Genomic DNA, 71643 nt, shown 5'->3' on the forward strand with positions numbered 1-71643 from the left:
CACACACATACACACACAGGCATACAATCCATACTAGTACATGCCCAGATGAATTCTATTATTTAGTATAGTAATGAAAAGAAGGTAGATTTGGCTCCTTAAACTTTCTGGATCATTGTTTTTAGACTTACCCTCTTTAGGGCAGGGACAAAGTTGAGTTTGGTTGGTATTAGAGGTAAAGCCTTTGTGTTAAGTACACAGTTGTATGCATGGGTCTGACACTAGGTGAAAAAGCCATTCTTAGGGAGTAGGTTTGGAAATCGTGAGCATCGTCCACAAAGGCTCCCTGGGCCCCAGCGTTGCTGTGCTGCATACAGAAGTTTGGATCCAGACAAGCAGAGGCATAGGCTATGTCTGGATGCTCTCAGGGTCTTATGCTCTGACTAGATTTCTTTGTTCATGGATTTATCTGTTTTTATCACAGAAATGGCCTCCACCTTCAACCTTAGAGAGTGTAAATTGTCCAAACAAGAGGGGCAGAACTATGGCTTCTTCCTCCGCATTGAGAAAGACACTGACGGTCACCTGGTCCGGGTGATTGAGGAGGGGAGCCCAGCAGAGAAGGCAGGGCTTCTGGATGGAGACAGAGTGCTCAGGATCAATGGTGTCTTTGTGGACAAGGAAGAGCACGCACAGGTGAGTGGACAGCTGGGGTTCTCCTAGCATCTCTCCAGCCTCCACATCTCTGCCCATTATGATTTTGGGGATCAGAGGAGCTTGCTTCTCTTCTGCCTGACATTGGCAAGGATTTATCATATTTTATGTCAGACAGTCTAGTTGCTTATAATTGAGAACTGTAAAAAGCATTATACTTTTAGGGCTGTCAATGTGGCTCAGTGGGTAAGGGTGCCTGTTGCCAAGCCTGATGACCCAAGTTCAATCCCTTGGATCTACTTAGTGGAGGAAGAGGTGTCCTCTTTCTGATTTCCACATGTGTGTGTCATAGTATGTGCCATATTATAAAACCAATCAATACATTAAAAATGTTGTACTTTAATGGAGTCAGGTTGAACATGCATTACCCATTTGCTGTGAGGTAGAAATGCTGAGCTGGACAATTTTATCTGAGCAACCTATTAGCCCCCTCAGCACAAGCTTGTGGTTGTACAGATGAGGTAGGTGACATTGTTGACATTCATGTGGTGAATATGTGCAAGAGGCTGGGCTTGCCCCATATACCATAGCGTCCCTCCCTAGACCTGAGGCACCTCACTGTGCTCTCTAGCTCAATGGTTCTCAACCTCTGTGATGCTGGGACCCTTTAAGACAGTTCCCCATGTTGTGGTGACCCCATCCATACAACTTTTTGTCACTACTTCCTAACTGTAATTGTGCTACTGTTATGAACCATAATGTAACTATATGTTATTCCATATATCTGATATGCTACCCAAAGGGGTTGTGACCCACAGGCTGAGAGCAGCTACCCCAGAGCACTCATCTCTGAGAAAGCCCTTGTAAGGGCTTCCTGGATTCTGGGAGCCAGGGACCCGATCTAATCCCCCCCTAGATTAGGTGCTGTGGAGAAGGTGTCTGATACCCTTACTCAGGTATTGGGTATCAATCATCAGGTCAGCCTTGAATCTTTAGGGGCACATGGTAAACATCTTCCTCCTGCAGTTGATGTGGGCAGGGTACCCTTTACCACTCGTCCTTCCTTCCTAGGTGGTGGATCTGGTCAGAAAGAGTGGGAATTCAGTGACGCTGCTGGTTCTGGATGAAGAGTCCTATGAGAAGGCTGTAAAAAATAAGGTGGACTTGAAAGAACTGGGCCCAAGCCAGAGGGAGCCGGCTCCGAATGATAAGAAACCTGGCCCTGGGATGAACGGAACGCTGGAGACGTGTGCTCAGCCACGACTCTGCTACCTGGTGAAGGAGGGCAACAGCTTTGGCTTCTCTCTGAAAACTATTCAAGGTGAGCTTGCGGTGGGGACCAGGCAATAGCCTCCCAGAAGACAGATGCTGGCTAATGGCAGCTTCTCTGTAGCTGCTAGTTACTTTCTCTTCACTCTTCTCCAGTAGGAACCCTTTCTCTGCAGTGGTACAGAGAGAGATCGGGACTTTGGAGGTGTTGGACAGCAGCAAGGGCTGAGTGGAGTGCGGGGCACTCTTTCCTAGTGTTTGTCAGGCTAGTCCTTTGAGTTCAAGGGCTGATGCTTCTTGTTTGTTCATGTGGTTTTTAGGGACAGGGTTTCTCTGTGTAACCCTGGCTGTCCTGAAACTCACTCTGTTGACCAAGCTGACCTTGAACTCAAGAGCTGCACCTGTTTGAGTGCAGGGGTGGTGTGGGGGTGGGGACTAAAGGCATGCACCACCACCAACCACCACAGGGCTTCACTGTTCTTTTCTAACTCTTGAGTAGGGCGAAGATGGAGGGAAAGCAAGGAGGAGGTTTTTCATGATAGTTACCATTGAGTAAGACTGATAATCTCTTTTCATGGGCCAGAATAAATTATGTGTTCATTTATTTATTCAGCAAAATTTTGAGCATCTGTCATCCTGTCACAAGCCCGTAGAGTTGCTGAAGCTGCTATCACAACCCTAGCTTCCTGAGACATTATAGTACTCTCAGCTGAGGTCCAGTCTCAACTGTCCTAAGATGTCACTGACCTACGCTTTGAGGTCCTGTTTCTGTGGTTTCAGGGGAACACACCATGCCACACTGTTGACCAGAGTTCTTGGTAATTCCCTAAGAAACTGGCTGGAACAGGGTGTCATGCTAGTTGGCTGGCTCTGTCTTTAATTATACAGAGAAGGAGAAGTGGTAGGTTCAGAAAAGATGCTGACGTAGATAATTGCCTTTCAGAAATTAGCTTTGGTACAGGAAAGGGCCATGTGTAGAGTGTTAACCTGTCACCTGACATTAGCGATGTCCCCCTGCCCACATTCTCTCTGCTGCTGGCGAGAGCTGCTGGTAGCTCATGGTTTGATGAGAGATAAAGAAGGCTATTTGCCAGTTGAAAATTCTTTCAAGATAAGTGACCTCTAGCAAGAGATAGCCATTAACCAGGAGAGACAATCCTTATATCTCTTAATAAACACAGTGGTGTTGAGGGCCAAAGAACCTTGGTATTTCTCAGAAATCTATTAATAGTAAAAGAGTGTTAAACAAAAGCAGAGGGCTGTTGAGTTGGCTCAGTGGGCAAAGGAGTTGCTGACAGCCTTGATGACCCCAGAGCCCTATTGTTGGAAGGAAAGAACCAACACTGATCTCCACATGGATATTGTGGTGTGTGTGTGTGTGTGTGTGTGTGTGTGTGTATACACGCATATGTGTGCATGTATGTCCATACACAGATAAATGTAATAAAAAGAACCTAAAATGTCAAAATTCACACTCTACTCATTTGGCTCTTGAGCTAATGCATGCAGCGAGCCGTTTGTTTCCCTTTATGAAGAAAATGTCTGATGTTTTTTTCCGTGACAAACTACAACAAGATTATGCTGAATATAAAAGCAAGCCAGCAGCAATTGGCTCGGGGAAGAAACTGACACATCATCTCCTCCAAGAATGAGGTTTATTAGAATTGGGGAGGAGGGAGAATGCTCAAAGCCATGATGGGGCCTTGGGATGGAGGGAGAGCATTAGACTACACAATGTATAGACAGTCAAGCCTGGCGGAGTCTTAAAGGGAAGGGCAGGCATTCCTTAACCGGAGGTGGGGGGGTCATGAAGGAATGAATGAGTGAATGAAGGAAGCAACCAACCCACATGAGAAGGATGGCCGGGAGCCTCTTCAGAGATCAGCTTCCAGATCCATCTCCTAGTCCTGGAATAAAGGAGATGTCTGGCTGTTTATGGCTTTCCAGGGGTGGTGAGATGCTTCAGATCGTGGGATTTAGTTCAACACAGTGTATGTGAGGAGAGCATGGGGGACTCGGGTCTCATGAACTAGGAGCTGGCAGGGCCTGGTACAGATACATCTTAACTGTCCCAGAGGAAGCTACAGGGTGCTGTGATCCGATCCCTGGCCTGAAGGCACCATCACTGTGTTCTGAAGGGAAATAGGAAGAGCTAAAGGTCTTCTTACTCCTTACAAGTAATGTGAGGAGCAGATGGAGTATCAGCCTCTAGAAAGTTATTACCAGCACTCCTTCAGGTTAACACTGAAACCACCCCACACTCGTGTGCTTCCTTTCCTCTCTCCGACCTTGCTACCTGCCGCAGTGCCGTGTATGGATCTGACGGTATGCGCTGGTTGCCGAGAGAGCACTGTTTAAAGGGGAAGGAATGGAGCAGATGGCTTCTAATACACATGCAGATGGAATGGCAGTTCTTTCTGGCTCATGAGGCCAAAACTAGATATTTATTTTTCAAATTTATAATGGTATGTGTGTTTGTATTGGTGTGTGTACATGCACAGAGTTCTGAATGTATGGGGGCCTGGGAACTTGCAGGAGTCAGTTCTGATCTGTTCCACTATGTGGACCTGAGAGTTAAAACCAGGACATCAGACTTGGTGTTGGGTACCATCACCCTCTGTGATGGTTTGCATATGCTCGGCCCAGGGAATGGTATGGCCCTGTTGGAGTAGTTATGGTTTTTTGGAGGGGGTGTGTCACTGTGGGTGTGGGCTTTAAGACTCTCATCCTAGCTGCCTGGCAGCCAGTATCTGCTAGCAGCCTTCAGATGAAGATGCATAACTCTCAGCTCTCCTGTACCATGCCTCCCTGGACACTGCCATGCTCCAGCCTTGATGATAACGAACTGAACCTCTGAACCTGTAAGCCAGGTTCAGAGTTGTCTTGGTCATGGTGTCTGTTTACAGCAGTAAAACTTTAAGTAAGACAGCTTCCGAGTTCACCAGCCTGTCATGGAGACTCTTGCCATTTGAGTCAGATCTAAAGGTATCGAGAGGGAACTCTTTCCTGCTGGATGGGCAGCATTTCTTTGCAGTAGACTTTTTCTCTTCTTCCAGGTAAAAAGGGTGTGTACCTCACTGATATAACACCTCAGGGCACAGCCATGAAAGCCGGTGTTCTGGCTGACGATCACTTGATTGAAGTGAATGGAGAAAACGTAGAGAATTCCAGTCATGAGGAAGTGGTGGAAAAGGTATGATCTGGAATGGTGCTTTTCTCATCTCCCTTCCTGGCTATCTTCATTGGAAGTAGCAGCAGGTGGGTTAGCCTGGGATGAGTGTGTGATGGGAGAACAGCCGTCTAGGTGAGGCGCCTCTTTGTGTCAAGGGTGCATGGAGTCTCTGGTAACTTGGGCAATGCTAACAGGGACTCTTCCCTTCTGTTCAGTTACTTGTAGTCAGCCACATCTGCAAGTAATGGGAAATTTAAAATAGGCAGCTCATTAAATAACCATCACTACAATATAGTTATAATTGATTTATTATTTTTTTGTTAGTCACTGTGTCCAACTTGTAAGTTAAACTCTCACAGGTTCGTGTGCAGAGGAGAGAACAGTACAGACAGGGCTGAGTGTTGTTGCCATCTGTGGATGACTCCTTCATTCAGTGACTGACAGGTGTAGTGCCCAAGACTGGGTGTGCCAGACAAGGATGGTGGTGGTGGCAAGGGATGAATTCCATCACTACTCAAAACAGTATACAGCCTAAAGCTTGAGTGATATCTGAATTCTCCATTTAGTACCTCCATACTGTGAATGACCGTGGGTAAGACTATACCTGCCGGGTGCGAGAAGGCCCCAGCATGAGCCAGGACTCTCTTGCTGAGGTCACATGGAACCTTGGAAACCAACCAACCTCGTCTTAGTAGAATACTACGTCCCAAAGTGGATCCTCACTTTCTTTTATAGAATCCCATTCTGTCCTCCTCACCTTCACATCCTTCTGGGCTCTGAGGATTCAGGCTCCTACTTGAGTTCAGTTACTATTTGTGTGGTTGGATGTTTTCCCCAAACACCAGTCAGGCTGGAGCAGGCAGCACAAATGCTCAGGCTTTCTGCTCTGGACGCCAACCTTCCTTCCGGTGCTCTTTGTGGATGCCCTGCCCCTCATCTGCGTGTCTTGTTGCAGGTGAAAAAGTCAGGAAGCCGTATCATGTTCCTCCTTTTGGACAAAGAAACTGCCAGGAGCCATACTGAGCAGAAGACACAGTTCAAGAGGGAGACAGCCAGTTTGAAACTGCTGCCCCACCAGCCCCGGGTGGTGGTGATCAAGAAAGGCAGCAATGGCTATGGCTTCTATCTGAGGGCGGGCCCTGAAAAGAAAGGTGAGGCACTAGGGCTGGTGAGTCCCTCATCCTAGTCAAGGGCTCACCGAGCTCCAGCTCTCCCAGCTCCACCAGGGAACTACAGCAGGAGGAGGGGAACCCGATGCTGGGTCCCCGTTGCCATTACAGAGTAGTCAGGCAGACTTGAGGATCTGGAGATGGGCAAGACCAACTTGGCTCTCTCCTGAAATAGAAATTTGGAGCATTTGTTGATTTCTGTGGTGTAAATACCCCTACTATGCCTGGCTTCACATTGTCCACATGATGGCCTTGAATACAAGCGTGAACAGGTTGTATGGAATTGGCCCAATGGAATTCTCCCAAAAATCTCATGTTGGGGAAAGAGGCCTAAATCTGGGGATGTTGGGCACCCAAAAGGGATTTATGGCTTATTGCACCACCTTGCAGAAGACAGGATGGGTCAGTGCAGGGTGGGACCTTAGCCTCACCTCAAGACCCTGAAGATAGACTTGAAGGGGTTGCTATATACCTCTGCTCTTCTTACCAAGGAGGCATATTGAATAAGTGTTCTTTTTCTACTTTTTGCTATTAATTTGGTTGTTTTGGTTAGTTTATGGAGGACTAATAGCTGATCCTTGCTTGTTGGGGCACAGGTCATTATCCCCAATCTGGGCAGTGCTGACTAAAGTGGAAGCATGCGTTCTTTACCTCCTTCCTTGCCTCTTGCATCAGTCTCACTGTGCATAGACTGACCTTGAACTTGAGACCCCCTTGCTTCTACTTCCCTAGTACTGGCCAACTGTCCCTTCTGTGGCTTACCTGCTGGGGAAGATATGTGGCTGTGAGGATGCCCACTGACTGCTCAGTAGGACTTGGCTCAGCTGTCGCCTTGTCAAAAATAAACACCAGATACTTTTAGTAAATACTAGGCTCTCAATCTTTTAAGATCCTTTTTGAAAAAAAAAAAAACAATGTATTTATTTATTACATATAAGTACACTGTAGCTGTCTTCAGATACACCAGAAGAGGGCATCAGATCCCATTACAGATGGTTGTGAGCCCACCATGTGGTTGCTGGGATTTGAACTCAGGACCTCTGGAAGATCAGTCAGTGCTCTTAACCACTGAGCCATCTTTCCAGCCCCTTAAGAACCTTTCACTGTTAAGACACTGGGTGTGCTCTAGGAGCAGGCTAGGGGGTGAGTTTGTAGGCCCTGGGGTGCGGGGGTTGGAGCTGGGGTAGGAGTTGGCCTTTATTCTGGTAACTTTTCTTTGTGGGATGATAGGTCAAATCATCAAGGACATAGAACCTGGAAGCCCAGCAGAGGCAGCTGGCTTGAAGAACAATGACTTGGTAGTTGCTGTCAATGGTGAGTCTGTGGAAGCTCTTGATCACGACGGTGTGGTGAACATGATTAGAAAAGGTGGAGACCAGACTACTCTGTTGGTGCTGGACAAAGAGGCAGAAAGCATCTATAGCCTGGTAAGTAATTCCAGCAATGCATTACGGCTGGGTCTCTTTACTCATGCCTTCCAGCTTTGGGCTGAGTTACTTTGCTCTTCAACAAGGAAGGGGTGTAACAGTCATTAAGGCCAAACTGTGGCTCAAGTTGGCAGCGATGGGAGCGTGTTAAGTGAGCTATGAACTCCTGAATTAAAGACATTGTGGATTAGTGGAAGACTTATCCTTGCTGATCCTGGGATAAGCTGTGAAGAACAGGAAACTGAAACTGGACAGAGGTGGCCCAGACTTCTCCAAGCTGGTCCAGACATAATGAATTTAGTTTTAGGTTCATTTTTAGGAGGAAGTCTGCATGTGTGTTTGGGCATGTGCATGCAGGTGCTGAGGTCAGAAGGCATGAGTTCTCCTGGAGTTACAGGAGATTGTGAGCCACCTGTTGTGAGTGGAAACTGAACTCAGGTCCCCTGCAAGACTTGACGCTCTTAATCGCTGAGCCACTCCTTCCTTCAGCCCTGATAAATATGGTATCATTGGCCAGCAAGCTTCATCAATCTTGAGTGAAGATCTGGAAAAGTTCATTAGTTTGCTGTTAACCACAGCTTTTGCCTCAGAAGGAATAAGTTATTTTGGAGTTAAATTTAAGTGACCATCATTTGAGAACAAAGACTCAGGTTACTCCAAGTCCACATTCCAACATGCAAGCAGTTTAATAAACTTTTTTTAATAGTTACAGAACAAAGAAGGATATAAATCAAGGCTTAAAAAAATACATTTGTGAAAACATCAGAGATAGAGAGGCATGTTAGTCAGGCAGAGGCCTCAGATGCTAGGTGACATTTAGCCCTTTGGTTGGTGGAGAATATTTTGTTAAGTGAATACATTCCAACTTGTTTATCAGGATGTTAGAGGTGGGAAAGGATCCACTCTTTAGGCTAAAGATCATCCAGAGAAACTGTCACTGGGCTCTGGACTGGTAGTTCTAACCACTCCACATCATGGGAGCTTTAATCAGTGGAGATTCTGCTGTGGTCTGGAAATTCCCAGTAACATTGGTCTCAGTAGAAACAGGTCCCCAAGAGCAGGCTGATGAAGAACCTTACTCCCTCTTAATTCTTACTGTGATAGTCATTTGTATGTTAAGGCTTTAAAAGATTTATATTTACTATTTTAAAATTATGTATATATGTGTGGTTGTGTGTGAGGACAGGTGCCCAGAGTCCGGAAGAGGGTGTTGGGTCCCTTGGAGCTGTAGTGACGGGCATCTGTGAATCTCCAGTCCCAACACTAAGGTTTTATATTTTATCATGAGAACTGGAGTTCAGTCCCATTTAACAGATGTCTGGGTGCCAAGGTGCCATCGCCTTGCTGGATGTTGGTCACAGGGATGGACAGATGATAGTCTTCTATGTACTACACAGTAACAGTGGCACCTCAGGGCGTGGGTGGTGACACCGGCTTCTTTTTATAGCTCCGAGACCATGCTTAGACACCAGATAACTTATGGAGACACCCAGCTTAGCAGATACTCAAATCAGTATTTGAACTCAAGTTCTCAGACTTTATCCATCTGACACTTTCTCCAAAAATCTCAGTTACAGATGCTTTTGTAAACAAGATTAAAGAATTGAAAAAAAAATAAAGAGGATGTATTTGTTAGCTAGTTGAACAACCATATCGAGAATCTTTGGTATTGGGCTGTTAACCTGAACAGAAGTCTCTAATCACATACATGGAAACAGACACACGTACTACTGCTCCTATCCTGGTTTATTACCTTGGGAAAGAGAAATGATATATATCTAATATATTTTCAGAGGATTCAAAGGAATGATGAATAATTGACAGGACAATGCAATTAATAATTAATGCAATTAAGAATATCTAGCCAGGGCCTGGGGCAAGAGCTTAGTTGGTGGAGTGCTTGCTTTGTATGAGGATTTGAGTTTGATCCCCAACACCTTTGTAACAAAGCCAGGTGTGGTGGTGTGTGTGCTTGTAATCCTAGTACTGAGGAGATGGGGGGGCGGTTCCTGGGGCCCAGTGGCTGGCTAGTCTAGCCTAATGGGGGAGTTTCAGGCCAGAAAAAGCAAAGGTGAAAGGACACCTGAGGAATGACACCCAAGGGTGTCTTCTGCAAACGTGTGTGTACCTGCACACCCATGAACACACACCCTCTTAGATTAGGAAGAATAAAGTGAGATATGGATGCTTTTAAAATACCATCCTAACTTGAAAGTTGCTGGAATAGGAAATGGTGGGTGCATATTTGATAACACAAAAGTTGTCCACGGGAGGAAAAAGAAAACTAAAGTTATATAACTGGCTCACTGCACTGGGTCGGTCAGACCAGCCATGGAAGTACTGGTAATGAGATGTTGGGCAAGCTGTCCTTAGCCCCCTCTCTTGGCTGTAAGGCAGCATGGAGGGCAGCGGGCAGACTAAATGAACTATTTAGAGTATGTGAATGTCCCACACTATGCTTACAGAATTCATATTGTCCAGTCCTAAGAACTTGCTGTGACTAGACCAGCAACCAAAATGGTGATGTCAGTGGGGTTGGGAAGACAGCCGGTGTTACCTTGAAGAAAGAAAGGCTTTGGGGAGGGGCAGCCTTGAGTATGTGAAAGGCAGTTAGGTGCAAGGACCTGTCACTGTGGAGCCTGAATGCATCTGTTTGTTTTTAAAAGAAAGGGAATAATTGGAAAGGTCCTTCCCATGACTTAAGCTACAGAGGGCTAATTTTGGCTTAAGGACAACTGTAGCTGTTAGAAACAGGGCAGCTGACTTTGCAGGCCAGTTTTGATGTAAGTTGAAGGTTTTGTTGTAATTCCTGAAAATAAAATCTATGATAGAATAGTCCCAGAATGATGTGTGTGTGTGTGTGTTTTTCCTGTTTCGGTTACATAAGAGGGGAGTCTGCCTCACTCCCCAAGGCTGGTGTAGGGGTGGGGTGGGTCTCTGAGATACAGCAGCTAATAAGGCAAACACCTCTACAGTTCCCGACAGGCTAGACGGAGTACTCAGCAGGGTGGAGAAAAGCCACCCTGGTTCTTCTTTCAGGCCTGTGTGCTTTGACACCAGCAGTTCATCCCAGGCAGACACAGCTGCTAAGCCTGCCGGGAGCCAGGAGGACTGTGTGAGTAATGACTCACTGGATGGTGCCACAGTTGAGCCCCAGGTGGAACTGTGTAGTCATCACTGAGGGTTGCATAGGGGCCTGGCTGCCTGGCCGTTGAGCTGTTGAGAAGGCAGGCAGGCAGAACTTCATGTCTCACTTTTGCTAAGCTGCTATATGACAAGGCGTGAACCATGTTTCTCCCTCACTGCTGGCTGTCTTGTTTTATAATAAGTACCCTGGATTACCTGTATCCATATATCCCTCACTCAAGCAAAATCTTCAACCAGTTAACTCTACTAAAAAAAAATTAGGGATAGGGATTTAGCCTAGCTGATAAGTCCTCTCTCCTTTGAGGCAGGCATTTTGATCCCAGGATGTTTGCCGAAATGCTGAGCATGGCGCTGAACTGTAGTCTCAGTGCTGGGGGCATGCATGGCAGCCGGGATACACTACTGGATGAGTGAGCTTCAGGCCACTGAGACCTATCAAGGATGAGAAGGTGTGCCTGGGGAGCAAGGGGCAGAAGGAAACTGCCAGAGACCAGGACAGACAGACAGACAGCTGGGTGTGCATGTACAAGCATAAGAACAAACCAACCAACCAGGTCTGCTTCCTGTTCTGTCTCTGCTCACGGCTGTCACTGCTTTCCTCAAGGTCCTGGCTGTGTGAGAGAGGACCAGGAGGACTTACAGACAGGAGGGAGCTTGGCACCAGAGGTGCCGAGAGCACTACAATAAACAATAAACTGGGCACCAGAGGCCGTGGGAGACGGCACTTGGGGGATGGGTTTGCTTTTGCTGCCGTTAGATCACCTCTCTCATCACTGTGTAGAGTCGGTCCTCGCAAATTTAATCACAAAAATGTTTTGTCCTTTAGTATCTATGATATGCTTGAAGACCTTTTCACTGAAGGGCAGGTAGAACAGGGTCTCCGACTAGCCCCTCAAAGGTGTCTCTCTCAAGGGGAGTAGCAGTGATTTGACTGCTTTTGTAGAGTTACGCTTTAATGCTGTTGGATAGCGTTGGGGTCAGGTGCAGAACTCAGTTTCTATGTAATGCACATGTACCTGTCTGTGAACATGTTTCTAGCTTCTGTGGCACTAGTAAAGAAACTTTAGATTCTATGACTGAGGAGGAACATACATGTACGACATGCTGTGTATTATTAAGACATGGCACTCAATGAAGTGTAATTGCTCAGATGGGTATTTTTTTCCCTTTATTTTCAAAAGGCTCGTTTCTCCCCACTTCTCTACTGCCAAAGTCAGGAACTGCCTAACGGTTCTGTGAAGGAAGAAGCCCCGGCTCCCATCCCAGCTCCTGCGGAGGCCACAGGCTCAGATGCCACAGAGGATCATAAACCCAAGCTCTGCAGGCTGACTAAAGAGGATGACAGCTATGGCTTTCACCTGAATGCCATTCGGGGTCAGCCAGGCTCCTTTGTCAGAGAGGTACGGTAACTAGTTCCAGCACCCCAGCAAACAGCCGGTTAGGATGGGATTCTCAGTGCAAGCCACACGTCGCCATGACACTAACAGTGCTCACACTTCCTGCCTTCAAAAGTGATCCTTGTCTGCTGCTGTGGGTGTGCAGTGCCTGTACCCTGTAGGGAAGGGCAGTGAGACCACCCTGCAGCTTTCAAGCTGGGATCCTAAGATGGGGGCCTGATGCCTTCAGCCCAGCAGATGTTCAAGCACAGCTTGTCCAACGTGGTTTAGCTCACTGGAGTTGAGGGGTGTAGCCTCAAGGAGAGAGATGTGATTAAGAAGTGTTGAGGCTCTTCCGGAGGGGAAGCTGCTCAGCACACCCTCCTCCATGTTTGGAACTGACACTTAGAGGTTCTGTTCACAGGTACAGAAGGGTGGCCCCGCTGACAAGGCAGGGCTGGAGGATGAGGACGTCATCATCGAAGTGAATGGGGACAATGTGCAAGATGAACCCTACGACAGAGTGGTGGAGAGGATCAAGAGCAGCAGGGAGCAGGTCACTCTGTTGGTCTGTGGAAAGATGGCCTACAGCTACTTCCAAGATAAGAAAATCCCCATCGTTTCTTCCATGGCTGAGCCCCTGGGGGCTGGCCCTGAGACCGAGCGCAACTCAGCAGAGTCCAAGCAAGACTCCCAACCAGCAAAAGAACGAGTGAGTGGTGACCGTGTTATGTGACCCTGCTTCCCTGGGGGTAGTCCTCAGCCAGTGCCTCGTGCCTGTGTTTCCCACGGTAACACAGGGTGGACACCCTGCCAGGGTTCAGTGTGGAGACGAGGTAGTATGAGGGCAAATTTATCGTCGTCGTAGAAGCCCAGGCTGGTCTAGAACTTGCAATCCTCTTGTCTCGGCCTCCTGAACGCCAGGATTATGGCATGTGTCTTTTTTTTTTTTTTTTTTTTTTTTTTAGCATGCAGTTTACAGTCAGTAAGGAAAATCAGTCTATCAAAATCATGGAGACCACCGAAGAACCTGGCTCGATTATGTAGGCCCAGTTCTTGGCTCTGTGCTTCAGCTTTCTGACTCACAGAACATGGCTAATGAGTACAGTTGTTTTCAGAACAGAACTGTTTGAACTGTGCCTGGCTCACAGTGAGTAAAAGCAAAGCTTAACAGTTTAGGCTCCAGGTTAAGTAAGTGGCAGGAATTACAATTATTTTTGTCAGAAGATTTTTTTTTTCTGGTCAATTTTCTCTTCATAGATAAACTTGAGTTTCAAAAGTGAACTGAACCCAAGTTCATAGAAGGAGATTTGTAGCAGTCAGGCCAGTTTTCCACTGCATTAGTTCTACTGATAGGTAATGTCAATGCTAGTACTAAAGTGGTCTTAGAGAAGACTGATTGTCTATGTGCACGTTTGTATATATACACAGACAATGAGAAACTTGCTTGTGTTAAATAGTAATCTGGAACAAGCCAAGTGAAGAATTGAGGTGCAGGGCTCCCCCTGACTTAAGGCATGCCACTCCAGATCAGCCACGCTCTCTCCTGCTGTGCCAAACCCTTGCTTTTTTCTTTTACACAGACTCTCAGCACAGCCTCGCACTCTTCTTCCAACTCTGAAGACACAGAGATGTGAAGGGAACGTACTTCCTCTTGTGGTCCGGGAACTGGCTCTCCGAGGAGCGAGCCCTGCTGACCCAGTCCGGAGACTGTCTGGAGACTGTCTGCCGTTGTAAGGCCTGCTACTGAAGGCTGCTTATTTATGCTCAGCTTAGCTGGAGGGAGGGACCAGGTTCAGGTTCTTTCTGCATGGTATCTTCCAAAGTGCAACTTTTCACTTCTGTTGATAAAACCTTACCTCTGTAGGCTTAAGCACCTGGGATGATTCACTTGTGTGTGTGAGTGCTGATAAGAATCAAGCATTTGTTACAGCAGTGCTTTTGTAGCCATGCTGTGGCTAAGCGGCATTAGTAAGCGCATCTGAGTTGCTTGCAACTTCCCTGAACAGTGTCTTTGTTCAATAAAAACATTTCATGCTTTCTCATTTGCTTCCAGAAGCCCAAAACATGGCAAAATACACACTACAGCCTTAGTAGTAAAAGGAGGCTTCCAGGCAATATGCTTCAGCATTTCCTTATGTTGCATTTGAGTATTAAAATCTCAACACCTTCCTTTTAGTGGCAGAGAGCTTATGTTTCAGAACAGGGAAGGGCTTGTTGCAGTTAATGGCTACCCACAGCACTGAGGCAGAGGAAGTGGCAACCTGAGCCAGCCTACTGCTGAGTCAGCACGGGGCTTTCACTCCTCTCTAATGTAAAAGGAAATAAAACTTGCTATATCTAAAATGTCGTTTGGTAAAATCTATCTGTTGCCTACCATCCCTTTCCCAGAAAAGAACAGACAACCTTTTGGTTCTTTTTATAGGGTAAAGTTGGGTGAGGAAGAGAGATGCATTTCACATTAGACCACAATAGCATAACACCAAGTTGTGTGGACAAGTGACCACAACAAGTGTTACGAACTGATTTTACTAGTATTTTCAAGGGAAGCCATCTGCTCAGGAGCTCTGGGGTATCCTCACGCTCTGGCCCTCTCCTCCTCACTTTGCACAGCTCAGATCCACAAGTGCTCCCTGCTGAATGCTGTGGATCTTGTACCTCAGTCGAAGCTACTCGTGACTCCAGTATCTCAGGAGGAAGTAGCATATGTGCCTGAGGCAGAACAGACCCCGAAGCAATGCCTGTTTAAAGAGCTGTAGGCTCTGGGTTTCCCCCACTGTGTCTCCTTTCTGAAGTCAGCAAGGAATCTGAGTTCAGGGGGCCATATGCTTCTCTGGTGCCTGTTTGTGAGCCAGATAGAGGAACAATATGCTGGAGAGGGCACTGACCAGGAAGATGACATCAAACCAACGGTGATAGAAGTTGAACTGAAGCTCTCCAAGGACCTCCGTGATTATGGTGCGGTATTCTGGGGGCATGCTCATTCGGATCAGCAGTACAGAGGACACGAAGTACATACCCTGCAAAGTTGAGCCAGTTCATTCAGAAGCCACTGTTTTGAGGGGCAGGCCAGTGCAAATTTAAGTTATTATTGGGGCTGGAAAGAGAGCCCAGTAGTCGAGACTGGCAACTTGTTCATTATGGGCTTGATTCCTAGCACCCAAGGTGGCCCATACCACCTGTACTTCTAGTCCCAGGGTTCTAACACCCTCTTTCAGCCTCTATGGGCATCAGGCACAAACATGGTTTATATACATACATGTAGGCCAAACTCTCATACGCATAAAATGAAATTTCTTAAATTATTTGCATACATAGGTGTACTGGTCTGCATCTTCCTCAGTATGCATTAAGTCAGAGGACAACTTGTCAGGGTTGGTTCACTCCTTCTACCAGGTGGGTCTAGGTACTGCACTCAGGTCATCAGCCCGGAGGCCACCATTAGCAGCCACTGAGCGAGCCATTGTATTGGCCCAACTTAAACCAAATAAAAAACCATTTCTGAGATGTAGAAATGGTTCAGTGGTTATAGTGCATGTACTGTTTTTGCCAATAACCCAAGTTTGATTCCCAGAACATACACTGGGTGGTTTACAACTGCCTATTAACCACAGAGGATCAGATAACCTCTTTGGGAATCAATGGGCAACTGGATTCATACCTCTCTCCCCCAAAGAAAACAAAAAACCAAACCCCAAACATTTCTAACTTGGGTGTGGTGGTACATGAATGCCTGAAGTCCCAGTACCTGAGAGACAGAAAGATCAGGAGTTCAAGGTCACCCTTCACCAACGAGAGTATTTAAGGCCAGTATGGTCTATACAGACTTTAACAAACTCCCCATCCCCCCCCCCCAAAAAAAATCACATTTTTGGCATTTTACAACTGTAGACATGAAGGTCAGTCAATAAACTTACCATTATCTGTGCTAACAGCAGGACAATGACATTGGAGGACTTACTGCTGGAGATGGCATAGAAGAACTGTTAAGGAAGGGAGAGAGGTGAACAGGTGAACAGCAAGCTCCTGTCATGACCTCGTGCTGCAGTTACCTTCCTTCATGGCACAAAAAGTACAGCAGGTTTGGAAGTTCAGGCTACAGACAGGGACTTAAAATACAGCACAAACCTGTTTCCCCAGATGAGTGTTAGTCTTATGTGACTCAACAAGGAACCTCAGCTGTTAAGTTTCAGAACTAGTAATGCCCTGGCACCTGGAGCTGTCAAGGGGCCAGAGTTCTTTCCAGAGTGTGCCAGCTGTCTGGAGTCCTCCCTCCCTATCTCTCTCCTTTCAGTGTCTGGATCACTAGGGAGGACCACTTTTCACTACCACGAGGCCTGCTTTATGTTGCAAAGAGCTGTGTGCTCTGTCTTCCACTTCACTGTCTTCCTCTCTGTGGTTTACAATCATTGGAACCTTGAATGTCTGTCTCAGTCATTTTTTCCCTATGTATCTGCTGAAACCCCATGCCAAGATTGGTTATTGATGATACAACAGATCAATGAACAGAATGGACCCTTTATCACCTTTGGAATGCATCTGTGGCTGGTAGATATTGTCATACTTTACCCACGATGTACAGAGAAGTTATTTTTTTTAATTTTCCTGTGTTGTCTGAGTTGTTCAGACTACTGTGGAGGCTCTAACTCAGAAGTCATATAATTACGTGAGGCCCTTTAAACGCAGTGACATGACATACCTTGGTAAGTGTGATCAGCAGTCCTCTAATGGATGTGACAATGATTATTCCAACCAAAATGAAGGAAATGTGTTGAGACCAGAACTTCACCTGCCATCAGAACAGGAAGAACAGGCTATTACATTTCTGGGCAGAGCTGGGAGCTGATGTGAATTATGGTGACTTATGAGACAATCCATTAGTCGTCCTGGTTGCTTCAGACATAGACACCTACAGGTGGTAGATACCTACGGGAAGGCTGCACTGGATCCCCTAATCAGCAGACTTAATCAAGTCTTAAGGGTCAAAGAAAGCCAGGAGAGAGGTGGGAGGAAAACACTCATCCCCGGAGAAGCGAGAGGACGGTGAGGACAGACTCAGCAGCGCCTGACTGCTGTCAATGAAGGGAGGATCACTGACCACACAGCACTTCCATGAGTAAAGACTAAGGACGTCCCAGGAGACTGCACAGAGATGCTCGGGAATCTCTCTCCTCCTGCACTGCTTGACAAGGAGAAGCAGTTTTGGGAACCTGTGCTTGACTGTTCTCAGGAATGTGAGGCCACGGCTGTACCAACACCTAAAAGGCCTGTTATTCAGAGCATAAACATGGAAGATGTAGATGCATCATGGGTGGAACAGATAGATGATGAGAGTAGCCTCAGAGCACTCACTTCTAAAAGTGTAACCCAAAACAAAACAACACAAAACATTTGTTTTTGAGATAGGATTTCACTGTGTAGCCCTGCCTAGTCTGGAAATGTAGACCAGGCTAGCCTTGAATTTTACCCAAGATTTATCTGAGGTAAATTTTCTGAGATTTACCTGCCTCCCTAGTGCCTCACTACCAATGAGCCAGAAAGTCCAGAGAAATTTAAAGGAGAAAAATCACACAGGCATCAATAAAAAAAGCACATGGACCACTGAAGTCCACATGGCCTGAAAGAAAAGATGCCACATTGGCACATGCACAAAGAATATGTTGCTGACTTATTAAAGACGAGTACTTTAAGGGTTGGAGTAAGAGGGACTGCTGTAAAAGCAAGAAGACTTGAGCTCAAATTCTAAGTACTCATAAAAAGGCTGAGCACGGCCACGTGCACCTGTAACACCAGCATCGGGAGCTAGGGACAGGCAGATTCTGGGGATGGCCAGTGCTGCTAAAATGCCAAGTTCAGTGAGAGACCCTTATTAAGAAGTAAGGTGGAGAGACGCTATCCACAGCTGTATCGTTGCCTCCACGGTGAGGACTGTGAATCTGAGGCCAACCTCAAAAAGAACGAAAGCACCCTTGGTGGTATTTCTTCAGGGCTGCAGCTCAATTTGCTTGTCATTTCATCTAGCTGCGCTTGAGATTAGGGACATGTTATCTAAGATGGGGACCAAGGGCAATACATACCCCTCAGCTCATCTCAGAGTAAGCTGAACAGTCCACACCAGAACAAAGAAATGCGACCCCAGTCTTACTATTAATAGTTCATTAGCCTGAATGATATCATCTGGAAATATATTATACTCTGAATACAGACACTCACCTGAGATAGGCTCTGTTATGTTGTTTTTATGAAATAGGAAGAAGTGATTTTTTAAAAAAGCCTATTTTGTATATAGGTAACAAATCAACTTTGGTCCAAAGTCCACCTTATTTGACTGATAAAGATCTTTTTTTTTTTTTTTTTTTTTTTTTTTTTAATCATTTCCGTTCTACTTCAGAACACTAATTAGTTGTTAACTTTCTACCAGGAGATCAAAGGTGTGTTGTGAGTTTGAAGAGCTCGTTGAATATAGACCAGGCTAGCCTTGAATTTTACCCAAGATTTATCTGAGGTAAATTTTCTGAGATTTACCTGCCTCCCTAGTGCCTCACTCCCAATGAGCCAGTAAGTCCGGAGAACTTTAAAGGAGAAAAACCACACAGGCATCAATAAAAAAAGCACATGGACCACTGAAGTCCACATGACCTGAAAGAAAAGATGCCACATTGGCACATGCACAAAGAATACATTGCTGACTTATTAAAAACTCAGAGAAAGATCTGGATACTTGGTGGGATGAAACTGGCCAAGTGGTACCTGGCTGTAGATGGGCCAAGGGGACCTGTAGCTGCAGGAAATACCCATGAAGGTCAGTACCAGTCACTGCTTACAGTTCTACAGTAAGAAAGCCAAGCCTGGTTGTTTACAAATGTGCTGTGTGAGCTGTCAGCACAGGCAGAGGACTAATGGACCCAAAGTTCAGGAGTTAAAGCCAGAGTGTCAGGTTATGCCTGGATGGAGAAGGAAACTTAAACCAGGATCTACATGGCTCTTACATCGAACTGGATTCCCAGATAATTCACAGTGATCTCGATGCCTCTGGTGACAGGGTCAGTTTTCCCAACTCGATCAAGAACAATATTGATGGTTGCCTGCAAGACAGAACTTTATGTTAGAAAACCTCTCATCTCGGCCTCCAAGAGTGACACCGCCTCAATGTCTCAGAGAGCAGAGGCACTTGTCCCCAAGCCTGGCAACCTGAATCTGATCCCTGGGACCCACGTGGTGAAAGGAAAGAAATAGCCCCTGTAAGCTGTCCTCTGACTGCCACACATGCCCTATGTCACATGTGCCTGAACACACACACACACACACACACACACACACACACACACACACACACACAATTTAAAAAATTAATTAAAAATGATTCTATATGAATTAATGAACATATCTTACAGGTTGGTGTTTACCCAAAATACAAGTTAATTTACTTCCAATCTAAACCATGAATAAGAAATCTATTTTGTCTACAAACAAGTTTTGATCCCATATTTATTTTCTATATAGAGTCGGGAGATATAAAGCATACGTACTCTATGATTCAGAGGTCAGAAAGCTTACATTCTTAGAGTAAGAACCAACAAATGCCAGGGTCATTTCCTGTGCTAATTGTGTGACTGCTAAGCAAAGTCAGAGGAGTATGGCTGTTGGGGTAACAAATGAGATCACTTGGAATAAAAGATGCCCCATTCATCCCAGTGCAGGTGCTTAAAAATTAGGAGGGAAGAAGAGATTGACAAATACCAAACCAAGAGCCATGTGGAAACTAAACCTGGCTGTCAACAACAACAACACTAAAGTAAAGTCTAAATCACGGGTCAGCAAACTCAGCACCTATAGCACGACAGCAGCCATGGCAATAAAGGGACAGGCTTGGCTCTGTGCCCACAAAACCTTATTCACACAGGCAAAGTGCACCTGGATTTGCCAGTGAAATGGTAGACTGTCAAATTGAATTAAAAAAAAAACAAAAACAAAAACAAAAGCTGACCACTGTGCATGCTGTGTTCAAGAAACTCACTTTAACGATGAAGATACAAATTGGTTAAAAGTAAAAGAATAGAATATGACCTATTCCACCAACATTGATCCATGAAAGTGAAACATCTCTCTTAATATCAAATTAGCGTGCCACAGCAGAAAAATTGCCAGTGTGGTATTACAATTTTATAAACACAAAGGATATATAATGATTCTAAATGTTCTATGGCTCATAAAAAGCTTCAGACTGTTACAGTGAAACATTAACTAAAAAAATTAGAACATTAAAAAGTAATGCATTATACATCCCAGAATGTCTCAAAGAGAGGATTTAAGATAGAAGACCTGCTGCCGAGGGGAACGGAGCCTCGCCTGGAACTGATCATTGCTCAAGGTACACACTGCACCTCACACAGTCTGCAAGTATGTGTCAGTCAAAAATTAAAATAATAATAATAAAAACAGCAGTGTGGTGGCACATGTGAGTCTCTATGAGTTCAAGGCCAGCCTAGAACAACTACACCCTGAGTTTCAGGTTAGCCAAGGCTGCACAGTGAAACCCTGTCTCAAAACAAACAAAATCCAAAGTGTTGGTCAAGAGACAAAGAACAACAAAGTATCAAAGTGGATGGAGGGAGGCGGGGGGACAGCTCAGAGGTGGAGAGCTGCTGCTCCTGCAGAGGACCGGAGTTGGTCCCCAGCACCTGTGTCATTGCCTCACTACCACCTGTCACTCCAGCACCACAGGAATCTGGTGGCCCACAGGCACCTGCACATCCCCTAAAAGTAATAAAAATGCATCTTAAAAACCACAAAAAGCAAATACTGATAGGAAAAAAACAAGCTAAATTCAAAGGACTTGGACTTGTTCCCTTAATATCTGATAAAATAGGATGCCAGGGGCTAGAGAGATGGTTCCGTGGTTTACAACACTTACTGTCTTGTAGAAGGCCAAAGTTCTGTTCCCAGCACACACATCAGGCAGCTCACAACCTCTTATGACTCTAGTTCCAGGGGGATCCAACCCTCTTCTGGCCTCCATGAACACCAGGCATGCATGTGATACAGACATACATGCAAGCCAAATACTCATACACATAAATAAAATTAGAAAGGAAAGGTCAGGAAATTGAAAAACAAGAAAACCCCAATAATGTGGGCAAACACTTATAGAACATTCTCGCAATAAGAATAGAATACACCTTCTACTCAAAGCCACATTTAACATTCACTATACCCAGCTTAGCTGACTGTTTAAATTTAAATTACACAACATATGTTCTTAGTTCATGGAATCAGAGTGGTATTTGGAAGCTCTCCAGATTTTGTTTTTGAAGACGGGTCTTAGCTCAGGCTAGTCCAGAGCTCAGTGTATAGTTGAGGCTAGCCATGAACCTGCTACCTCTACCTTCCCATCAACTGCAATCACAGGCACGTGCACGATGCTGGGAATGAACCCCAGGGCTCCATGGGCTTCACTAGGCAAGCACTCTACCACCTGAGTACATGTCTAACCCTAGGTATTGTAATGTATTCTAGGTACCCTGAGACAGAGAACACATCAAGAGAAAAATCAGAAAACATTTGGGACTGACATATGCATCAGCGTGAAATGCTGTTAAAATGGCACCTAAGACACTTACAGCAAAGAACACCTTTCTCAGAAAAGTCTCCAATCAAAGACCTTAGTCTTTATTGCAAGAGCTGATTCCAAAGAAGCAGGAGGGAGCAATGAAGGGCTGCACACAAATCAGTGAAACAGGAAGCAGGAGAAATTAATGAGACCCAACTGGGTCTCTAAAAAGTTCAACAAAAATAAATAAAACTTATGAAGGAAACAAAGAGGAGGATCTATCTATCTATCTATCTATCCATCTATCCATCCATCCATCCATCCATCCATCCATCCATCCATCCATCCATCTAGAGAGAGACAGAAGGGGGGGATGAGAGCGACAGCCTCACAACCATTCGGAGAGCTATGACAAAAGACAATGCCAGCGAGATGACTCAGTTGTAAAACTGTGGCTGTACAGCCTGACCACCTGAATTCAAACCTAGAACCATAAAAAGCTGGGCACAGTGGTAGCCAGTAATACAACCATAACCCCAGCACTCCTACTGCAAGGTGGGAGGCAGAGGAGGATCACGTGAAAGCACATAGGCCGCCGAGCCTGGACAGGTAGGCACATCAGCAGAAGCAAGAGACTGTCGACACAAGGAAACAAACTCACAAAAGTCCTTTGCATTGGGCAACACATAGGTAAGGAACTCAGAGTTGCCAATATTTGTTTGTGCTGTCACAATGAGAAAGATACCAAAGCACTTTCCCTTGGAGTGGTGTGACCCAGAGAGAGCCTGAGCCTGAATTCTCCACTTCTTCCACCTCTCTGTAGCCTATGGTTTCTGGTCTGCCTGTAATCTGTCTGAGTCTGAATTTGTGTCTGCCTGTATGCTGGCTTTGTTCTCCACTTCTTAAACAGCATGTACAGCATTGCATGGGGAAGGAGCTGGGGATGCTCTACAGGAACCTTGGACACGTTTTACAATGGCTACACTTTACTGGCTCTCGTGACCCAATTGACCCAAACACAAGGATGCGACTAGGCAGTGTTTGTATTCATTTTATGAGGCTGCTCTTCAACCTATTTGTTGCTTTCAATGACTATCACAACACACATACAAACACGCATGACTCTGTGGGTCAGGAGCATGGAAGAAAACATGAATTAAGATTACAGCTGTACATTAGCCTGGCAAGTAAGGTTGGTTGTTAAACTGTTCTCTACAGAGCTGGTCAGACAAACAGTAATGTTAGTCTGAAGTGACCTCAAGGTGTATAACTGGGCTGTAATGAACTAAGATACAGCAACAGGAAAAAGACCAGCTGCTTTGAGGGAGAGTTCTAAGGGGTTTGCAGAAATTTGGCCACAATGGGTTTTCTTGATCTGAATTGGGTAATAGTTGTGGCATGGGTGTGCACAGTGTCAAAACTTACCAAAGTGTACACTTAAAATACACACAGCTTACTGCATGTCCATTACACCTGAACGCAGCTGTTCACAGACGACCTGCTCCTGAGAGGCTACAGCCCAGGAAAGATCGGAGGGCAGCACCTTCCTTCGTTCCCTCTCATAGAACGAATCCTATTTCAAAATGTCATGAGTGCTACTAATGTCAACCCCACTGATTCAAAGCCCCCCATCAACATATCAAAATTAGCTAATGAGCTGACAGAGTTACTCCTTGTGCAAGCGGCCCTAGCAGGGAACTCATCCAACTAGCACATCAAATTGGCCTTTTCCCACAACCACAGGGCCACTCATGGACACCCAAGATTGAGTCAGAAGCAGAGAAATAAATGCACTTAGAATACATGAAGAATAAATCACTGAAGAGAACCAGAGAGGCTGCAACAGAAAACAAATATCGTGTACATGAGTGCATTTTAGAATTTATTTTGGATTTAAGTTTTAGGGTGCACATCATCAGAAATATGCTTTTATTCTGAGTTGAAAGCTGGAGTTGAAGTGAAATAGTCAGGTGCTCATGGGGACTATGGAAGCAGTGTACAAGAAGAAATGTACTCATACCCTCCTAAGTCCTCCAGCACAGGGGAAAAGATAAGGTGCTGGGTGGTGTGACAGCGCATGTCCTCTGCTGACTCATCCAGTGTGGAACTGAGCTCACTGCATCAGTCAAGCCCCTCTAAATAGCTGCCACTCCCAGAAAGTCACCCAACTCTGGCCATTAAAAACACGGGTGCTGGGAAGACAGTTTAGTGGGGAAAGTGGTAGCCCTTTGCAAGCCTGAGGACCCAAGTCTCACCTCCAGAATCTGATCCCTAAGCTGGATACAATAGGCTGACTGTAATTGCACTCCTCTGCCTAGATAGCTGGTGGAGTCAGAGAACTGAGGCTTGTGGGTCAGCCAGCCTGGAGTACTCAGTACTCAGCTTGTAGGGAGAAACCTGGCTCCAACAAAGTGGAAGGAGAGAACTGACTCCTCAGAGCTGTCCTCCGGCCTCATGTGAACCCACACAGAACTTTATTATTACTAATAGACACTAACAAACAACAACAATAGAAACATGTAGTAAATGCTAATAAAACCAATAAGATAACAACAATTCTATTATATACGTACCATAAAAATCTTCCAGACACAGTAAATAGAGAAAAAATAACCGAGGAAATTAAAATACTTTCCCTTGAATGTTTTGGAGTATTCAATTCTTTCCTATGGAAAACCAAACACAAAGCATGGTTTTTAGTAAAAGGCAGACATTTTCAGTAAAAGCATTCCCATGCCTATGGCTGAGTTAACACAACATTAAGAGAGGCTACTTGGGGCCAACCTGCTGACTTTCAGCCAGAGACAAGACAGACTTCTGTGAGCTTCATAATCTCTACATAATCTCTCACACTACTTACGAAATATGTTGTAGAACCTTCACCTTAAAGACGAGAGCCTGGGTCTTAGAGGTTAAACAGCTCTCTCAGGGTCTGGTGGCAATTGGGTTCAGGCCTGTCTCTAAGCACATGCTGGCGACCTTTTAGAACCACTCCAGAAGTTACCCTTGGAGGCTAGGGTAGTCTGTATTTAAATCATACTGAATTTTGGGTGTGATTTACATTTACATTCAGGAGTGATTTCATAAACAGCTTCTTTCCTAATGCCACTTGGCTTACACAGAAGCACTGCCTGTTCGCAGAGGGCTCCCAGCCCATGAGGTCTCATTCTCTCTTCAGCCGTGTTGGTAAAGCATAGCTGTCTCCTCGCTCTGTACCTTTGTAGCATACAGATCAGCTGTTTCCAGAAAAAGCTGCCTGCTCAGTTCTTCCAAAGCATCTACTTCCTGTTGGATTAGAGTCAGATCTGGCAAAAAGTGGGCATCAAGGTTTAAATCACGAAATTTCAGGAAATAGCAGGAGAGAGGTTGGACTTGCTCTAGTTGTTTATAGGGAAGAAGCTGGGCATTGCCTGCACCTTTTACCCCAGCGCTACTGCAGGGCAGCATTCCCAGACTGACACAGGTGGAAGGAGCACCCCACAGGCGTCTGCCAGCTGGTGTATCAGAAAGATGCTCGCACGGCTAGTGTTTTGATTTATTTATCTATATAAACTCAGTTCGAGTCCTCAAATAGTGTGTGCACCATGACCCACAATCCAGCAGTTTCGTGCTACCTGAGTGATACTGTGCCGGGAGCCAGTGCACATAGCATCATGGTTACTGAGTCTCGCCGGGCTGGGCTTTAGGCACTGCCTTCTTTATATCATCTTTTACACTCCCAGAGACAGCTGTAACCCAGTTCTGCCTACACGAGGCCCCATTTATTCCACTGCCAGATGCTAGCTTCCATACCTCAGTGAGAAGTGTCACTATTCCCCCATTAAAGAAGCAGGAGCTCAGAGAGCTAAGAGCCCTCTGATACCTTGTTATATCAACCGACACTTGGGTATTTATGAGTTTAAAGTAATAAAGATGGTAAGATGGATAGCTGCAGTAATTCAGACCTTCCCCCCTTTGGGAGATCAACAAGTGCGCTTGAGTTCCTCCCACAACAGCGGCTATCACGTTGGCACGGCCTACAGCGCTCAGTGCCATCGCGGCCCTGACCCCGTGAGGAGTAAGCGGCTCTTGAGAGGTTAGGCTCTCAGTCCTGTCACTTAGAGTCTGCCTGGAAACAGGAGACAACAAGTGCTGCAGGGTTACTTGTTTTCTTTAAAGAAAAGGTTGACTTCCTTTTAACTGTCTGTGTAGTGTGCGGGAGGCATGCATATACATGAGCGCGCGGGTGCCCTCAGAAGGCAGAGGCTTTGGACCTCCCTGGAACCAGAGTGGCTATGGGTCACCTGAGACGTGTGCTGGGAACTGAGTTCAAGTGCTCTGCAATAGCAGCGCTGAGCCATCTCTCTGCCCCATGACTCATTTTCCTTTCTCTGTTTCAGTCACCTGGCTTTCTCTAACTCCCATCTGTGGGGAGGGAAGAGAGGACAGGGTGAGACACACAGGCTTGCTTTTCTCCATATGGGAACCAATCAACCTCCAAACCAGCAGGGCCAGGAACAATCCATTAACCGGTTGCCCTGTTTTTTGTTTTGTTTTGTTTTTTTTTAAAGAGGGATGTGGAGCTACTTGAAATCTGTGTAGCACTAACTGGGTTAGGAAAGGAACCTTGCCACCACACATATGAACCAACCACTATTGTAGGGAGCCACTGTGCTCTGTGGTCTAGCATCTGTGGGTGACAGAACAGCAGAGGAACAAGTTATGAATCTGCGGCCACAGTTCTGCCACAAAGCACTGTGTGAATTCACCTCTCTGGGTCTATTTTCTCCTCTGTGAAATGGAAAGAATGACCTGATAGGATCACTCCAGCTCAGAGACAATGCTTCCGTAGTTACAAGTGCAGGAAAGATGACATGCCCACTGGACCTCCCACTGGACCTCCCATGCCCAGTGCTGGCCAACCCTGATGCAGTCAGACACCCCAGAGGGGACTAACTCAGCACTACTTTCTATTCTGCCCCTGGTGCAGAGTGGAGAAGTAGAGTCAAGATAAAGGATACTTTCACTTCCTGGGGCTGAGGCAGTGACGCTCTTCAGCATGCCCCAGAGTCCCGACGGCTTGTTCTGCACATCCCCCCTCTGGAACATTGTTCTCCGTGCCACGGCCATTCTGCAATAAGAAACACAGACACCTGAGCAAGCAAGTGTGACCTGTAGCCTAATCTCAATTCCACTCTGTGTCACAGCTGTGTCTCCACTGGTTCAGGAGTTACACAGAAAACGACATTCCCAGAGGCGACGCGGCCAGTTCCAGGGACACAGAATACAATAGGAACACATTTGAGGTCTGGCTCTGCCACCTGAAGCTGAGAGACCCACAGTTTACTTTCTTACTCTGGGGTTGTAAAGATTAATGAAGTAACACTGTCACCTGTCCTTGCCATATGCTAATATCACGTAAGGAACAAACAATTCTAGATAAACACACTTGATGACTTGAATAGGACACTGGGCCTAAAACCAATCTGGGTGAATCTAATACAGATAGGAGAGCAAGCTACAGAGAAATGCATGGTGGACATTTTTGGGCGACAAGAGATAAAAATGGGGATGAGGAAGCAGCAGCATTGGTCTCATGTCTGTGACAAATGGTACCAGATGGCCAGGGGCCAGATGGCATTTTTGTGGGCTGTTTTTAAAGCATCGGTTGAAAGGTCATTCATAACCAAGAGTGTTAGGTATGTTACATTCCCTGTAACTCGGCATTTTGGGAAGATGTAAAAAAGAACCAAGGAGAGGCTCAGACCCATAACTCGGTCAGTTTCTAATGGGAGTGTGGGATTATGCAGTTCATAGTTTACTTTGGCTCAACACCTGGGATTACCAGCAAGGCAGCTCAAAGGGGGCACACAGAAGCCATTTCTATCATCCTTGTCAGAATCTGAAGGCTGTGGTGTGGCACTGGTGCCTGTGAGAAGGTGAGAGGCATCCTGCTGTCTCTCAGCAGACAGCGGGATAACCAGAAGTGAACGCCAGCTGGACACAGACAAATTACCCTGGTTTCAGTCAATTCACTTTCACTGTTGATTTTAATCACCTAATTTTAAGCCAGTTTTGTTCTTGGCAAAGAAGCTGCAGACAAAAATAGATGTACTTAAGGTGGACTGCAGCTAACTTTCTGAGATGTGCTTTACGGCACATTCAAATAAACCATCGAAGGAGCCATTTCACCTTCAATTTCCCTACTGTCGCTTCTTCCTAAGATCATCTTGTAACAAGAAACAGCTATTTGCTATGGGCTGGATGTCATTTAAAAACTCCTAACCCAGCTGGGTGATGCTGGCATACGCCCTCAATCCCAGCACTTGGGAGGTAAAGGCAGGTAGAGTTCTGTGAGTTCGAGGTCAGCTTGGTTTACAGAGCAAGTCTAGGACAGTCATTGCTGTTGTTACACAGAGAAACCTACCTTGTCTTGAAATGCCCCCCCAAAATTAAAAAAAAACCCATAAAAAGCCCCCAAACAACTAACCAAAGAACCCAACCAACCAAACAAAAAAACCCAACTCCTCCAAAACACCCTCCAGCCACACTCCCCAAAAAATCCTAACAAGAAAACTGGCTGAGGTCCAGCAGAAGTGTAAATGGGAAGAGGCTGAAAATGTCCGCTCTTTAAGGATTATAAAACACTTCACGAGGTCTCATGTTATCCCCGTGCAGGGGCCACACTTAATCCTGTACCATCCCACGTTTAGCACATGTGTTGTTGATACAAGCACTCTACCCTTTGTTAGACATGTCACCTATTTTATGGTTCGTAATTATCTGTGTATGTGTGTGCGCACGCGCACATACCTGTTGGGGTGTGTGTGTGTGTATACTTCAAGTATGTGGGGTTGGGAATAGAATTCATATCACCAGGCAAGCACCTTTACCTGCTGAACCATTTCACCAGAGTTGGGGATTGGCCTGGTGCTATGTATTCCAATGTTAAATGCTGGCCCCAAGCAGATTCTCACACACACAAGTGATGACGTGTAAACCCTGCTCCCCAACTCAACATTAATTGGTTAATGAAAGGCTAGAGCCAAGGAACACTTCTCCATTGCTGGTGGGGTTGTAAACTGACACAACCACTCTGGAAATCAGTCTGGCGGTTCCTCAGAAAAATGGACATAGTACCAGTTATTCCACTTCTGGGTATTTACCCCAGAGACGCTCCAACATACAACAAAGATACATGCACCACAATGTTCATAGCAGCTCTATTTATAATAGCCAGAAGCTGGAAAGAACCCAGATGTCCTTCAGTAGATGAATGGACACAAAAATTGTGGTACATTTACACAATCAGAAACAATGACTTAACGAAATTCTTAAGAAAATGGATGCATCTAGAGAATATCATCCTGAGTGAGATAACCCAGTCACAAAAGAACAGATATTATGCAGTCACTGATAATGGGATACTAACCCCAGAAAGCTCTGAACACCCCAGAAACAACTCACAGACTGTGTGAAGCTCAACAACAACAACAAAAAAGGAATATATTTTAATTAAAAAATCACATCCCCCTCTCCTCCCTACAGCCCCTTCTAGTCTCTCTCCTATCCCCTCACATTAATAGCCTCTTTTCCTATATTATTGTTACATATATTCATATGTGTATGTATATGTACCCACAAATACTTAATTACAACCTTAAAAAATGTATTCGGGGGGGGGGGGGGGAAGAAAGGCTAGAGCCTGTGATTGGGCAGGAGTGAGATAAAAGGCAGGACTTGAGCATTGAGTGAGGGGTCTTTGGAGAGACAGGAGGGAGAGGAGGAGGGAGAGGAAGACAGAGAAGGAGGTGCCATGAGAGGAGGTGGACCATGAGCATGTGGCCAGGAGAAACAGCAGGAACAAGGGACAGATGACGGGATATAAGTCAGAAGAGTTCAAAACCTGCTCAATTTAGGCTTCCAGCTTGTAAGTAAAATACCAGGACTGAATGTTTCTTATAGGGCTAGCTAGACTATTCATTGTACACAGCAGCCAGCAGAACTCTGAACTTGAGAGCTAATGTACACTCACATATGGCTTTAAGTATAAAGTCCATGTCCTCCTCACCAGATTTCCACTCTCCTCAAACACTTAAGAACATCTCCATCACTAAAAGACCTCCATTTTGTCCACAGAGAGCCCACAACTTGCCTGCCAACAGCAACCTCTAGTAACCACCAATCTGTCCTCCATGTGTTTGGTTGTCATTTCCAGATGTGCACACGATTCAGATTTAGTAGTGCTTATACTTTAGGTGAATGGGTTTCTTTCCTAAGAAAAAGGTTCTTCAGGTTGTGGTGTGAATTAGTAGTTTGTTCGTTTTTATTTTTAAATAGTAGTCCACAGTATGGCTTAACAGTGTTCTTAACCATTCACCCATGAAAAGCTATCTTTAGTTTGGGGCTTCTAGGAATAAAGCTGATTTAAAAAATGTTCTGTGACTATTTTCCTGTGAATATAAAAATTTCATTTCTTTGCATAAACACCCAGTATAATTTCTGGAGTTGGATACTGGCATATTTAGTTTTTAAGGAGACCTAGATTATATTTTAGTTACTCTACCATTCTACATCTGCATCTTTACCAACTAGCACTTCATGACATCATTAAAAAGGTTATGTGCACCTGTGCATATGTGTGTGTAGGTGTCTGTGGGATCCAGAAGAGGATGTCAGATTCCCTGGAGCTGAAGTACAGGGGTTATATGCTGTCTGACGTGGGTGACGGGAAATGAGCGTGGGCCCTATGAAATCACAGAACATGCTCTTAGTTGCTGACATACAGTTTCCATTTGTAGGAGCCCATGTGTTTCCACGAGCCCAATGCTCAACGTGGAGAACTGAAGCTTTGTGTCTGCAGGACCGACCCCTTCCTGTGCTCCAGCAGTGCATAGATGGGGTAGAAGTTGGGGTGGGCCAACTCAGAGCCCTGGATCTGGGCCTGGGTAGTAGCTGAGCCTGCACCCAGACCACCAGGACAAGATCTCCAGTGCTGTTCCAGCTAGTACACCCAATGCCACAGCTGGCAAGGGGCAGGGCCAGCTTTCCTACTCTGATGTCTGTGGGACCAGCTCACACCCCCTGCCCTGCCCCCACCACTCCCAGTGTCAGCTCTGCTGTGCTGCCCAGGTGAGGTGCAGGGCCCACACTCCCAGTGCTACACTGACTAAAGTTTTATCATCTGGGTCCATTTGGAGCTGGCTCCTTTCCTTTTTCCTTTCCTTTCCTTCCCCTTTCTCCCTCTCTCTCTTTCTTGGTTTCTTTATGTAATCCTGACTGTCCTGGAAACTCACTTTGTAGAACAGGCTGGCCTTGAACTCAGATCAGATACCTGTCCCTGCCTCCTACATGCTGGGATTAAAGGTGTGCAGCAGCAGCACCATCTGCTGGTTGGAGATAGCGTTTATTGCCTGATTTGTATGCTGAAATGCTCAGTTTCATTTCTTTACAGCTGAGTTAGAGTTTTGGATGGATAGACAGATACGTGTAACTCTGGAATCTTCTTCCTCATAGAACTGTGGAGTGTATCTGCTAGCTCACTGAGGTTCTGGCTGAAAGTCCACGGCACCTGCAGCAGCTAATGTTTCTGCACAGGTCCACCTCTGAGCTGCTGCTCCTTTAGCTGCCTGCTCTATGGCCTCCCAGAGCCTCTGTGAATTCATTGCTAAGGACACCACCTGATTATACAGCCACACTTTAGTACTCACTCGCTGAGGTTTCTCTCCTAACTACCTTCTGACACCTCCCTCCAGAAGGCTTTCCCTTTCTGTCACGAGTGTGTGCCCAGCATGCACAAACCTGGAGCAGCCACTCAAAGGCAGAGAAAACCTGCAAATCTAAGAAGCACATGCCAATCAGCCATAAGTGTCTCAGCAGGCTCTTTGGTGCTTCCTGTGTACACACGCTGTTGAGTGTCGAGGCAGGTTCTGCTCGGAACTGACATCTAAATTGTGGATCTTGGCCCTTGAGCACGATTCCCAGGTATTCTGCTAATCTGAACACCATAGAACAACTCAGACAGCCCAGAAACTTCTAGCAGTTACTTCTTTTTTTTTTTTTTTTTTTTTTTTAACCTGCTCATGTTCATTTCCCAGTGACTCCAAATGCTCCTCTTTAAGATCCTCTGCAGAAGCAATTGCTCAACTCTCACTGTGTGCCCTCCAAGTTTCCCCCACGGCTGAGTGAAAGCTGGAGGGATGGTTCTTAAGTTTACTCAGAATGCATTGGGATCAGTTTAAAGGACAGCCTGGCAGCACCTGACTTGAGGTAGAGGTTAAGGCTTTCCCCCCAGGTCCCTGTGGACTCCACTCTGCCCTATTCTGTCCAAACAGTACTGTTCTTGCAGGCCACTGTGCTGAAACTTGAAATAGGTTCTGGTCACCACTCCTCCCAGCTATGGGCTGGCAAAAGGTTATTCTACTCGGTCCTATTTGGGAGACTCCAGTGTTGGTTTGTATGTCCTGTTAGCTCCACTAGGAGAGACTATGTTAATCAAGTCCAGCTGGGAGACCAGTTCCTCTGAGAGCCTATCTAGTCAAGTGACTCTTATAGGACCCAAACCACCCTTGATCCTGACCAGATGAGAACTGGGTGGTGATATGCCTGAGTCAGAGCCAAATTCTAACCACAGCTAGTTTTAGATGGGCAAGAGGGTCCATCTACAACAGCCTCAGGTCTGACTCTACCTTAAAAGTCAGCTGTGTCTTTTCATTAATAGAAGAACTATCACAAAGTCGAGAACAACCTTGGGGACAAAAATAATATAATTCATATATATCTGTATTTCATTATTGAATAGTCTTTTAAATTTTTTAAAAAAAAACTTACATTTCTATAGAAATGTTCAGAATATAAGTAACATATATGATACAAGCAAAATAACTGTGCAGCCCATGTGTACCTTTCACACTTTAGTACAGACACATACAAATGGGGACAAATATTAATCAGTAAGTTGGAGCCTCCCTTGCTATTCTATGTCTATAGCTGTCTCTTCCACTAGGGCTGCTTTGACTTGACTTGTGGAGCCAGCTACGGAAAGGTGTTGGAGGAGGGAATATGAAATTCGAAACTTTTCAATTCAAAACTATTACCACTCATATGTGGATAAGAACTTTAATGAAGACAGCAGACCAAAAGGTTCATGAACATGTGGTATAGTATCAAGCAGAGACTGTTTCATAAAGTTAAAGACTAATGAGTTTATGGAAACCAAGTGATTACCACAGATTATTATTAATAAAGTCAATACTCATCTTTGCTAGGTATAACTCACTGTTCTTAGAGGCTGCATGATCCTGTCATGTGACAGGCTTCTTCCATGTAGCCATGGTCACTAATATGTACTATGTACTCTAAGCAGGTTCTGAACTCCTGATCTTCCTGCCTGTGCCTCACAAGTACAAGCTTACTTCAGTGTGCTTATTTCTTTATATTCTTCTTTTACACATAAGGAAACAAAAGCACAAAGACAGTGCCCAGTTCAAGGACGCATTGTAGGGTATAAACAAAAGAGTCTAATGAAAACAATCTGATTTTAGCTGGCTTTGTAGGCCTACTGTGACAGAAATTTCTATAAGATACCACTTTGAAAATATGGATTAGAGGGGGCTGGTGAGATGGCTCAGCGGCTGAGAAAACCAGCTGCTCTTCCAAAGGTTTAATTCCTAGCATCCACATGGAGGCTCACAATGAACTGTATTGGGATCTGATTCCTTCTGGTGTTCACGAAAACAGAGCACTCATGTACATAAATACATCTTTAAAAGCCAATAAAATACTAAAAACAGAAAATATGCATTAGAAATACCTTTTGGATGACTTTTATGTAGCTTTTTAAAAAGACTTAACATTCAATTGTAGAAGAGTCTCAGAGTGACTCAGAAATTGAGGAGATATAAGACTCAGAGAAGATAAAAGACTTCCTATATATGGTTTACAGAAGTGTGAAACAACTGTTGGAAGAAGGAGAGAGGGAGACAGAAAGAGGGGGAAGGAGGGAGGGAGGGAGAGAGGGAATAGAGGAGTACAGGGAGAAAGAGGAAAGAGAGACAGAGAGGGAGAACATCCATCTACATGCATGCTTTTCAGTACAGAGCTGCCTCAAAGCTGTAGGGTTGGGGCTCCAGGACCTTCAAGAGGTGAGTAAGAAAGTGGCCCATCAGTCTGGCGGTTTCTCAGAAAATTGGACATAGTCCTACCTGAAGACCTAGTTATTCCACTTCTGGGCATATACCCCAGAGAAGCTACAACGTACAACAAAGGCACATGCACACACATAGCAGCCCTATTTATAATAGCCAGAAGCTGGAAAGAACCCAGATGTCCTTCAGTAGATGAATGGATACAGAAATTGTGGTACATTTACACAATGGAGTACTACTCAGCCATTAGAAACAATGACTTTATGAAATTCCTAGGAAAATGGATGTATCTAGAGAATATCATCCTGAGTGAGGTAACCCAGTCACATAAGAACAGACATAATATACAGTCACTGATAATTGGATACTAGCCCCATAATGCTCTGAATACCAAGAAACAACTCACAGATCATATGAAGCTCAAAAAAAGAGAAAGGCCAAAAGGTGGAAGCCTCAGTCCTTTAGAAAACAAACAAACAAAAACTGTATAACACCCACTCAGAGTGGGGTACACCTAGACCTTAAATCATTAATAACTCAAGAGTTAAGAATATAGCCTTGTGGCAATCCTTGGTATTTAAAAATCATTATGTTTAATCTTTACACACCAAGAAAACTGTGACTACTTCCATGTTACGTTTTGTTTTACATGTACTTTATGCTCATTGTAACTAGTAAGATTTCAATGCATACTTTTCAAACCTTTAAAAAAATCAAGTACTGACAAAAATATATTCATATAGTTTTATGCCAAAATGCTTTAAAAAATCTGTATATGTATCTGTGTTATTTTTTTTTAAGTAAAGTTGTAAAAAAACAAACAGACAAACAACAACAAAAACCAGCCAGGAAACATGCCTAGCTATATGGTCCAATGCAAAAAGAAAGTGGCCCACCAGTGGTGTACAGAGCCCACGGGTGCCCGCCTCACCTTTTCTTTTTGCTTATGATCATGTCCATGGTCTGCAGCAGTCGTCGCTCCAGGGCAAGGATATCTGTGTCAGTCACATTCCTGCAATGAGCAAGAAATGAGTGATGTTTTGGGGTCTTACCTTGAGCATTATACAAGCCATTTGGAGAAACATAAACTCCATGTGGCTATTTTTTCTGCTGTCCTACTGCAGTAGAGGATACCATGGGCTCAGGCTTTCTTAGCTTTGACCTAGACACATTTAAAATATATGTTTATTGGCTAGAGCAGCAGTTTTCAATCTGTGGGTCATGACCTCCTCTGGTAAATGTCTATCTCCAAATATGCTTATATTACAATTCAAAACAGTAACAAAGTTACAGTTATGAAGTAGCAATGAAAATAATTTTATGGTTGCTGGACAAAACAAGATGAGGAGCTGTATTAAAGTCCGAAGCTTCAGGAAGGTGGAGAACCACTGGACTAGAGAGAAGTACTGGCCACTGCTGGAGAGGACCTGGCTTCCCAGTACCCACAGGTAGCTTACAAATGTCTCTAACTCCAGTTCTAGAGCATCTGATGTTTTTGTGGGTATCAGACATATACATAATGCATATACACACATATAGACAAACACTCATAGACATAAAACTTTAAAAAAGATGCTTAAATTGGCACCGTCTTTTACTATTTGATGCTAAGGAGGAACCAATTTCCTGCAGTGAGGAGTTCATACTGTTGTCCACTGGAAGGATGCATTTAAAGAGTGGATGCAAAGGGATCTGAAATTCGATACTTAGAAAATAACTGAGCCAGATGTGGTGGCACCTGCCTGTAATCCCAGTGTTCAGGGGGTTAAAGTAGGAGAATCTAATTTAAAACCAACTCGGGGTACCTGCTGCCATGCTGCTTCAGAAGAAATGAAAACAGAAAATGACTTGTTAGAAAGGCTTCAGATAAACCCCAGACTCAGAGGAAGAAAGAATAAGCAAGCAATCCTAGAGCTAATATGTGGATATTGAAGACACGAGACATACATATTCCAGTAACAATGAAAAAGGAAGGAGATAAAGTATGAGTTACCTGAGGAAGTAGGACATGTATGTATACGGGCAGTTGACAGCACCGAATCCGGAAAGCAGAGCCATGAGCGTCACGCCAATCACACCCACCCGGCTGATGAGCTGCTCTATGGACAAGATCCCTAAAAACATCAACATGTTAATGCTGGCCGCACACAGAGCAGCTTTGAGCTGTGCCACAGAAGCAACACTGCTGCAAATACTATCCAGTATTTTATACAAGCCCAGTACAACTTTTGTTTTACATTTGTTATGTGAGTGAGCATTTTGCCTACATGTGTGCCTGGTACCTGTGGAGGTCAGAAGACAACTTGAATCCCCTGGAACTAGGAGTTACGGATGGTTGTGAACCATCACATGGGTGCTGGGAAATAAACCTAGTCCTCTCTTCAAGAAGAACAAGTGCTTTTAATCACCATCTCACCAGCCAACAAGCGTATTTTTAATTATTGTCAGGCTGCTGATTTTTTGCCTTTGTTTACTATATGAAATGCTGAAACAGATATTGCTATTTCATTTTTAAGTAAACTAGTTATGCTACATATGCTTCCATTAAAATTGTTTTTAATACTTATACAGGATGGTTTTGTGTGTTATCACAGAGAAAGGAGCCTCAGTTGAGGAAATGCCTCCGTGAGATCCAGCTGTAAGGCATTTTCTCAACTAGTGATCAAGGGGGAGGACCCAGCCCATTGTGTGTGGTGCCATCCCTTGCCTGGTAGACCTGGGTTCTATAAGAAAGCAGGCTGAGCAAGCAGGGGAAGCAAGCCAGTAAGTGACATCCCTCCATGCCCTCTGCATCAGCTCCTGCTTCCTGACCTGCTTGAGTTCCAGTCCTGACTTCCTTTACTGATGAACAGCAATGTGGAAGTGTAAGCTGACTAAACCCTTTCCTTCAACTTGCTTCTTGGTCATGTTTTGTGCAGAAATAGAAACTCTGAGTAAGACAATACTTTATTAACTTATTTGTTTGCATGCATTCGTATCACAGCACACATGTGCTTAGAGGACAACACGTGGGAGGTCCATGTTCTCCTTCCCTTGTGTGGATCCCAGAGGTGGAACTCTGGTCATCAGGCTGGGCAGCAGATGCTTTGCCCACTGATCCATCTTACTGAATGGCTATGTGCTTTTAAAAACTACATTTCCTCTGACCCAAATGAAGGAAGAATTTTCCTCCCCAAATCCAAGATACCATGCGGTAGGGTGTTGGGAGGTGAGGCAAACTGTAGATGCTGGTTCACTCAGCTCATTCCAATCTTCATTTAGCTTTCCCTCCCGATCCTTTCCTGATCTGGGAAGCACAAAGCTCTTTCATTCCTTTTCTTTTTATCCTTTTCCCCCAAAGATTTATTTATGTTATGTATGTGAGTACACTGTAGCTGTCTTCAGACACACAAGAAGAGGGCATCAGATCCCATTACAGATGGTTGTGAGCCACCATGTGGTTGCTGGGAATTGAACTCAGGACCTCTGGAAGAGCAGTCAGTGATCTAACCGCTGAGCCATCTCTCCAGCTCCCCAGCTTTTCTTGAAACGACAACTCAGATGTTTTTAAGTCTCACCAACTAACATGCCCATGTGAGATGTGAACAGTGGCAGTGAACAGCTGGGCAGAGGCTTTCTGCTCAGTGGGTAGAGCACCTGCTGCTAGGCAGCCTAAGCTTGATCCCTGGGATCCACATGGTAGAGGGAAGAGAACTGACTCTTAAAAGATGTCCTCTGAACTCCACATGAATACCTTGGCATCTGCACACCCACCCACAAGCGTCAAAGGGAAAAAAAAAATAGGGCCTGTCAGGGAGGCATGCTCTGGAAGAGAGGAGTGACACACAGCCCCACCCCTGCCTTTTCTGTATTCCTTGGCTGTTTCCTTGGCCATTAACTTCATTATGATACACTGCCTTGCAACAGACCCAAGGCAACAGCTGACCACTGAGTGAAGCCTCTAAAACTGGGAGCTAAAATAAATCTGCCTTTTAACTGATTAATCTTGTTACAGTAACAGAGCTGACCAACACTCAATATGCTCTGTAACTCTTATGCAACCAAACTAGCATTTGATACCCTTAGAAAGAAGGAAACATTTTGTTTCAAAGCCAAATACTTCTGAGAGAAATAACTTGCTCTATTTCCCACAACCTAAAGTTTAAAAAGTTATCATGATTTTTAAATTAGAAAACTAAAGAACCTCTCTTCCCACTTGCGCTGTACTCACCATGTTTTGGGCTGAGTATAGGGAATGGATCTCCCAGCTTCCAGAAGAAGTACATAAAGGTCAGCCATAAGAGACAGGAAAAGAGCAGGCGCTGTTTGTGCACTGAGACCGGGAAAACGAGACTGTTAGGGAGGACAGCCACTACACAGCTTGCTTATTACAAGCACAAATGTAATTAATATGCAAATGCTGGGACTACATAATTCTCAGCAAATGCATTCTTACCACTAGTAGAATTTTTTAATTTTTTATTATTTTATTTTATTTTTTATTATTTTTATATATTATTATTATATTATTTTAATTATTTTATGTGTAAGCAGAGCATTTCATATTTTAGTTAAGAATTTCTTCTCTTATTTAATCTTTAAAAATATTCTTTTCATTTATTCTTTGAAAACTTCATACAATGGATTTTGATCATATTCTTTTTCCTCGCCCAACCCTTTCCTCATCATTAGGAAAATGTTGCTAAAATTACAATGTGGACCAAGTTCAAGGAGATGTTACAGTAGAAGCAGACATAAATCTGGCAGGAGATGCAATCTACTCTTTCAGACAGAATTCATTTAATGACTGCTTTAAGATGCTGTGGGCCCCCCGATGCTAGTATAAAAGGAATACAGAAATGAAGCTGTCAATAACCCACTCCCAATAGCATGCATCCCACCCTGTGTGCTGACATAAGAAGGCACAATACTCACACAGTTGGATGTTACTCACGATAAAATAACCGATGTAGAAGGGAACCATGAAAACCAGGATGAGCAGAATGACACACAGGTTCATTTTCCAGTGAAAGTAACGGGAGCTGAAATCAACAGCAAAGACATTTGCAGGGAAGGCCAGCAACTCTCATTTCAGACGCTCTCTTGTTTTTGGAGCCTATGCTGAGTATGACCCATGTGATCAGCCAACCAGGCTGTTACTTAGCTGGGCACCTTTAATCTGAGCACTCTGGAGGCAGAGGCAAGAGAATCTTTTTGAGTTTGGGGACAACCTGGTCTAAATAGTGAGTTCTAGGACAGCTAGGACTACAAATAGATACCCTGTCTTAAAATGTGTGCACGCACGCGCACACACACACACACACACACACACACACACAGACACACAGACACACAGAGAGAGACACACAAGTGCGTGTGCGCACCTGTGGTAGCTCATGCTTATAATCCCAGTATTTAGGAAGAGGACATAGAACTTTGAACTCAAGGCCAGCTTAGGTGATCTTTGAAACCTTGTCTCACCATAGAAAAGCAAAACCAGCAAAACAAGCTATATATGAGATTTTGAATAGTAATCACCTGGGATTTCCATTAAAAAAGAAAAACGGATGTTAATGTTTCAGCCATGCTCATAGGCAATATGGATAACACACACACATCATCATCATCATCAACAATAATAATAATAGAATTAAAGGAAAGCTTAGTTCTACACATTTATATTTCTAGGACATTGAAGGTAGAGTCATTAGGATCACAAGGATGGCCTTTGTCACATGCTAAGCATGAGGCCATTCTGGGCTACATGACATCTTGTCTCAAAACCAAAGCAAAACAGGGCTGCTGAGATGGTTCAGTGTAAGGTCACTTGCTGCCAAGCCTGATGACATAAGTTTGATTCCTGGGACCCACATGACGGAAGGAGAGAACTGACTTCTCCATGCATGGACCTCTATGTGCCTCTCCACAATAAATGAATAAATGTAATAAAATAAAAAGAATCAAAGGAGAACAAATGTTAATAGTAATTCTGAGCAATAGACTCAGAAATTCTTTTGTACTTTGATCTTAACATCTGACATACACAACTTTCACTAATATTTATAAAATATATATTTTTTTCGGTTAAATTTTATACAGGGGAAAGTGGCATATCACTTTAATCCCAGAATCCCGGAGGTAAAGGCAGGTAGAACTGGGTTTGAGGTCAGCCTGTTCTACATAATAAGTCTCAAGCCTGCCAGGGCTACATAGTGAGCCCCTATCTCAAAATAAGTAAAAAGGAAATAAAATTTAAAATGTAGCACTTTTGCTTTGAGAGAATCAATTTTCCCACTTGAAATGTATAATCCAATGGTCTTTAATTATTTTAGGCATTTTCAAGACCCCCTGTACCCACTACAGTCACTTCCCATTGTTCCCCATCTCCCCAGTCCCAGGAAACCACCCAAGTCACTAACTGAAGTACTTCTCTCTCTGTGGACTTACTTGCATCTTTGGATAGTTCACAGGAATGGAACCCTATGGTAAGTGGTCTGAGGTTGTGATTAGTGGTTTTCACTTAGCATAGGGCTTGCAAGATTCATCCATGTTACAGCATCTATCAATAGTTCATCCCTTTTATTGGTGAGTAACATTACCTCATTACTCATCCATTTAGTAGCCAATGTACATTTGGTTGTTTCAACCTTAAAACCATTACAAGTAGTGTATAAACAGTGATACATGAACACATGTGTCATGTATAACACAGCTATGCTTTATGTCTGCTCACATGAGATGGGCTGGAGTGGCTGGGCCATATGCTGAGCTGTACTTGTCTCTGGAAGCGCTGCCACTGTAGCACTCACCCCACACTGCCCCAGTGGTACGTGAAGAGCCCATCACTCTTTGGTCTAATACTACTTGCTGCTGCCTGTTTTTGGTTACTGCCATCTTGGTGGAAGTACTATGGCACTGTGGTTTTTGACTGGTGTTTCTTTGATGGTTAATGACAATAACCATCTTTTCATGTCCTTACTGGCTACCTGTTTATCATTTTTGGACAAATGGTCAGTCAGACCTTTATACTTTGTTCTCTTCTTTCCCTTTTGTGGAACCTGGGATTGAACCTAGAGCCTCAAGCATGTTAGGTTACTCTACAGGGAATTATATTTTATGACTTTTGTATACTTTTTAATTTTAACTGTGTTGTTTATACCACTGAATTGTAAGAGCTCTTTATATGTCTCAGAAAGAAATTCCTTATTAGATAGGTAGTTTGAAATAATCTTCTGCTCATGGGAGAGCTATTCATTTCTGACAGTGTCCTTTCAAGATACTGAATTTAAACTCAGGCCTTGGTACACAAAAGTAGGTAAGTGGTTGGGTGGCCCACTAAGATGTAGAAAATACAGGATAAGTAAATTAACTGAGGAAATAAGGAAAAAGAATGACTCTGGTAAGCAGCAGCAGCTAGTCCTGATGATGGCTGGGCTAGTCTTGATGGTTGTTATAAAATAAGAGTTCTGGACACTTGCTATGGGTGGGAAACAAATTTAGCTCTAAATCATCTAATAATCTATTTTAAATAGATGGTTTGATCACACAGATAAATCATAGGGTCTGTAAAAAAAAAGTTAAATTGGTCATAATTACACCAATTTGTTACCCAGATAATGAATTTCCCCAAAGAGTCATGGATTCACTTAACAATGTCCCGAATGATGATATCCTTCCCAAAGATGCCCATATGGGTTAGAGGGCTATCCATGCTGTTTCCCCTTATGATAGATGGCAGGCACCATGAACTCATGAACAAAGAACTCATAAGTAACAATGAGCCACTAGGGAGCCAAATCATTTAGTAGAGATGTGTTTGTTGGCGCTGGCAGCTTTCGCTCTCTGAATCAACCCAGTTAGAACATGTGCAAGGTAATGGAGCTGCACATAGCTTCAGCCGCTTCTAGAACATGCTAGGAGGCAGTAGGTCTAACCCAAGTATAATTATACTGACACTCAAAGGTCAATGACAGGCTAGAGAGATGCTCAGTGGCTATGAGAGCTTATTGCTCTTTTAGAGGATCCAGTTCTGTTTCCAGCATCCACATGGCAGCTCACAAGTGTCTGTGACTCTAGTGCCATAGGATCTGATGCCCTCTTCTGGCCAACCTGGGTGCCGGGCATACACATGGCCACAAGCATGCAGGCAAAACACTCACATAAAAAAATGATCACACGTTTTAGCTGGTCTTTTGATCTGAAGATAAAGTGATGTTCTCTTGAAAAAAATAAAGGATCCAAACAATACTTTTCATTTCAATAGAATGCCATATACTTTACTTAGAGACAAGTCAAAGGAATACCAAGTTTCTCTTTTGAAAACTATTTTGAATCTAGTGAATGCAAGACAGACTGACCACATGATCAAGGCCCACAGTTCTGTTCACAGCTGGGACAGCATGAAGAAATGGGTGTACATGCAGACATGTTTCAGCCTAAACAAATCCACCCAAAGCAGAAAGAGACTTCGGTGGCATTCACTCCTGCACTCTAAACTAAGGAATGTGAGAAGTGCACCAAAGCAAGCGGGTCTCTAACAGCACAGGATCAATCAGAAGCACAACAACACACAAGCAGCACATGTGTTCTCTCCACTACTGCCACTCAGATCTGTGTGCACCTAGCCATGTTTACATATGATGTTTCACTGAGGCAGGATTGTGCCCATAGTTTACACACTACCTATGGCTGCTTCTGTTTACAGTGGCAGATCAGAGTGTGATGGTAGACACGCTATGGTTTACAAAGCCTAACATATTTACCATCTGGTCCTTCATAGAAAAGTTTGCTAAATTCTACTCAGAGTAGTCAGGCATCCATGCTGTGATAATGCAGTTTAGCAAATAGCATTAAAAATACTTGTCCATTCTCCGTAGCTCATCCAAACAAGGTCTGGATTGATAAAGAACAAGTCTGAAAGGAGGAAAGTTATGGCTCTACCATCAAGCCCCAGGGGTTACTTTAAAAAGATACTTTTAAAAACATCCCTAGTTCAACCCACTTGACCATGTGTAAAACAACCACAGTAGTTACACAGAGGAACTGGCTCAGTCTTCTCTGAAGTTCTTAAAGAGCTGAGGAAGTTTGAGTTTTTCAAGTAGCAGGCCAAGCTGGAGGCAGGACTAGAATTCAGTCAGGCAGTCTGAGAATCAGAAAGCCAGGAGTGACGCTCAGGGCCAAGGCTCCTGCAGCCTCTCCCTCAGTGGGTTCTAGAGCTAATGTTCCTGTTACCATGTGGCCAGAGCCCATACTTTTAGTGATCACTACAGCTCCTGAGACTGACCGACATCCACACACATGGTAGGTATTTTCCACCATGAGGGATGTTTCTAAAAGTATATTTTTAAAGTAACACGATCACAACGGCCCCTCTACTGTGAATGAAAAGCAGCACACTGCCAGAAAGGATGAAGAACTTGCCCTTACCTGCTGTTCAGAACTCCCAAGATCTCAAAGATGATAAGCTCAAACATGGTGCATGAAAATGCAAAGGTCACGGAGAAGATCACCTGCACCACATACTGACGAACCTGTTAAAAGCCACATGCAGAAGCCAGTCATGCTCGTGCTAGAATTCCTTAATCTTCTGACGACAAGTCTGAAAACCTATGCTGACTTCTTGAAGAGGGACTTGGTCTAAATGATGGAAGTGGGCAACACTTTCGAATCATGGCTGCCTCTTCCCACAATCTTCTTGTGGTTGGGGAGTTTAAAGCACAAAGGGATGAAATGGCAGGGCCATGGGTAGCCTTAGACTCCCGATGTCAACGATGAAAAGAAAACAGATCTGTATGCATGCTTAATGTTAAAAGGGATTCTTTAACACTGCAGTGCTTGCATCAGCTCTGGAACTTCCCTGAGATGCCTTACAGAATTGAGCAGAATAGAATCTCTCCCACTGTGGGTCTCCCAGACAGCTCCCCAAACTCCTGGGGAGGTTTAATACAGGACATCTTAGAAAGTGTCCAGTAACTAAGTGGTGAAAATTATATTAGAAAATGTCCAGTACAGGATATGGTTCTTTCTTGAATCTAAGACTTTAAATAAGAACCAGACTAGCTTTGGGATTGGGGTATTAACTTAAACTTGAAGGATTTGCAGATTGTAGATTGAAGGCCACTGTAGACTGAAATAGAAACTTCTGAGGCATTAGAAATAAAACTTCCTCCCAAAAATGCATCTGCAATTGGTGAATGGTCCCAACATGCCTAAGGAATGACCTTCCTTGCTCTTGGCCATGTAACTGCTTTTTTTGCCTTTAAATCACCTAAACTAGTAGAGCCTGGTGGTACGTGCTTGTAATGCCACCACTTGGGAGGTTGTAGCAGGAGTGCTATGAGTTAGTGGTCAGCCTGGCCTGGCTATACAGCAAATTCCAGGTCAGCCTGAGTTACACAGCAAGATCCTGCCTCAAAAATCTATGCTAGTAAGTTAGTAATAGACAGAGAAATCAATCTATTAGTGAAGCCTGAACACCAAGTATAGTCTTTCTTTCTTTTTTTAAAAAAGATTTATTTATTTTATTTATACAAGTACTCTGTACCTGTCTTCAGACACACCAGAAGAGGGCATCGGATCCTATTAAAGATGGTTATGAGCCACCATGCGGTTTCTGGAAATTGAACTCTGGACCTCTGGAAGAGCAGCCAGTGCTCTTAACCACTGAGCCATCTCTCCAGCCCTCTATGTGTAGTTTCATGATTGCATATCTGAGACTGGTACAGGTTTTCTATTTGAGGGAGTGAACACACTTTTTATTTAATGGAGCCATTTTTCTTGTTCCATTCTAAAAGTTTCTTCTTACCTCATAGTCCTTAAACAATTGGCGCATGAAGAAAAGCCATCCAAATCCAAAAAACAATATCTAGGACAGAAAAACAGAATGTCAAGATATATCTTCTTTTGACAAATGCCTTATAGAAACTCTTTTATGATAAAATGTCTGCTAACTAGACAGCTACTTTTAGAGATTAAAAATGAGATCCACTTTTATCATTGGAAAAAGAGACATGCTCTTAAAAATTTTAAATTATTCATTGTATAGAATGAGTTTTAAGACAGACAAAAAAATGGAAATACATATATTTTCCCATATTGCAATAAAACCAGTATATGGTAGTTTTCGGTTCCAAATAAAATTTAAAAGTGTCTTTAGTATTTTGTAAAGAGTGAGATGGGGACTTTTGGCTGGGATGGCATGAATCTCTCAGTAGCTTTTGGCAGAACTGTCATTGTCACAATGCTCATTCCACTGCTCTGTGAGCATGGCCACCTTTCCATTTTCTAGTGTCCTTCTCAATCTCTTTCTTCAGAGGCATAAAGCTTTGATGCAGAGGTCTCTCACTTCCTTGGTTAGATTTATTCCTGGGTACCTTATTTTCTTTAAAGTTATTGCGAATGCAAGGATGCCTGTGACCTCTTTCTCAGTGTTTGTTGTTCATATATAGAAATGTTATTGATTTGTGCAAGTTGGTTCTATATCCTGCCACTTTGCTGAAATATTAATCATTTCTAGAGTTCTCCAGTAGACTTTTTGGAATTTCTTAATTGTAGTATTTTGTCTGCAGACAGGAATAGTTTGACTTCTTTTTTTCCTAATTGTATCCCTTTACTTTTATTCTCTTGCCTTATCGTTCCAGCTCATGCTTCTTAAACTATATTGAAAAAGAGTGGACAATGGGCAGTCCTATCTCAGTCCTTATGACTGCTTCACGTTTTTCTCAATTTAAAGTGAAGGGGGAAACTGGCAAAAATGGGCTTTAGTTGGGAAGAGGTCAACACAGAAGGAGAGGGAGGGAGAAGGGATAAACAGCTTGACAAAGCCCTAAAGAACACTATTTGATAATTACCTAATATTACATACAGCAATAAGTATCAATCTACCCACCCATGCATCTACCCATCCATGCATGCATCCATCCCATCCATCCATCCATCTACCCTTGTATCCATCCATCCATCCATCCCTCCATCCATCCATCCATGTAAAATATAGTTATGCCACTTGAGCTAATAGTGCTCCCCACAAGAGCCATAGACCATCTAACAAAAACCTAGCACCAGGCATGAGAAACTTCTTTTTGAGCTGTTGGCCAGGAAAGCTCAGAAGACTCCCTAAACAATACAGGCTATTGTTGTTGCCTTGGGTAACCTCCCTCAGAGGTTAGAGGTAAATCTACATTACTGAAGAACCATGCACTTTGGACACAGGACTTGGAAGATTTGAACTGGATTTGATCTGAAAGCTTCATCCCAGAGGTACCTTTTATAGTACTGTAAGTATTATAAAAACTGCCAAGGGAGGAAAGCAACCAAAGGTCCTTCCCATTTGTGATGCCTGTGAACCGAGACAATGACCAGGACAGCAAGATCTCCCTGCAGTGCAACAGCGGCACTCATCTCCTGGTGGTAAGCAACAGCTGTCTGATTGGACTTGAGGCCCACTCAAGAGGAGGGAAATCAAGCCAGGTATGGTAAATCCAGACAATCACCTGGGGATAGTGACTCATGGATCTTACAGAAAACCCTGCTACCACTACTAGACCAATAAAATGAATTCCTAAGTGCATTCTAGAAACTATCATACCCACACATCAGCACAGCTCGCTTCCAACATAAAAGAAGCTTCTCTTTAAAGAAGATGGAGATCATCACAGAAAACCACATCTGGTCAGAAGACAGACAGCACTGACGGGTGCCTGGCACTAGTGGATGCACTAGTATTTTTTCATGTGTCTCTTTCAGTCAGCTTTCTCAGCTTCTCTATTTTCTTGCCTAATCTATAGAAAGTGGCTGCCATCTTGTTGTAGAGAAAGGTTAAATGATATTACATTTGGCACCTTTTACACAAACTGGCTTTGGAGACAAAGCCCATGACAGCTGTCAATATGGCTTTTTCAAAATTATCTACCTACCCACTTACCTACACACACACACACACACACACACACTGAAAAAACAAACAAACCAAACTTCTCTTTCCTTGCCCTTCCTAGTGACCACAGCAGATCAGCACAAACCACCCCACCACTTTGCCCTTCCTGCCAGCCAAATATTCAAGACACAACTTCTCTGGTTCTGCAGACACATGTTCTTTCACACTGTAGTCGTTGACAGGAACTTCTCATCAGCCCTCTCCCCTAATAGCACCACAGGTCTTAATGAACATGTTGCTCCCTCTGGAAGCCTTTCTCTAGCTTCCTGACTAAAAATAAGGCATTCTTTTTGTATAATCCCATTTGCCTTTCCTTCCTTAAGGTGTTGATCACAGAGTTCTGTGATGCCTAATGAAATATGGTTTAAGTTACAAGCTTAAGATAAGGACCATGTTTGGTTGGTGGCTCTTTGTAAATACTCCCTGTAAAAAATGTCTGTAATATTTCCATGTGTGATGCCAGTTACTGGAAAATTCAACCATGAGTAAGACAGTCATCACCCTCAAAGAGCTTACAGTACAGAGGTGAAGACACTAATGTAATACTGATGAGCGATGGAGGGACATGAGCCTGATACTGTAAAACATACAATGGAGGGAGACCAAACCCATCTCTATAGGGCTGCTAGGCTTTCAGGAGATGATACCTAAGAAGGATGCAATCTGGGTGAAACCCTAATATTATGTGCAAATTTGGGTAGCACTGCATTTTTCTACAGAGATTCAAAGTTTTTAATCATTAAAACACCAGAAAGTGTTCTATAAAGAATGAGTAAGAGTCAGACGAGTAAAAGGCAAAGGTGGTAGGACAGGAGACTGGGGCTCTCAAGACAGCAAAGAACACAAACGAAGGCAGGTGTTTAAGGTGTTGGCACACACTGGCAACTCCACAGCTGGGCAGTCCAGAAGACAATGTTTAGTAAGGAGAGTTTGAAGGTAAAACCAGCAGATGTCAAGGATGATAAGATCCAACAAAAATGGGATCTGAGGCAAGAGAAACAAACAGAAATTATGTTTGTATAATGAGATAGGGAATGGGAGCAGAGAGAGAGAGATAGAGAAAGAGAGAGAGAGAGAGAGAGAGAGAGAGAGAGAGAGAGAGAGAGAGAGAGAGAGAGAGAGAGAAGAGAGCAGCTTTAAAGCACTATCAAGGGCTCATGACAGGCAGCCATGAGGAGAGGTGTCAAGTTAGGCACTTAGGAATGGGAGAGGTATGTATGATCAGATTCATAACTTAATGAAAATCAAAAAACAAAACAACAACAAGATAAAACCAACCAAGATAAAAAGGATGGAACCTCAGACAAGAAATAAAAGTTTGGATGATGATATAGATATGTACAAAGGGATACTATATATAATTTTTTTAATGAGTTCTCACATGTTCCACTTTCAAAGCCTGAAAGGATTTTTAAACCCCGTGCACATGAACAAGCAAGTGCAGGTGGTGTGGTTATCCAAGCCAGCAGTGGGGCTGCTCAAGAAGCAAAGCAGGAAAATCCCCTGGTGCCCAGAAGTTTGAGGTCAGTTTTGGGCAACATAGTGAGACCCTGTCTTAAAAAAACAAACAACAACAAAAAAAAAAAAAAAAAAAAGAAAGAAAGAAAATTGGAGTATTTATTATATCCAGAGTAAATAGGAATTCTTGCAATGAACTCTTGCAACGCTATAAAAGGGGAAAAAACAACTTCAAAATCTTTTCAAATACACTGGAACCTGCATGGCTTACTTTCAAAAATGAACAGTTTACAACTGGGCAAAGTGGACCCTTGACCTTGGGCTCAGTGCACTGCAGGGACTTATGAGCGGACTCTGGAACTGATAGGACTTAACAGCTGAACTGGAGGCTTAGCACAGGTAGATGACAGTTGCTTTTATGAAATGACTTCAAGGTTGGAAGGGTAAATTAAAACACACACACACACACACACACACAACGGTTGGCAGAACAGTTGTCAAGGATTAACTGGGAAAGACACCTTTCTTGGATATTTACTCGGCTTCTATTCATTGGCCAATACGTATTAGTGATTACTATGTGCCAGGTGCTAGAGACAGGTTGGTGACTGCTGCTCTCAAAGGGCAGATAACCTACGGAAGAGATAACACGTAACTACAAGAGAGTATGGCAGCCCATAAGGGACATGAGTGAAGGGCATTAAGGTGGCATAAAGAGAAACATTGGTCTAGCCAGTCCCAGAAGAAGTAATAGATATCCAAACTGAAATCTGAAGGCTGAGCAGCAGTTGGCCAGGAGGAAGAAAAAGTATGAGGGGGGAGGATCCCAGAAGAAGATACTGGAAATTCAGAGGCAGGATGGCACAGCCAGGTTAAGAAACTAAAAGAAGTTTAGGAAGCCTATACTGTATAAAAACCAAAATGATTTCATGGTGAGACACAAGGCTAAAGAGGTAAAAGTCAGGGTCCTAATGTAAGCGGCAGTGTAGGACATGTTAAGGACTTTGTGCTTTATTCTGAGGTATGATGAGCAAAACTGTCAGAGGTAGTGAGTTTTATAAAATTTAATTTCATGCATCATTTGTGCACTCGTGCACAGCACATGTGCTTGCAAGTAGAAGGCAGAGGATTGGTTCTCTCCTTCCATATGATCACCAAGAATCTAACTCATGTTGTTAGGCTTGGACAGCAAGTGCCTTTACCTGCTGAGTCATCTCACTGGCCTGAGGTGGTAGGTTTTGATATGAAGCCTCTATTTCGTTCCAAATAAACCTTTCAGTTCATTCAGAATGGGAAAATTGGCATATGTGTTGCTTTCCAGTTAACTACATTTCCCTGGGGGGGGGGGGGGGAGTGCTTCTATTAAAGCAAGACTTACTAGGTCTCTATTCTTTGCCATCAACTGGGTCAGATGCTAGGGAACAGAGATTAAGATACTATCTTAGATTTCATGGGGAAGGAAAATAAAACAGACACAAGAAAGAAAGCGCCTGGAATGAAAGGCCACTTTGGTTATCGACAGGGGTCAAGTTACACTTCCCTGAGATGACGTTTTCATTTCATTAATACCTCAATGATGATAAAGTAGCCACAAAACATATATGGACAGGGAACATTAGACACAAAGGATTGTTTGGGTTTTAGATTTCAGCAGTTTGGTCGGTTGAATTTAATATTTCATGTGGATATATTTGTAAAAGTTAAAGTTATAAATTTAATGCATAAAAATTGGAAAGCCATGTTTTTGGGTTAACTTTTTAATTATGTTCATGTTAATCTCACAGGCAAAAGTGAATGGCAATTTTCAACTTACACCCTTATTTTTGTGCTTTTAGGGTGGTAGGAATGGACATTTATATTTTTCTGTGGAAATAAAACCCACTTAAAACTTAAATATTTTTCTTTTCTTTCTTTTTTTTTTTTTTTTGAATTGGCACTAGGTTGAAGGTCACTCTGTGCCGTAATCGAGGACAACAGAGGTGTAGAGAGGTTTTAAGCAGAAGACAGGGTGTCCAAAGTTTTGTGTATTTACACATTTGAAAACTATGCTGGCAACAAAAGCAATCCAATGTACTTGAAAGGTATTAATTTTGAAAAACAAAAAATAGTTATTGTATTAGAGCAGTGAAATGGATTGGCTTTTTTCTTGTTTCATATTTTCTCAAGTGTTGTTACCGACACTCTCAAAGAGGCAATGCTCCGCAGACAGAAGCATTAGGACGCAGCCGTACAAACCCTAAATCCAAGATGTACCTTACATCCTTGAGAGGAACTGTCTCTTTCATTTGCCATTTGGATGCGAGGAACAGAAAATCTTTTACCAGAAAGACGTAGGGTGAGAGCAATAATCATAGGAAGCTTCTGCAGCTGCTCCTACTCAACCATTATTTAGTGAGTGCTTGCATTTGAGGCTATGCATATAGAAATACGTACATGATATCGGCGCTATCATAAATACTGGGGGGAGACCCTTGAGAAACAGGAACGTTAGGAGAAGCAAGAGGCTCACTAGATGAAGCTAGCAGGACTTGCCCGTGGTTTATACTCCCTCGGTTTTATTTAATGGTAGATGCCGACTGCAGAATGGAGGTGGGCAAGTGGGAAGAAACGAAGGTCTGACTGCGACCCGCAAAGAGAGAACAGCAAGCAGAGTACGAAAGACGAGGTGTCGCGGCACAAAGAAAATCTCAGACTTGGACCTCGTGGAGGCAAACACATCGGCACCCGGATCCAACAAAGCCCATACCCGTCCCAGCGCTCAGCTCTAGTTGACACGCTGCCATGGGCCTCCCGCCGGGAACCAAGCTTCTCCAGGCTCCATGTCCGCGGAGCTCTCCGAAAGCCTCCGGGCACTGTGGGGACTGACACCAGCATGGCACCGAGTCACCGCTGGAGCCAGCCAAGCCCGTCCCAGAGTCTGGGGACGCACGCTAGGTGAGTGACAGGGCCACACGTCAGCCCTCACCACCCGGGCTAGGGATCAGGCTGAGTAAATCCAGGTTCTCCCGAGCCCGCAGGGGCGGGCGGCGGCTCACCTGGGAGGTGATCATGATGCTGGAGTCGATCAGGAAGCTCATGGCGAAGCCTCGGGAGGCCCATGCCCTGCTGTGTACACCTCAGAGAAGCCGCTAGGTAAGACCTATCCACCTGCTGTGTTAGGCGGCCTTCGCCTTAGCCATCCGGGCTGGCCTGGCGCGTGCTTACATCATCAAGATGCGCCTCGGCCAGCCAATCAGCGGTCGCATTCCCCGTTTGCACAGCAAGTGAGGGTGGGCAGGGCTGGAAGCCCCTGGGTAGACTTTAAAGCTCAAAACCTGTTTCTTACTAGTAGGCAAAGAAGGTGAGGGGCGGTAACATTTGTTTTAAGTAGTACTGCCATTAACTGTAATGATCATAGCTAAAAACACTGGGCTGAGATTTGTGCGAGGCCATGAGTAACACCCCCACCACTGCAAAAAGTAAAAATAAGTTAACGAAATGAGCTAAGCTTTAAATCAAGCAGTGTGTTGTAAATGTTACAGATTTTACTTGGTTTAAAAAGCAGTGTGTCATCTATAAGTGAAAGGATAAAAAATGGTGGACAGGAAGGTAAGAGTCTTCTCAAACATAGCTAAATAAATTTCTGACATGATAACATCAAAAGCACACCGTTTATAAGAGTGTGTGCCCATTGGACGCTAATGAGACCACTATTATAGTTTAGCGCTTTTGGATGTGGAGCATTAGGCCAAAGGACTAGAAGTTGCATGAAGACAGATTTTAATTCAAAGTAATAATCATGTAGGAGTCTGAAGGTGGGCTCTTGTTAGGAAGTAATTTCCCCCTTCCTAACACAGCCTGTGTGGATGTGGCTCAAATACTAAGTAAATTATAATTTTTTCCCATTAGATACTCAATTTATGAAGGCTTACTATACTACAGTGGGATTTATTCTTTTTCCACTAGAACCCTAGCTAGTCTTATTGTAAAGACTAGTTAATTTGTAATCTAGTCCAGGCAACCAGCTCCAGCTTGGGCCATAACCCTGGATGGCAGGGGCTGCAGTCAAGGCCTGGAAGGGTGCAAGTGTGTGTGTGTGTGTGTGTGTGTGTGTGTGTGTGTGTGTGTGTGTTGTAGGGGATGCTGGTATCTAGAATCTGGGTGCTCAGATTACAATATAAAGAAACAGGGACCTTCCCGGAGGCTGCCACACATGAAGAAAGACACCTCTTCCTTTGATCCAAAGTCTGTCTTACCAAGCAGCAGATCCTAGTTAGAGCTACAGTTCGCTGTGTTGAAACACTATGGCCGAAAACAAGCTGGGGGGGGGAAAGGGTTTATTTCACCTTACACTTTCACACTGTAGTTCATCTTTGAGGGAGGTCAGGACAGGAGCTCAATCAGGGCAGGGACCTCGAGGCAGGAGCTGATGCAGAGGCCATGGATGGGTGCTGCTTACTTAGCCTGTTGTTTTTAAAAATAGAACCCAAGACCACTAACTCAGGTGTGGCAACAACCACAACAGGCTGGGCCCTCTATCATCAATCACTAAGAAAATGCTCTACGGGTTTATTTACAGCCCAGCCTTATGGGCACATTTTCTCAACTGAGTTACCTTCTTCGATAACTTTAGCTTGTGTCAAGTTGACGTAAAACTAGACATCACACAGCCCAAACTACCTTTCAAATACCCAATCCCTGTCCCAGAGTGCCAGGGAGCTGTGGAGGTTGCCTTACATAAGAGTCTCTTAAACTACAGAACTCTGTGTTCCTGGTCCTCATCCATCAAGGAAGCAGATAACTGCCTACAATGTGGCACTTAACTGTCACTCAAAGTTAGGGATAGTGTAGAATTTTGGGGAAAAGTACTTGTGTAATAACCATGCCTCACTAATTTGATCTATATAATTTGTGAGCAAAAGGAAGCACACACACAGATGAAATTTAAAATTGAATGTGTAAGTTGAGATTGGTAAGTGAAAGAAACAATAGGGAATGTTCTGAGTGTCTGGTCACCTATCCTATGTGCCCAGGTGGAACAGAAAGTACTTATGCTCTAAGACTAACCACCTTTCTGGAAAGATGGATGTCAGCTCGACATTCATGCCACGAATTAATTCATTACCTCTGTGGGGAGGGGAAAGTGTTCAAATGCATGTGTGCACATGTGTGCGTGTATAGACCACAGGTGAACACTGAGTACCTTCCTGCACCTTCCTCCAAGGTCTTTGTCTTATGTGTGACAGCATCTTCCAGTGAACCTGGAGCTTTCCGATTTTGTAGACTCAATGCCCAGCAAGTCCCAGAGTTTCTTCTCTGTCCATGTCTTCAGCATTGGGTCACAGTTATGTGCTGCCCTGCTTTTCACTCTTACCAGAATACAGGGGACTGAACCCTGTTTTGCATGCTTTCATGAATAGTGGTTTATTGCCAAATCCTCTGCTTAGCTCCCCAATCTGCATAGTTGATGCTTTCTATATTGTTTGCTATCCTATAATTACATGATAAAATAATTTCTTTTTATTGTTAATGCACGTGTCTGCATATATGCATATGTATGTAAATAGCCTTAAATATTAGCCTCACAAACTCCATCCATCTTTTTTTTTTGTCTTGTTTTTATGTTTTTTGAGAGAGAGAATTTTTCTCATTGACCTGGAGCTTACCAATTAGTCTAGACTGGCAGGCTACTGGGCCTGGGGGACTCTTCCTGTCTCCAGTCCCAGCACTAGGATTACAGGTGTGTCTCAAAAGGCAGGCCCTTATCCAAAATTTTAACTTTCTCTAAGCAAGGGACTTTTAATGTATGTGTTCCAAAATGCTGGACACACGCTAAGCTTCTTCAGCTAGCTTCTGTGACCGTTGGGTTGAGGCTGGTCAACTGGGGTTTGGGGAGTGAGGCTGGTAAACTGTGGGGGAGAAGCCAGCCATCTATCCAGACAGTTGATTCCCAGAAAATCTAATTTCACCTTTGAGGGGACTTGGAGAAAGCAGCACAGAAGTTTCTTTTCTTCTGATAACTGTCCTCAAAGGCTGCCCCTTTCAATTAAATTCTGTCTTGGTCATCAGTAACCTGGAGTGATTGGCAGACTGAGTTCCCAGACTATTCAAGGACCAATTAAAGCAAAGTAAAGCAAAGCTAAAGCAAAGCGAAGCAAATCGGAACCATTTGTGCATAGTGTGGCTCTCGAAAGAGTGTAGCTGTGGAGGATCAATATCCTTACATTTTGTGGCTTGGTCTGAGAATCCAGGACTTAAGAAAATGTTGATTTAACATTTTACAATGTCTCCATGAATTCAAATCTGTAAATTACATTCAGGTGTTCTATGGCTTTGTCTTCTACCAATTGCCTGGGACGGAGGGAGTGTGGTCCTGTCTCTCAGAACTACTGCTTTCTTCTTCATATTTCTGAAGGCTTCCTAATTTGATGCCATTTTTAAGGGTAAATGATTCATATTGTCTTTACATCAGTGAAGATTAGCCTTTGTTATGTTTTTATGATCCCGGCCTATTATTTTGTGTCTTTTGTTTATTTGGTGTTCAGACTCTGAGTCTTGATTTACATTTTCCCCCACAGACCTTTAGAAAGCAGAGTATTTGCTGTAAAGTGTCAGCGCTAACCTTATGTTTTCTCTGTGCTAACGGAGTCAGGCAGTTGTAAGGAGAGGGGGCCCTTCTGCTTTCTCATGTTGGTCCTTCCCATTAATCCTGCCAGTCACGGTTCCTAAGTTTATGTTTATATAATTGAGGACTTTAAGCCTTTAGAAAAGTATGTATTAAGAGTTAATATATAAGCTGGGCAGTGGTGGAACATGCCTTTAATCCAGCACTTGAGAGGCAGAGGTAGACCAGGATGGCCAGGGATCCACAAAGAAACCCTATCTTGAAAAACAAAACAATAGATACATTGTAGCCTGTAATTATACTTACAATAATTACATTTGATTCACCAAATGTTTAAGTGTATTTAGTAATTATCAATGGCTTCTTACACACTTGGCCTCTGTGAATGTTTTCACATTTCTGTGAATGTTTTTACATTTCCTTTATCTTTTAGCCTGAGTAAATAATGAAATAAAACTTTTCCTTTGGAGATGTCTCTGTAGTTATTCTATTGTTTTGTACAGTCGAGAGTGCCTTTTGTTTTCGTATTTATTCCTTAAATTCACTTGTTCATTTGTTTTGTATGTGCACATGTGTGTGTTAGTGCCATGGTGTGCCTGTGGCAGTCAGAGGACAACTTGCAGGAATCAGTTGTCTTCTTCCTCCCATGTGGGTCTGAGGTTTGAACTCAGGTTATCAAACTTAGTGGCAAATGCCTTTACCCACTGAGCCATCTCGCTGGCTAGAGAGTACCTTCTAATTGCATTGACTTGTGAATGAAATTTTACCTGTTTGGAGTTCTTGGTTTTTCATTCTCAGTATCTGAGAGGCATCCCATTAGTTCTTAAAATTTAATACCATCATGAAGAAGTCATGCAGATATTTCCCCCTTTTCTGGTAACTAATCCTGTTATTTCTAGCGTATTCTCCCCCTGGTGTTTGGAGCAGTCTGAGAGAAATGGCCAATAGAATATGAGATGGTATATGACTTCCAAGGTTATGATCATCACAAAAGATGTTGAAGATCCCTCCTTGATCTTTTGGGTCACTTGCTTTTGGACAATCAGCCACCACGTGATTAGGACACTCAAGCATCCTCATGGCCCTAGTGGAGGGAACTAATTTGCCAGCATCAACGTACTTCTCAGACGGCTACTTGAGTGAGGGGGTTCCACTGTAGTCTTCAAGTCTTCAAGAACCCCAGGTCCTGGCAATACTGGATTGTAACCACATGAGACATCTCTGGGTTGATCCAGACCTGACCCACAGGACTTGCATGCACATGGTGCACAGACATACATGCAGGCAAAACACCCAATACACACACAACAAAGGAAGAAAAATAAAAGAATCCACCAAGTCTGTATCCAACTTCAGGAGGATGTTTCCTGAGGGTAAATTGAGCTGTTATAAAAGAAGGGGTATCAGCAGGTAAAAAGAGACATTCTCTAAGTGAATAGGCACAAGCCGTAGAGGGCTTTGTCGATCATGGTAGGGAATGAAGGATTACTAAAGAGTTTGAGAGGAGAGAAGACATGATAAATCCTAGGCAGAAGCTTATGACTAATTTGACAAGTCTAAGTTTGTTTTCATACTTAACAAACCAATTCGTCTCTTGTTTAAATCCTCAAGGGCAAACACAAGGACACATGCTATTCTTTTGCTGCCTTCCACAGGCTGACCAGGTGTGCCCCTTGGTCCCCCCCCCCCCCAGGTCTGCTAGAGTAGGAGAGGAATCATACTGAGCATCTCTGCTGACCACGAGAGTCTGCTCTGCATGAATCATACTCTCCTGTGTTTCATCTAGAAGTATCCTGGATCTGTCGAGCAAGTCATCTGCCGAGTTTTTAAGGAGTTTGTAAGCCAGTTCAGTTCATTCACTACTAACACATTGTATAAACCTAAAACTGGAACAGAGGATAATATATACTCAAAGCTTATCATTTCCTATCTTGCTATTGATTTTTAGTATGCGAGTCAGCTTTTTATCACTGTAACAAAACACTGGACACAGGCTATGAGGAAAGAAAAGTTGTGCTATATGTAGCAAGATCAATAGCTTGGCCTTCATGTGGGTCCCCAGACAACTGGAGTGGGGACTTAGCCTGACTCTGTTGCCTGCCTGTGGGTCCTGCTTCCTTAATTGGGCTGCCTTGTTTGGCCTCAGTGGGAGAGAATGTGCTGAGTCCTGTAGTGAATTGTGGTGCCAGGGTGGGTTGGTACGGGGGAGGGGGGACCTCCCCCTTCTCAGAGGTGAAAGGGAGGGGTGATGGAGGAGGGGCTGAGTGAGTGGAGACTAGGAAGAGTGGTTGGCTGCAATTGGAATGTAAAGTCACTGCACGAATACATACATACATACATACATACATACATACATACATACATACATACATACATAAAGGAAAAGAGTGCTATTCAGTTTGGGAGGTGTAATGGCAAAGCATTTGTGTCAGCTCAGCTCTGGTGAGGGCTCTGTGGTAAATAGCAGACAGTAAAAACAGGTGTTGCAGTGAGCAGTCACGTCTCAAACCAGGAAATAAAGATATCTAGGAGGGGCCACAGTCAATCCTTATGTAACCGCTCTCATGGAAGAACTAGCAGGAGGTCACATTAGAACAGTGAGGGAGCTGTGTGAGAAAGACCTTGTGCCAACGGTGGGCCAAGGACCTTCTACTAGTCCCTACCTCTTAAAGGTTCCACCAGCTGCTAGTACCATCCCCTTGGGGACCAAGTCTCCGATTACATGGACTGTCAGGAACATTTAAACAGCCCCAAGTGCGTATATCTACTGTACATTACATATCCACTGTGTGGCAGGGAAACTTGATAATGTACACTGGACATCTCATAACTCTGCCAGTGACATTATACTGGTAGCTCAAAATGGATAATGGTGGATGAATTTATACAAATCAAGTAAGAAAAACCCACAAGCTAGGGCTTCTTTATCTCAGAGAGAGTTGCTAAACATTTACTAGTATACAACTCTCGCTTCCTTTCCTGTGACCCCCCAACTCCAAAACAACAATAATAATTAGAAACTGAGGCAGTTTTTCACTCATTTGATAGGTCAAGAGAGAGGGGAAAAAAAAAAACAAAGATTAAAAGTCAAGTTAGTTTTATTTGTTTTGTTAACAATCTGACACGTATGTATTAGTTCTGACACAAGCGTGGGGAGGGATGGAAATACAGAATGAAAAATAAATACCACCAGCCCAGCGTTGCTGCTCACTATCGAGGGGCTTCCCAGGGAAGTTAACTTTGAATGCATCTCTTAGCTTGTCCTTCACTCACGTCCCACACATGGCAAAGACGCTACTCAGAGAAGCCAAAGGAGCTATTTGCTTTTCTCTTTAGGCACATTTCTGAATTCTTCTAGAATTTGTGTTCTGCCCTGGAAACTTCCAGAAGGCAATAAGAGCAGTGACTCTAGTCTGTCTCCCTCCACCTGGTGGTCACTGCCAGAGCTGGATGACATCTTCTGTCTATGGGAGCGGCAGTGTCCAAAGCAGTGGGGACTGAGTTGTCTTCTTACTTAACTGGTGAATCTAGAATTTCTTTTTCTTTATTGCCTCCCTTCCTCCAAAGACATATTTAGTTATAAGACAATACTTTCAAGTTAGGGGACCTCCCTGTGTCTTCTGTCATAATTTCTAGCACACACTACATCTTACAGAACATATTTATACTCAGAGGAGTTTTCCATTCTCCCCCCTCCCCCAATTTTACTTAGACCGAACTAGCATTGGCTGGGCAATTGTTTGTGAGCAACATACATAGAGGGCTAGTTTGGAGACAGAGGAGGAGGATGGAGTGGCATAAGAGGTACTGTTGGGTTCCCGGATCATTCTTACCGTCTTCTACCCCCCTCCCCAGGAACTGAAGCTTGGTGGTCTGCACTAGTCTTTCCCTTGGCCTTCCTGGGGGTTCATCCTCTTTCTTCTCTTCCTCTTTCCTCTTCTTCCTCTTTCTTCTGCCTCAACTCAGTCTCAGAGGTTGACATATCCTTCCTTCTTTGTACATGAGCTCTGGTAATGTACACTTGCAACAGATTCTCATGTGATTAAAGGTGTTCTTCTGTGTAGTGTGATTCTTAGGCCTTTGGGACCATCCCCTCATTTGATTCAGGGTCCCACAGTTTAAAAAACTGTGCATCATTCAGGAGGGACAGATGTTGGTGCTTAAGGATGTACTTTACAATATGATCATTACGGTTTGGACAATGCCTTTTTTCTTTCCTTTTCATTTCCACATTAGTGAGCTTTTGAGAAGACAAATTAGACTTTGTAGAGGAGGAAACTCATATGCCCTATTAAACTAGAGAAAAAGGTCATAGAGAGCTAAGAAATGATAACTTGGCATCTCCACACTTAGAAAGAGGCAGCTGTCACACCTTACAAATATAAGTGAGGTTTGTGAGACAGTTAAGCCATACTGATCTTCAGAAATATTTGTTCAAGGCTGTGTTGGATACACCCCCTAAACAGCAAAGGCTAAAGTCATGAAAACCAGACAGGTCTTTTTACAAAGTACCAAATGCTAGGGATCACCCAGACACTCTCGACTGAACTTTGAATGACTCTGGGCTTCCTGGTACAGACCTCTCCTGACCACCATCAGGAGAGCTATTGGCTCATTCCTTTCCTTTGGGAGAAGCCACACTTCTGCTCTCTTGATATCCAAGACATCTTTTATTGGTAGAACCGTGTGTTCTAGGGATTTATCTAATGAAGGACTGAGTTGGAAGTAAAGCTGGACCTAATGGAATCCAGAGCATCATATTCCTGGGTCTGTCATGTTATTTGCCCCCAAACAGAAGGCAGGGATGTGCTCTCAAGAACACAGACACACGGGTGCCTCTGGATGAGTCCTAAAGAAAGCTGTGCATCAGCTGAAGAAGAGGAACTGCTTAACAATCACTTAAGAAACTGACTACCTGTTCCTGGCCATTTCTGAGGAAGGTGGAAGCCACCCATCTGTTCTCTATTCTGTCCTACTGCTGTCAGAGGAACCTCTTGGGAGTTGGTGCCACAAAGCAGGCTTCAAGTCATCACAGTAACCCTGGAGGTGGGTGGGTGGTGCCGTTACTTGTTTATAGGCAAGAAACGGAGGTATAGAGGAGAAGAGCAGTGATGACAGAACCACTGACTGGCAGAAGGAGGAAGAAAGTCCCTGTTGTTGGTGCCTGTTGTTGGTCCCTGTTGTTGGTGCCTGTGTCCATTTCTTCCAACTACACTCCTTTCTATTGGGAAGGACAAAAGGGAAATGATAGGTCATGTGGGGCACCCAGCAGGTGTGGGCAGGGAAGCTAGGCACTGCTTCACGTAAGGGAATAACTCACTGGCATCCAGAAAGAAAAGGAGGCCAGCAACCCTCCCTCACAGCTCTGCAAATGGTTCCAAACACCACTGGTAATGTCACCTTAAAACAGGAGTTCATTTTTTTTTCTTTTCTCTTTTTAACATGTGGTCTCAGTCGAGGTACCGGGATTGAACTCGGGGCCTTGAGAAAGAAGGTTCTTTTTTAAACAGGATGCATAACTATAGGTTGAGAGGGTGGCCTATGGGGGTCAAGAACACTCCAGGTTCTCAGACTTGGGATTTGGTTACTGTTCTCATGGTACAGGACAGGGTCTGTGCCTGGATGTTATTGCCTGGTCAGGGTAGCAGAAAGTTCCTGTTGAGCAGGTGAATGTTTCCTTCTATTTAACTGTCTTTTGCCTGAAGCATTCCTCCACTGAAAGTTTGTTACTTTGTTTTCTAGATACTTATATAGTTAGTCCTTTTAACTATAGATTTCCTAGGCATAGTTATAAAAAATAAACCAAATAGTTCAGTGAATTTATCTTTGAAACTGTTTTGGCTGAGAATTGGCACCAGACAATAAGAACAGTAACCTTCCTAGGGAGGGATACTTTTTGAAGGCTTCCAGAACAAAGATGTTAAAATGAAGGTGTATCCATAGGGTTGAAAAGGACTTTCCCACTTTGGGAGGGTGCTGGCAGGGAGTGGGGCCGTCAAAGTGCAGTTTTGATCTCCTGTTCAAGTCTCTGCCCTGTTAACTTAGTTTCTCCATTCCCTATCCATCCTTGGCACATGGTCCAGGAGGCAAAGGGTTCAGGCATATTCAGACTCTTGACATTGTGATCCCATCTGCTACAAAGTTCACACTAGAGAATCATGCATTTTAGGCACAAAAAAGTTACAAAAGAAAACTTACAACATTTTAAGTAAGTGTACCAGTGAGTTTTATATAAACTTGATAAGCTACAGTCGTTTGAGAGGAAGAAGCCTCAATTGAGAAAATGCCTCCATAAGATCTGCCTGTAGGCAAGCCTGTAGGGCTTTTTCTTAGTTAGTGATTGATATGGAAGAGCCCAGTCCATTGTAGGTGGTGCCATCTATGGGCAGGTGGTCCTGGGGTCTATAAGCAAGCAGGCTGAGCAAAGAAACAAATCAGTAAGCAGCTCCTTTCCATGGCTTCTGCATCAGCTCTACCTCCTGGTTCCTGCCCTATTTAAGTTCCTATCCTGGTTTCCTTCAGTGATGGATGACAATGTGGAAATGTAAGCTGAATAAACCCTTCCCTCCTTAGCTTGATTTTTGATCATGGTGTTTCATCACAGCAATACTAACCCAAACTAAGACTGTACTTTGGTGATTTTGTGTTGGGCTCCATTCATGGCTCTCCTGGGCTAGACAGGAAGCCTGTTATCAATGAAGTTCTGCCTTCTTAAAAAAAAAAAGATATCTAAGTATCAATGTCGTTATCACCTGATTATATCCATATTATCTAAAATCTATCTTATCTATCTATCTATCTATCTATCTATCTATCTATCTATCTATCTAAGTATCTACCTACCTATCTACTGATCTATTCAACTATCATTTATCTTCCATAGACCATCTGTTCTGAAAACCAATTGACTGAGTGAAATTGTTCCCCTGTGTGAAATGTATGTGTATACGTGACATTTTTTCCACTGATGGACCCAATGAGGTGGGTTTGTAGAAGGCTTACAGGGGATGAGGCCTATGAGAGGCCCCTTGAGTCTTTGTATCTCTTGTAGGGATAAAGCTTGGTTCAAACACTGACTGAGCATCCAGTTTGTAAGTAATAGAACAACAGCCCCGCTCCCCGTCACTTCTCTCCTGGTGGCTTTTGGTGCTCATCCTGCCTGAGCACAGCTGGAGTGCTGCCTCCCTCAGGACAGGCCAGTGGGAAGACAGCTTCCAGTTTGGAACTGGTCCAGCTCCCAGCCCTGGTGACAGGAGATGCCGATTTTAGTTGAACACTGATGCTGGAAGACGAGAAATTTTGAAAAAGGATTTTTGTTGCTCCCGGGAAGAAAACTGCAACCAGGCTTGAAAGCCTTTTCATTCCGCAGGGAGAGGTCCGATAGCTCACTTGCCTTCTCACTGTGCTCGGGGAAGAATTCTTTCTGATACAAAGGCTCGGTCGCCTTAAACCCGGGGGCACAGTGACCCACCAGAATAGTCAGCAAAAACTCTGGGTGTCTCTGGACTGATGACTTAAAACATTTCAAAGTGGTGAAATGCGGTTGGGAAACCAGAGAGAGAAAGAGAGAGAGAGAGAGAGAGAGAGAGAGAGAGAGAGAGAGAGAGAGAGAGAGAGGGAGAGAGGGACCAATTCCTTAACAAATCTGGGCTCATTAATGTAAACTCATATTGCAACTTACTACCACACAGGTTAAATTTGGATACACTGTATTTGGTCCACATCTTGTTAATTTAAAATTAAGTTGCCAAAATTTCAATTATATTTTGAATTTCTGGTTTCTCATAAAACAACAACGAAATAAAAATAAACAAGCAAACAAACACAGGATGCCCAGGCATCAAAGAAACCACTTGTCTGGAAGCGGCCAGCTGTTGTCCCTGCTCTCCAGCGGTCATGGACTTCTCTCTCTCTATCATTTCAGAGCAGGGCAACTTTTGCTATTTAAATCACCTGCCTGGGACCTGCAGGCTTTTGAGTTTGAGATAGCTCATGTAGGATGGGTGGCTTCTGCTTGGGAAGTGCTGGGGCGCAGAACCTCACTGAGCTGGTGAGCACGAGAGAGAAGACTAGGAAAAGGTCATGAGGTAATCGTGATTCTGACATCGTTGCTTTCCAAGGAGAATGGAGGAGGAAAGCAAAGTCCCCTCCCGCCACCTTCCCAGCAGCTGTTGGCATAGAAGAGCAGGCAGGCATACGGGGTTAAGAACTTCACTAGGACAGTGGGTTTACCTTGACAGCCCATACAGGCAGGAAAGGCAGTAACAAAGTACAGTGTGCATTGTTCTAGAACAGCATCTATCCAACCAGGGGTGGGGGTGACCCAAGGGACACAGAAGACTCAAAAGCATATTGGCACCAGCTGGGTTTATCTTGGTCTGTACTAGCTGGAGGTGGGGTATTTTTCCTCTGCACTATGTCATATGGTGAGATCATCTGACCTGGCCCTGCTACTGGCTTTGCTCAGCCTGCTCAAGGGCCGATTGTCATCGGTTGTCAGCTCCGGGCAGAGGGAGGGCGCCTTCTCTGCAGACAGCCCTTGCTTGGTTACCTTTTCAGCCTGCAGCTCTTCTTTCTCATTGTCCTTCCCCACCCCAGGGCTCTCTACTTTCTCCCCGTCTGGCACTGCAACTGTCTCCTGCCCTTCTGGGGCCACCTTCTCTGCTTCTTGTTTCTTCTCTCCCACTTCTGGTTCCACCGCCTCCTCTACAGGCTGCTCTTCCCGCTCCACTTCCTGGGCCCCCACCTGAGCGTAAGAAGGCAGGGTTTCTTGGTAACCCCGTGACATATCTGCCAGGGGTCCTGTGCCGATCTTCTCCTCAAACTGACTAAAAGGCTTGGCCGAAAGGGGGCTGGTCTCCACCATCCCAACCTCGGTCAAAGGGAAATAGTGAGATACAATCTTCTCTTCTTCTAGGAGCTGGTAACCCTTGGCCTTCTGGATGGAGGAAACGGCAATGGAGTGGAGGGACTTCTCAGCAATCTCTCCTAGTGGTTGTTCTACGGGCCTCTTGAAGGCAGACCGGATTCCCTTCATGCCCAGGTGGCTCATCTCCATGATGTTGAGGAAGAGGGACACAAAAGCAACGGACAACATGAAGAGGATGAAGATGGTTTTCTCAGTAGGCCGGGACACAAAGCAGTCCACCACATTGGGGCAGGGCCACCGGCTGCAGCGATAGAGGGGCAGGATGCGGAAACCATACAGGAAGTAATGGCCCACGATGAAGCCAACCTCAAAGAGGGTCTTGAAGATGATGTGGCAGACATAGGTCCTTAGCAGTGTGCCTTCCAGCCGGAACTTCTTGGTGCCTTTGCTACTGCTGCTGCTCTTCCTGATGCTGGCCTGGTCTGGGGCGATTGGTACCCTCTCACCCCCGTTGCTGCGGGACTGCTGACAAAGCTCCTCAGCTTCACGGTCCTTTCGCTTCTCCTCCATGCGAACGTGGTGTACCGCGTGCCCCACATACATCAGCGACGGAGTGGAGACAAAGATGATCTGAAGGACCCAGAGGCGGATGTGCGAGATGGGAAAGGCCTCATCGTAGCAGACGTTCTCACAGCCTGGCTGCTGGGTGTTGCAGACAAAATCAGATTGCTCATCGCCCCACACAAACTCAGCTGCTGTGCCAAGGATGAGGATGCGGAAGATGAAAAGCACCGTGAGCCAAACTCTGCCAATGACGGTGGAGTGCTCATTCACCTCTTCCAAGATGTTTCCGAGGAAACTCCAGTCGCCCATTGCTCACCACCTAGGAAGCAGAAGGCAAAACCTGTTTGGCCACAGTGCAACAACTCTGAGACGATCTCTTTCCTAGCTCTTGCAGTGACTTCCCTTCCAAACGGATGGCACAACCATATCACCCAACAGTCTCTGTCGAGTGCCTCGCCTGTGCCGACTGGTCCAAAGAGTTAAAGGGGATCTTGGAGTACGCTCAATACTAATCTATAACGTAGGGTTTACTAAAGACATCGGTTCTCATTCACTCCACAAGTCGTTTGAAAGGATCCATGAATCAGTATCTGCAAACCTCCTAGAATTTACTGAGATTCTCTGTGGACCTGAAACAGAAAGCCACGGTAACAGGACTTTAAATCGAGACCATACGTTGATGGAAGACTCATGAATCGTACTGCTAAAGGCAATCCCCTATACTATGGCTACCTGGCTCCCAGCAACATTCTTCTTTGCATGAAACTGTAAATAGCTGCCTTGCTTTTGGCTGTTTCGGGCTATATAATGATCACATCATGGAAAGAATAGAAAGAAAGAGAAAGAGCATTTATTGGACACCCGTTATGGACAGGCCTTTTGTTCCCTTAATTTCTTTTCTTTTTTTGGATATTCTCTGCATTTACATTTCAGATGTTATCTGTTTCTCCCAATTCCCTCCCCACCCCCTCCCATTACCTCCATGAAGGTGCTCCCTCCCAACCACCTTCTCCCAACTCAGCACATTGACATTCCCCTACACTGGGGAAATGAGCCTTCGCTGGACCAAAGGCCTCTCCTCCCATTGATGTCAGATAATGCCATCCTCTGCTGCATATGCACCTGGGCCCATGGGTCTTTCCATGAGAACTCATTGGTTGGTATTTTAGTCCCTGGGAGCTGTGGTGGGTTTGGTTAGTTGATAATTTTGTTCTACCCATGGGGTTGCAGTCCCTTTCAGCTCCTTCAGTCCTTTCTCTAGCTCCTTCTTTGGGGTCCTTTGATGTTGAATTATTTCATTTATCTTAGTTCGGTTAGACCTTTAGCTATTTGATAGTAGGGATGTGCCTGTTGCATACACCACGACGTTGATGATTCCTGCACACACAGACATGTTTGTTTGCTTGTTTCCAATGTATGAGAAAACAGGGAGCTTTTGAGGCTAAACAGATGGTGTAAGATCAGACAGCTAAACACTAGCAATTCCGTACCTGATCCCAAAGGCTGGATTCTCAAACCATTAAGAAATACTGTCTTCGATGTAGGCTACCCGTTTCTCTGACTTTTGCAGTCCTAATTTATGCTTTCTTTTCCTGAGGTTGAGAGCTGGAAACCCCTCTTAATAGTTTTACAAATAGAGGGCAGTATATTTTTATTATTACCCCTTTAAATCCCAAGAGCAGAGCAAGTGCTTTAGGAGGGGATTGCATTACAGGAAGCCCGCTAGGACACGTTCCGTGGTTCACAGAATGATTAGGCTGCGGGGTTTGTTACAGGTGGTTGTTTAAATACAGTTAGAAATTTGTTCTGTAGGAAAAATACTGTTAAACATATTACTGTTCAATGTCTCTAGCATAGCAAGGGCTGGCAAGAAGAGGACTGAGGTGACTGAGGATACAAACTGGGCCACTTATTCAGGACTATGAAAGCAAAACCTCCCACATCACTTTAGATCAATTGTCCCTCTGGGATGACTATCTCTGGGGCTGTGGAAATCTCATGCCTGCCCTTACAGCTACCAAAAAACAAAATGTACAGCTCATGTTGAAGAGCCCTGCTCTAGGTTTCTTCTGGCCACTGTCCGGAAATAAATGGAAACTATCACAATTGGGTGGTCAATCTAAGCATCAACCCCACACATGAGACAGATGCAGGGAGGTCCATTCCTTATCAAATAGTTTTAGTACATTCTAATTTGATAGTGTACTAGTACCCTGTATTTAATCTAACTATCTTAGAATAGGACGTTCTGGGGTCACCTTTGGCTTTATCTTCTGTAAGCCATCACAGTGTAGATCAAAGCACACCATAGTGTGGGACCTCCATAGATGCCTGGCGGTAGGGCCAAGAGAAATGATTTTAAGATCTAAACCTCTCAGCTCCTGAGACAATTATCACCAAAATTCAGGGAGCCCCCAGGACTCTTCCTACCTAGTGAAAGTAAGAACACATAAAAAATAATCAAGTTCATAAAATTTAGAATAAAAAAGAGAACTTGCAAAGATATGCAAACCAGGAGGGAGAAAAAAGAAAAGAAAAAGGTAATATGACCCAAAACAACGATCTTGAATAAAAAACCAAGGCAAACCCAACCCTTCCGGCACCCGGGCCATTTGGTACTTATTTTGGAAAACACCCTGAATATAAACATGTAGACCAGTGACTCTTAACACACAGTGTCATGATACACAGTCATGGCCCAGGACCTTACTGACAGCCACGTCAGTCATTTCTACATGAGAGCCAGAGCAAAGCATTACCTTTATAACCCAAACCACCGCATTAGGATTGCTTTTGGGCTTTGACTTTTTTTTCTCATGTCTACTAAGAGTTTTGTGCCAAGTTACAGGCGACTGTAAGTTAGGACAAAATCTTTCTACTAGCACGGCAGTGAAACAGGCCACACCTGTTGTCAAGAAGAGAGGATTTAGAGATGCTGGGGGGAAGTGTGAGGTTATTAAAATATGCTTTAGACTTATTTAGTGTATACGTGTGCATGTGTAGAGGTCAGAGAACTTTCGGGAGTGAGTTTTTTTCCCAGATAGTTGAAAAATGTTTTAATAAAACACTAATGAACAAGCTTAGATGTTAAAAGAATTATACCAGGAGAATATCCAAAAGAGAAACACATTTAAATTTTACATGTGGGATTTGCTTGACGCTTAACCATTCCTCTTAATCTGCTTGATTAGTACAGTAGCCAACTCTTGATAGAGAGGCACATAAGTCATAAAACAGTGTCATCATTAAGTAAATTATACTATCCAGGCATTTGTTTACATGTCATAAATGCTCTTAGGTGATAATGTGTAGGCCTAGCAAAAACCCTAATTTTTTCACAGTCACCAATATAGAAAAAACTCTGTAAAGACAACAATCCAGTAAGTTGGATAGTATAATTACCCAGGTAATTAATCTCAATAAATTGATAATTTATATGAACATTTGTTAGAGAAAATATCCAACAAAATTAGGAACATTCAGAATAGTCAATACTGGGAAAGAAAAAGGAGTTTTCAGCAAGAGAGCAATAGGATCAGGTGTGGGTTTGGGACAGAGTTGAGTTCTCTTTGACCATGGGGGTTTCTGGGTCTTACTCAGGTCACAGGCTTGGTGGCAGGATCCTTTGCCAGACCTGCTGAGCTCTCCTGCTGCCTTTCTCCTTTTAAATTTAAGGAAATTATTTGAAAAGGGGAAAAAGATTCACTCATGTAGAGGTGTTTTGTCTGCGTGTACGGCTGTGCACCACCAATGTCTGCAGAGTTCAGAAGCAGTCATCCAATCCTTTGGGACTGAATCTACACAAGATTGTGAGCTCCCAAGTGTGTGCTGGGAACTAAAGCCAGGTCCTCTGGGAGAGCAGCAAGGGTTCTTACCACTGAACCATCTCTTCAGCCACCACCCCTCCTCCTTAAAGTTTTATGTGTCTGAATTGTCTTTTTTCCCCCTTCATTAGTAAAGACTGAACTAAACATGCTAGGCAAGGGCTGTATGGCCGAGTTACATCCCCATCTATGGTCATAACCAGGAAGTCACGGGAGCAAGCTGGAGCATGGAGAAAGCTAAGCCAAAGAACATTCACTTCTGCTGTCCTCTCTGCTGTACTTTGCTTGTGAAAAATGGAGAGAACCAGTTTAGTACAGACGGAAATGAACTGATGTTTATTGTCAAGCATCAGCCCTGGGACCTCAATATACACCTGGAAACTTCCTACTCAGGAATTGTGGGTAGAGGAGACATTTGAAGCAACAACTTAAGTGGAGTGACCACAGCTTTCCTAACAGTGATACACACCGCTGTGTCTCCCCTCAGTCCTCATGACAAGCCATGAGCCCAGTGAGTGGCTCTCATTTTGAGAGTTCAGAGTCCTAAACACCACAAGTGCTCGTACACACACACACACACACACACACACACACACACACACACACACACACACACGACAAAACTAAAACAAAAAAACCGCACACAGCTGCCAACTCCTTATTTAAAAAAAAAAAAAAAAGACCCATTTTAGATCACTAAATAATGTCTGTAGTTGGATTTCACCCTCAATGATTAAGGGAGGAAGATACATCTTTAAGACCTCAAAACTTAAAGAGAACACAGCCAAGTCTTGAAACCGAACACGTTTAACTTGGCGAGAAACTCACCTGGCTCCTTGTCCCCATCATTGTATTTTTGTCACAGGCTGACGAAATTTTGCCTTGAGCTAAAATGGACAGATCTACAGTTTGAGACTCAGAGAATGGAGAACTATGTACACCATGGCCAGGAAGGGACAGGCAGAGAGAGAGGTTCCAGGAGTCTCCTAAAGTGTCCTAGCTCAGATCTGAGCCTTAGTCTTCCCTACTCCAAACTGCAAGGGAATTTCTAGGGCAGTGTGGCCTTGTTCTGGGTTTGAAGAGGCTCAGAACCACATAAACAGCCATGCTTACAGGTTTCTCGAAGCATCAGTGGCTCACCCGCTGGCTCTGGCTGGTAACGGGGAGTGTGTGTGTTCCAGCCTTGTACACAGAGCCACTAGGCAGCAGCTCTTGCCAACAGACAACCAAACCTGCCCCAGGGAGAGCAGAGATCCAATCCTGTGCTCCATAAACTGCTTTAACATCGGAAACCCTGAACATGTGGCTTCCCTTCCACCACGGCACTCAACAACTCGACAATTCCGACCTTTCCTCCCACCTCAGAGTTGTGAGTGGGGAAAAAAAAACAAATAAAACAAAACAAAAATAAACCTGGCAGCTCAGATGCTCATTTCTGTCCCCCTGGATTCCTAGAGGTGCGGTCATTCCTTCTGAAAACAGAAAGACCCGAAGAAGTTAAGAGCTGCAGTTTGAACAACTCTGTTTCTTGCCCAAGTATTCTAGCACTTTCCTCCCTTCCAAACTCTGCAAACTCTTAGATGAACTCGGAGAGGGTTTTCAAGGTTGAGCTTGACATGCATCCATCTCAGCCCGACAACAGACCTTGGTGACAACTTGTCTCAGAGGAAGCTATGTTTCTAGTGGGGGAGCTGTGTATGGCCCGGATCAGGTTTGAAAAGCTGTGAAGGAAGGTTATAGTCTAAGGTCGCCCAAGGAAAACTTGCCGTTCGGAGTATGTCCCGCGGAGAAACTGGTGCTGTCTTTCTCTCTTGGTGCTCAGCAGTAGAATGGCAACTTTGGTGTCTTTCCTTTGCCACCTAAAAGCCCACCTCCCACTTCTCCACCCCGCCCCTGATGTGCTGCACGACTGAGCAGATATGACCGGATCGGTCCTGATGGGGAGGTTTTACTGTCCAGCAATATTTTAAGCTCCCAGCCAGACAGCTTTTATGAAGGGAGGGATGTTTGGAAAACAATGGGAGAGAGAGAATGGGAGAGCTGTGCTGGGCGCCAGGGGGAGGCTGGGGGGAAAGCTGATGTGGGAAAGCTTAGCTAGGACATCTGCAGGCTCTAAACATTTCTCTCAGCTACAGACGGGTCCTCTGTGACAGGAAATCTTCGGCTTCTTGCAGAGGACAGGTGTGTAGAGATATTTCCCAGGCCTTAAAACCACCATCTTGGAGACTCTTGGTGATGTGGGGAGAGTAAGATATGACCTGTGTGTGACCTTGTGCTTCAAGTCAGACCGAATGAGAGTGATGGGTTCCCTTCAAAGAAACATTTCATCCTCCATTGGAGTTTGATCTTATGACTCAACACCTTTAGTATGCAGCCTCCCTGATGACTCTGGTCCTAGAAACAGTGGGGTGCTGAATGTAGTTCTCAGCCCCAGGGTCAAGGAGACTCCAGAAGACACCCCCCAAAACAACACATTGCTATTGCTCTTGGCAGCCCACCAGAACTAGAGCCTACACTCACACCACAGAAAACACCATTGGTTGTAAGATAAGGAGAGAGCAGGTATGCACCGAGCTAGAATTCCTTCCATGTTGGCTATCAGTCAAAGCACAGGGGAGTGCTAAGCAGGATGCTGTAGGAGAAAGACCGGGTTGATCTTGTCCATCTCTGAATCCTATGAAACAAAAGTTCAACCTGCTGGGCAAACCAGGCCTGCCCTCACCTGTACAACAGTGGTTCACTGTGTTGGGGATAACAAATGCCTTCTGATTGGAGTGTTGTGTTGGTGGGGAACAATCCACTCTTGGTACTTTAAGCCCAGCTAAACTGAGGTTAAGGTCTAGGGGGGAACTCATTACTGATTTTTAAGTAAATCGACAAAGCAGAAACTGCCTTCTAAATTTCTAGGCATCTACCCATAGACAAAAGCTGATCTAGAGAAGCCTCTCCCTGTAAACAACATTGGCGAATGTAGAGACCCTTGGCTTCCCAAGATGCTGAGAACAAGAAACAGTTGTTGGCCCAGCCTAAACAAGACAAATATACCACCCCTTCTAAGGCTCAAGGAACACTGAAAAAGAGAGGGCCAGAAGTATTTGAACCAGAAGAGACAGTAAAGGGCTATAAATGGCCATTCTTCAGACTCAGTACAACTGCTGTCATTACTAATCTCCCAGCAACTGTAGCTGCCTATACTGGGCTATCACAAGATTGTCCCCATCACCTGTCAGTCAAGAAGGAGTAGCTACGGAACCCACCAGGTTCCAACAGGTGCCTCAAACCCATGGTGACATGGACATCCCGGTCTCATCTCAGAAGATCACAAAACAAAAGGAATAGTCGCAAATAGGAGGGAGAGATTTGTGGGGAGGGAGGGCGTGGGAAAAGATGGTGGGGAGGTAGGGGTGAGAGTGGTCAGTATGTGTTGTGTACATGTGTATAATTGTCTCAAAACAAACTCAATAAATAAAAAAGTAAGCTTTGGGCTCTAACAGGCTTGGGTGTTACTTGTCAATCTTGTATCATTTCTCGCAGTGACAAGTGTCTGAGGAGCTGCAGTTGAGTAGAGCCATTGTGCAGGGT

At 44.2% G+C, this 71643-nt stretch overlaps 3 protein-coding genes across 7 annotated transcripts; 1 reads left to right on the forward strand and 2 right to left on the reverse strand.

The window, feature by feature from the left end:
• Nucleotides 1–426: 426 nt before the first annotated feature.
• Nucleotides 427–13810, forward strand: PDZK1 (PDZ domain containing 1; the record flags this gene model as incomplete). 2 transcript variants are annotated; one of them, XM_080915724.1, is made up of 8 exons in its annotated part: nt 427–636; nt 1666–1915; nt 4920–5056; nt 5991–6186; nt 7435–7631; nt 11960–12178; nt 12579–12866; nt 13738–13810. In XM_080915724.1, the coding sequence occupies 8 exons, from the start codon at nt 427–429 to the stop codon at nt 13789–13791; spliced, it is 1551 nt and encodes a 516-aa protein (XP_080771850.1). The 2 variants fall into 2 exon arrangements, with proteins under 2 accessions (XP_080771850.1, XP_080771851.1); XM_080915725.1 differs by lacking the exons at nt 4920–5056; nt 5991–6186; nt 13738–13810 and having other exon boundaries at nt 12579–12890.
• GPR89A (G protein-coupled receptor 89A) lies at nt 6138–51372 on the reverse strand. Of its 4 annotated transcripts, none has more exons than XM_080915726.1 (15): nt 51236–51372; nt 44613–44672; nt 43235–43338; nt 38744–38850; nt 38040–38141; nt 35823–35943; nt 34761–34841; nt 26705–26814; nt 24921–25009; nt 24278–24370; nt 19144–19239; nt 16854–16943; nt 16072–16137; nt 15043–15174; nt 6138–6370 (listed from the first exon to the last, which is right to left on the reverse strand). In XM_080915726.1, the coding sequence occupies exons 1-15, from the start codon at nt 51275–51277 to the stop codon at nt 6266–6268; spliced, it is 1398 nt and encodes a 465-aa protein (XP_080771852.1). In that variant the 5' UTR covers nt 51278–51372; the 3' UTR covers nt 6138–6265. The 4 variants fall into 4 exon arrangements, with proteins under 4 accessions (XP_080771852.1, XP_080771855.1, XP_080771854.1 ...); XM_080915728.1 differs by lacking the exon at nt 6138–6370 and adding an exon at nt 7755–8175; XM_080915729.1 differs by lacking the exon at nt 43235–43338 and having other exon boundaries at nt 51236–51266.
• Nucleotides 51373–63223: 11851 nt separating this feature from the next.
• On the reverse strand, nt 63224–69410 carry GJA8 (gap junction protein alpha 8; the record flags this gene model as incomplete). Its single annotated transcript, XM_080915730.1, has 1 exon — nt 63224–69410. Exon 1 carries the CDS (start codon nt 64544–64546, stop codon nt 63224–63226), a length of 1323 nt encoding a protein of 440 aa, XP_080771856.1. The 5' UTR covers nt 64547–69410.
• Nucleotides 69411–71643: the final 2233 nt, after the last annotated feature.

This window comes from Micromys minutus, assembly GCF_963924665.1.
Source record: "Micromys minutus genome assembly, chromosome: 4".
Taxonomy (NCBI): Eukaryota; Metazoa; Chordata; class Mammalia; order Rodentia; family Muridae; genus Micromys; species Micromys minutus.

Excerpts from the sequence above, each read along its gene's own strand:
- GPR89A (XM_080915726.1), bottom strand. The coding sequence starts at position 51,277 with ATGAGCTTCCTGATCGACTCCAGCATCATGATCACCTCCCAG. Across the intron at positions 35,944-38,039 it reads TATACTCAGCCCAAAACATG|GGATCTTGTCCATAGAGCAG; the intron begins GTGAGTACAGCG and ends TGATGTTTTTAG. Across the intron at positions 19,240-24,277 it reads GTGTCTGGAAGATTTTTATG|GCAACCATCAATATTGTTCT; the intron begins GTACGTATATAA and ends TCTGTCTTGCAG.